At 46.3% G+C, this 72,089-nt stretch overlaps 3 protein-coding genes across 4 annotated transcripts; 1 reads left to right on the top strand and 2 right to left on the bottom strand.

The window, feature by feature from the left end:
- Positions 1-29,779: 29,779 nt before the first annotated feature.
- LOC109754379 (uncharacterized) lies at positions 29,780-33,584 on the bottom strand. The gene is made up of 4 exons (XM_020313288.4): positions 33,369-33,584; positions 32,845-32,939; positions 31,651-31,916; positions 29,780-30,977 (listed from the first exon to the last, which is right to left on the bottom strand). Exons 1-4 carry the CDS (start codon positions 33,396-33,398, stop codon positions 30,163-30,165), a joined length of 1,206 nt encoding a protein of 401 aa, XP_020168877.1. The 5' UTR covers positions 33,399-33,584; the 3' UTR covers positions 29,780-30,162.
- Positions 33,585-37,595: 4,011 nt separating this feature from the next.
- On the top strand, positions 37,596-40,686 carry LOC109754370 (ACT domain-containing protein ACR3). 2 transcript variants are annotated; one of them, XM_020313278.4, is made up of 8 exons: positions 37,596-38,124; positions 38,223-38,323; positions 38,474-38,568; positions 38,698-38,743; positions 38,868-38,982; positions 39,100-39,167; positions 39,327-40,067; positions 40,157-40,686. In XM_020313278.4, exons 3-8 carry the CDS (start codon positions 38,510-38,512, stop codon positions 40,481-40,483), a joined length of 1,356 nt encoding a protein of 451 aa, XP_020168867.1. In that variant the 5' UTR covers positions 37,596-38,124; positions 38,223-38,323; positions 38,474-38,509; the 3' UTR covers positions 40,484-40,686. The 2 variants fall into 2 exon arrangements, with proteins under 2 accessions (XP_020168867.1, XP_020168868.1); XM_020313279.4 differs by having other exon boundaries at positions 37,699-38,124; positions 38,474-38,581.
- Positions 40,687-46,167: 5,481 nt separating this feature from the next.
- LOC109754380 (uncharacterized) lies at positions 46,168-47,684 on the bottom strand. The gene has a single exon (XM_020313289.4). It carries the CDS (start codon positions 47,263-47,265, stop codon positions 46,363-46,365), a length of 903 nt encoding a protein of 300 aa, XP_020168878.1. The 5' UTR covers positions 47,266-47,684; the 3' UTR covers positions 46,168-46,362.
- Between the last annotated feature and the right edge of the window lie 24,405 nt (positions 47,685-72,089).

Raw genomic sequence — 72,089 nt, 5'->3', positions numbered from 1 at the left:
TTGTGAAGATATCGGCTAGCTTTTCTTCAGTCTTCACATGCTCAATAGAAATGTCGCCCTTCAACACATGATCACGAAGAAAATGATGACGAATCTGAATGTGCTTTGTCTTCGAGTGCTGAACTGGGTTGTGAGCAATCTTGATTGCACTCTCATTGTCATAGTAGAGAGGCACATTCTTCACGTTGATGTCGTAGTCCTTGAGAGTTCGCTTCATCCACAGCAATTGAGCACAGCAAGAACCAGCAGCAATGTACTCAGCTTCAGCAATAGACAGTAATACGCAGTTCTGTTTCTTCGAGGACCAACAGACCAAAGATCGTCCAAGGAAATGGCATGTCCCAGATGTTGACTTGCGGTCCACACGATTACCAGCATAGTCAGAGTCTGAATATCCAATGGATCAAAAGCCGAGCCCTTGGGATACCATAATCCAAGTGTTGGTGTGTGAGCTAGATATCAAAGAATATGCTTCACAGCCTTATGGTGTGATTCCTTCGGTATAGCTTGAAATCGGGCACACATGCAAACACTAAGCATAATGTCTGGCCTAGATGCACATAAATACAATAAAGAGCCAATCATGGAGCGGTATACCTTTTGATCAAAGTCAATACCATTTTCATTAGTGCATAGATGGCCATTTGTGGGCATTGGAATTTTGACCCCTTTGCAATCTTGCATGCCGAATTTCCTCAGTACATCCTGGAGGTATTTCTCCTGAGATATGAATATGCCATTGCGTTGTTGACGAATTTGAAGACCTAAGAAGAATTTCAATTCTCCCATCATAGACATTTGATATTCTTCACTCATCATATAGGCAAATTCATCACTGTAACGTTGGTCAGTACAGCCAAAGATAATATCATCAGCATAAATTTGGCACACAAACAATTCACCATCATAAGATTTAGTGAAAAGAGTAGGGTCAAGTGAACCGGGCTTGAAGCCTTTCTTCATGAGGAATTTCTTCAAAGTATCATACCACGCCCGAGGGGCCTGCTTGAGGCCATAGAGGGCCTTATTGAGTCTGAAGACTTTGTCGGGATGCTTTGGATCTTCAAAACCTGGGGGTTGAGCAACATATACTTCTTCCTCAAGCTTACCATTGAGGAATGCACTTTTCACATCCATTTGATATAAAGTGATATCATGATGGTTAGCATAAGCAAGTAATATGCGAATAGCCTCAAGTCTAGCAACAGGTGCAAAAGTTTCATCGAAATCAATTCCTTCAACCTATGTGTAGCCTTGAGCTACAAGCCGTGCCTTATTCCTCACCACAAGGCCATTTTCATCTTGCTTGTTGCGGTAGATCCACTTTGTGCCAATGATATTGTGCTTGCAAGGATCTGGACGTTTAACCAGTTCCCAAACATTGTTGAGCCCGAACTGATGTAATTCTTATTGCATGGCTTGAATCCACTCAGGCTCCAGAAATGCTTCATCTACCTTAGTGGGCTATGTGATAGAGACAAACGCAAAGTGCCCACAAAAGTTAGACAAATGTGAAGCTTTTGAGCATGTGAGAGGACCAGGTGCTTCAATGTCATCGATGATTTTCTCAATCTGCACTCCGTTTGCAATGCGAGGATGAGCTGTTTGTCGTCGAGGAATTTGATCAGCATTTTCTTCAGCACCATTTTCTTCAGGTGCATTAGCTCGACGTTCTTCACGTTCTGGAATGAATTCTTCAGCAGATTCTTCGGTCGGAATGACATCCTCAGTAGCCTTGAACTTGACAGTTTCCTCAGGTGTTGGTTCATCTATCACAGAAGGTAGGTGCTCTCTTTGCGAGCCATTAGTTTCATCGAACCGCACATCTATAGTTTCAACAACTTTGTGGTGAACGTTGTTGAAGACTCTGTAGGTGTCCGAGTCCTTTCCGTAACCAAGCATAAAACCTTCATGTGCTTTCGGTGCAAATTTAGAGTTGTGATGAGGATCTCTAATCCAACATTTAGCACCGAAGACTTTGAAATAACTCACATTGGGTTTCTTGTCAGTGAGGAGTTCATAAGCGGTCTTCTTGAAGAATTTGTGAAGATATACCCTGTTGATGATGTGGCAAGCAGTATCAATTGCCTCAATCCAGAAACGACAAGGCGTCTTGTATTCATCGAGCATAGTGCGAGCCATCTCAACAAGAGTCCTGTTCTTGCGCTCCACGACGCCATTCTGCCGAGGAGTATAAGGAGTAGATAACTCATGAGTAATACCAAGTTCAACAAGATAGTCATCAAGACCAGAATTCTTGAACTCAGTTCCATTATCACTTCTGATGTGCTTGATCTTCACACCAAAGTTGGTTGAAGCCCTCGAGGAAAATCGTTTGAAGACTTCCTGCACCTCATGTTTGTAAGTGACAATATGTACCCATGTGTAACGAGAGTAATCATCAACAATAACAAAGCCATATTGAGATGCATCATTTGTAACTGCAGAATAATGGTTAGGACCAAAGAGATCCATATGAAGCAATTCAAATGGTCGAGTGGTAGTCATGATTGTCTTCGCTGGATGTTTGGCCTTGGTCATCTTTCCAGCTTCACAGGCTCAACATAAGTGATCCTTGAGGAATTTGACATTCTCAATGCCAATGACATGCTTCTTCTTCGCTAGCATGTGCAGATTCCTCATGCCTGCATGACCAAGTCGTCGATGCCATAGCCAGCCTTCTGAAGCTTTTGCAAGTAAGCATACGGCTGGTTCTGGTCCTGTAGAGAAATCAACAATATACAAGTCTCCTCTCCTAAAGCCTTCGAAGACTTTGGAATGGTCAGCTTCCATGGTCACAACACAACGATACTTGCCAAAGACAACAACCATATCAAGATCACAAAGCATTGAGACAGACATGAGGTTGTATCCTAAGGACTTGACAAGCATGACTTTGTCCATGTGTCGATCCTTTGAGATCGCAACCTTACCTAGACCCAATATCTGACTTTTGCCTTTGTCAGCGAAGATGATATGCTTCAGATGCGATGGAGATAAGGGAGCATCCATCAATAGATTCTTGTCACCAGTCATGTGATTTGTACATCCACTATCGAGGACCCACTCATTGGCTTTGGGTTGATCATCCTGCTGATGAATTAGTGCAACTTACGAACTCATATACATCATCAGTGAAGAATATGACATCAATTCATCAGATCAATTTCATCAACCAATAGAACAGATAAAACAGAATGAGGACGTGAGAAATGAGGGTTCATTTCTTCATGATTAGCCTGCGTCCTTTCAGGCAATTTCAGGCCTCCAACAAATTCTTCAGACGTTTAAGCACGTCTGGAGACCTGACCCTGCAGAAGAAATTAGTTCTTTTTCTTCGCCACCCACATCTGAAGGGGTGGCAAAGAGACTCTGCGAGCTCCATATGAGAAAGGTGGCATAGAAGCCAGTCCATTTCATTTCACATAAGAGGAGTTAGGGTAAGCATATGAATAAGCAGAGAAATTCTTCGAGGACTTATGAACATAATGGTTAGAAGAATAATGCTCATATTCATAGCCCTTAGCCCTTTGCTACCTCTTGAGCACTGCGTTGGTTTTCCCTTGAAGAGGAAAGGGTGATGCAGCAAAGTAGCGTAAGTATTTCCCTCAGTTTTTGAGAACCAAGGTATCAATCCAGTAGGAGGCCACGCGCGAGTCCCTCGCACCTACACAAACAAATAAATCCTCGCAACCAACGCAATAAAGGGGTTGTCAATCCCTTCACGGTCACTTACGAGAGTGAGATCTGATAGATATGATAAGATAATATTTTTGGTATTTTTATGATAAAGATGCAAAGTAAAGAAAGCAAAATAAAGACGACGCTAGAAATAATTAAAGGCAAACAACAAAAGTTTTCAATCATTAAAACTAAAATGTTCGAGTTGTGCCTAATAATGCAAAGATAATTGTGGTGAAGAAACCCCACTTTTATAAAATATTCAAAGGCTCTAAAATAATTAAACAGTAGTTAAAACAGTTATAAAAATGCCTTTTGAATTTTATAAAATATTAAACTATTTTATTTTGGGATAAGAATTAATGTGGCAGCAGTATATTTATAAATACTAATTTAGATGCTAGTGATGATTTTTATAAAACTAAAATAAAAGGGATCTAGAAATAAAACAGAAAAGAGATAAATAAAAAAAGAAAAATAAAAACTTGCACTGTGCACTTGGGCCCAAGTGCACAGTACAACCGGCCCAGTCCATCCCAACCCACCAGGAGGTCTCCTCCTACCTCCTGTTCATCAGGAGCATGGTGGACGCCCGTGGTTCGTCCGTGGCCGCAGATGGCCATGGGGCGGCCATCCGTCGCACCCCAACGTCCTATAGAGCGCCCTCATCGACCACCCTGCTAACCCTAGCCGCCTTTCACCCCTCCCCTCGTTCCCCGTCGTCCCGATCTGGACACGCCCGACGCAGTCGTCGCCATGGCCGAGCTCTTTGTCGTGGCCATCGTCGTCCCCGCCGGGTGATACCTTGCGAGAAGACGCTCTGGCCTCCCTTCCTTCGACTACAACCACGGGATCGAGCTGGAGTGTTCCTCCCCGTCGCCAACGACCCGCCTTCCACCGCCATGGCCACACCATCGTCGTCGATCCGCCGCTTCTAGGGCTCCCCCGAGCTCTCTGACCTCCCTTACCGATCCACTGTGAGCTCCTCTTTTCCCCACGCTTATTCTCGAGCTCGGATTCGAGCTCAAGCACGCTCACTGCCACGCCCGTAGCTTCGCCGTAGCCGAACGCCCGCATCTCACTGCCCGTGGCCGCGCTCCCTCACCCCTGCTAACCAGTCCGCGTCCGTCCGGGCGTGGCTCACCCCCGCAGCCGCCCCGCGCGCCCTGCCTGTTGCTGACTGCCGCCACTACCATTGATGCCCGCCGCTGTCGCTGTCCTTGCTCGCGCTCGTCACACCCCTCCTCTGTCGCTCACCGCTGCTTTCCCTGGCCCGCCTGCCTACAGCGCCGCCGCTGCCGCCAGCCTTCCCCCGCTGCTCGCCTCGGGCCTCTGCCAGGGCGCGTCCCCTGGTCGCCCGCTCGGCTCCCCTCCGCCTCGCCGCACCTGCTCCGGCCGGCCATGCCTGCCGGGCCGCGCCGGCTCCACCCACCGTTGTCGCGGCTCGCCCCCACCGCGCCTCGCCGACACCCTCTACCGCCCGCGCTGGGCTGCTGCTCTGCCTCGCGCGAGGCCATGGCCGAGCACAGTCGTGCCGGTTGTGCGTGGTAATGGGGCCAAACCCCCTGTTTTGTTTGGGTGCTAACCCCCCTACTAACAACTACCCCTAACACCCACTGACGCATGGGCCCCCACCACTAATTTAGATTACTTTAAAACAATTCTGTTAGCTAAATGTCTCGTTGAAAGTTGGGTCCCACCACCAATTAAACTAAATAGTCAAAATCAATTGAACTATTGTCTATGACAACTGGACCCCACTGGTCCACTTTGACCAGTCAACTGGGACTGTTGACTGCTGACTCAACAGTCAACAGGTCCCACCTGTCATACACTTGCACATATTACTGGGTACGCTTTTGTGTACCCGTAGCAGTTTAGGTATTTTAATTTTCAAATTAATTTAAATTAGGAAATTTCAGAATATTGTTAAAACTTTATAAAATCATATTAAATAATCCGTAACTCAGATGAAAATACTTTGTACATGAAAGTTGCTCAGAACGACGAGACGAATCCGGATACATAACCCGTTCGTCCGCCACACATCACTAGCATAGCAAACTCGCAACTTTTCCCCTCCGATTCATCTGTCCAAAAACGCGAAACACCGGGGATATTTTCCCGGATGTTTCCCCCCTTCACCGGTATCACCTCCTATTGCGTTAGGGCACACCTAGCACCGTTACTTGTCATGTCATGCATTGATATGCATTTGTTTGCATTGTATTCATTGTTTCTTTCCCCTCTTCTCTCCGGTAGACTACGAGACTGACGCCGCTGCTGGTGCCCCGATCGACTACGCTGTTGACGACCCCTCCTTGCCTGAGGAACCAGGCAAGCCCCCCCCCTTGATCACCAGATATCGCCTATTCTTTCTCTCTACAGCTTGCATTAGAGTAGTGTAGCATGTTACTGCTTTCGGTTAATCCTATTCTGATGCATAGCCTGTCATTGTTGCTACAGTTGTTACCCTTACCTGCAATCCTAAATGCTTAGTATAGGATGCTAGTATTCCATTAGTGGCCCTACACTCTTGTCCGTCTGCCATGCTATACTACTGGGCCGTGATCACTTTGGGAGGTGATCACGGGCATATGCTATATACTTTATACTGTTACATTACTTATAATACTGTTCGGAGATGGGGGCTGAAGGGGCAGGTGGCTCCATCCCGGTAGAGGTGGGCCTGGGTTCCCGACGGCCCCCGACTGTTACTTTGTGGTGGAGCGACAGGGCAGGTTGAGACCACCTAGGAGAGAGGTGGGCCTGGCCCTGGTCGGCGTCCGCGGTTACTTCAAAATAACACGCTTAACGAGTTCTTGGTATTTGATCTGAGTCTGGCCATTTGGTCTATACGCACTAACCAACTACGTGGGAAAGATATGGGCACTCGGCGTCGTGGTATCAGCCGAAGCCTTCGTGACGTCAGCGACTGAGCGGCGCGCGCCGAATTGGAACGTAAGCCTGCTCTTGTATTAAGGGGGCTAGTTCTGCTTCCGGCCACCCTCGCAATGTGCAGGTGTGCAATGGGCGATGGGCCCAAACCCCTACGCCATAGGATTTAGACCGGCGTGCTGACCTCGCTGTTGTGCCTAGGTCGGGCTGCGACGTGTTGATCTTTCGAGGCCGGGCATGACCCAGGAAAGTGTGTCCGGCCAAATGGGATCGAGCGTGTTGGGTTATGTGGTGCACCCCTGCAGGGAAGTTTATCTATTCGAATAGCCGTGATCCTCGGTAACAGGACGACCCGGAGTTGTACCTTGACCTTATGACAACTAGAACCGGATACTTAATAAAACACATCATTCCAAGTGCCAGATATAACCCGGTGATCGCTCTCACACAGGGCGACGAGGGGAGGATCGCCGGGTAGGATTTATGCTATGCGATGATACTTGGCGAACTTACCTTCTACTCTCTTCTACATGCTGCAAGACGGAGGTTGCCAGAAGCGTAGTCTACGACAGGACTAGCTATCCCCCTCTTATTCTGGCATTCTGCAGTTCAGTCCACTGATATTGCCCTTTACACAGATACCCATGCATATGTAGTGTAGCTCCTTGCTTGCGAGTACTTTGGATGAGTACTCACGGTTGCTTTTCTCCCTCTTTTCCCCTTTCCATTCTACCTGGTTATCGCAACCAGATGTTGGAGCCCAGGAGCCAGACGCCACCGTCGACGGTGACCCCTACTACACCGAGAGTGCCTACTACTACGTGCAGGCCGCTGACGACTACCAGGAGTAGTTTAGGAGGATCCCGGGCAGGAGGCATGCGCCTCTTTCGATCTGTATCCCAGTTTGTGCTAGCCTTCTCAAGGCAAACTTGTTTAACTTATGTCTGCACTCAGATATTGTTGCTTCTGCTGACTCGTGTATGATCGAGCACTTGTATTCGAGCCCTCGAGGCCCCTGGCTTGTATTATGATGCTTGTATGACTTATTTATGTATTTAGAGTTGTGTCGTGATATCTTCCCGTGAGTCCCTGATCTTGATCGTACACGTTTAAGTGCATGATTAGTGTACGATTAAATTGGGGGCGTCACAAGTTGGTATCAGGGCCGACTGCCTGTAGGAATCCCCCTTTCCAACTCCTTGGCCGAAGTCGAGTCTAGTCATGTTGGGGATCGTAGCAGAAATTTAAAATTTTCTACACATCACCAAGATCAATCTATGGAGTTTACTAGCATCTACATACCCTTGTAGATCGCGAGTGGAAGCGTTCAAGAGAATGGGGTTGATGGAGTCGTACTCGTCGTGATCCAAATCACCGATGACCGAGCGCTGAACGGACGGCACCTCCGTGTTCAACACACGTACGGTTCGGGAAGACGTCTCCTCCTTCTTGATCCAGCAAGGGGGAAGGAGAGGTTGATTGAGATCCAGCAGCACGACAGCGTGGTGATGGAAGCAGCGGGGATCTCGGCAGGGCTTTGCCAAGCTCAGCGAGAGGGAGAGGTGTCACGGGAGGCGCCAGGGGCTTGGGTGCGGCTGCCCTCCCTCCCCCCTCTTTATATAGGGGTCCAGGGGGGCTCCGGCCCCCTGAGATCCCATCTCAAGGGGGGGCGGCGGCCAAGGGGGGGGGCACTTGCCCCCCAAGTCAAGTGGGGCGCCCCCCACCCCTAGGGTTTCCAACCCTAGGCGCAGGGGAGGCCCAAGGGGGGAGCACCAGCCCACCATGGGCTGGTTCCCTTCCCCACTTCAGCCCATGGGGCCCTCCGGGATAGGTGGCCCCACCCGGTGGACCCCCGGGACCCTTCCGGTGGTCCCGGTACAATACCGGTGACCCCCGAAACTTTCCCGGTGGCCGAAACTGGACTTCCTATATATAATTCTTCACCTCCGGACCATTCCGGAACTCCTCGTGATGTCCGGGATCTCATCCGGGAATCCGAACAACTTTCGGGTTACCGCATACTAGTATCTCTACAACCCTAGCATCACCGAACCTTAAGTGTGTAGACCCTACGGGTTCGGGAGACATGCAGACATGACCGAGACGACTCTCCGGTCAATAACCAACAGCGGGATCTGGATACCCATGTTGGCTCCCACATGTTCCACGATGATCTCATCGGATGAACCACGATGTCGAGGATTCAATCAATCCCGTATACAATTCCCTTTGTCAATCGGTACGTTACTTGCCCGAGATTCGATCGTCGGTATCCCAATACCTTGTTCAATCTCGTTACCGGCAAGTCACTTTACTCGTACCGTAATGCATGATCCCGTGACCAAACACTTGGTCACATTGAGCTCATTATGATGATGCATTACCGAGTGGGCCCAGAGATACCTCTCCGTCATACGGAGTGACAAATCCCAGTCTCGATTCGTGCCAACCCAACAGACACTTTCGGAGATACCCGTAGTGCACCTTTATAGCCATCCAGTTACGTTGTGACGTTTGGCACACCCAAAGCACTCCTATGGTATCCGGGAGTTGCACAATGTCATGGTCTAAGGAAATGATACTTGACATTTGGAAAAGCTTTAGCAAACGAACTACACGATCTTGTGCTATGCTTAGGATTGGGTCTTGTCCATCACATCATTCTCCTAATGATGTGATCCCGTTATCAATGACATCCAATGTCCATAGTCAGGAAACCATGACTATCTGTTGATCAACGAGCTAGTCAACTAGAGGCTCACTAGGGACATGTTGTGGTCTATGTATTCACACATGTATTACGATTTCCGGATAACACAATTATAGCATGAACAATAGACAATTATCATGAACAAGGAAATATAATAATAACCATTTTATTATTGCCTCTAGGGCATATTTCCAACAGTCTCCCACTTGCACTAGAGTCAATAATCTAGTTACATTGTGATGAATCGAACACCCATAGAGTTCTGGTGTTGATCATGTTTTGCTCTAGGGAGAGGTTTAGTCAACGGATCTGCTACATTCAGGTCCGTATGTACTTTACAAATATCTATGTCTCCATTTTGAACACTTTCACGAATGGAGTTGAAGCGACGCTTGATATGCCTGGTCTTCCTGTGAAACCTGGGCTCCTTGGCAAGGGCAATAGCTCCAGTGTTGTCACAGAAGAGAGTCATCGGGCCCGACGCATTGGGAATCACCCCTAGGTCGGTAATGAACTCCTTTATCCAGACTGCTTCCTGTGCTGCCTCTGAGGCCGCCATGTACTCCGCTTCACATGTAGATCCCGCCACGACGCTTTGCTTGCAACTGCACCAGCTTACTGCCCCTCCATTCAAAATATACACGTATCCGGTTTGTGACTTAGAGTCATCCAGATCTATGTCGAAGCTAGCGTCGACGTAACCCTTTACGACGAGCTCTTCGTCACCTCCATAAACGAGAAACACATCCTTAGTCCTTTTTAGGTACTTCAGGATATTCTTGACCGCTGTCCAGTGTTCCATGCCGGGATTACTTTGGTACCTTCCTACCAAACTTACGGCAAGGTTTACATCAGGTCTGGTACACAGCATGGCATACATAATAGACCCTATGGCCGAGGCATAGGGGATGACACTCATCTTTTCTCTATCTTCTACCGTGGTCGGGCATTGAGCCGTGCTCGATTGCACACCTTGCAATACAGGCAAGAACCCCTTCTTGGACTGATCCATATTGAACTTCTTCAATATCTTGTCAAGGTACGTACTTTGTGAAAGACCAATGAGGCGTCTTGATCTATCTCTATAGATCTTGATGCCTAATATATAAGCAGCTTATCCAAGGTCCTTCATTGAAAAACACTTATTCAAGTAGGCCTTTATGCTTCCCAAGAATTCTATATCATTTCCCATCAACAATATGTCATCCACATATAATATGAGAAATGCTACAGAGCTCCCACTCACTTTCTTGTAAACACAGGCTTCTCCATAAGTCTGTGTAAACCCAAACGCTTTGATCATCTCATCAAATCGAATGTTCCAACTCCGAGATGCTTGCACCAGCCCATAGATGGAGCGCTGGAGCTTGCATACCTTGTTAGCATTCTTAGGATCGACAAAACCTTCCGGCTGCATCATATACAATTCTTCCTTAAGAAAGCCGTTAAGGAATGCCGTTTTGACGTCCATCTGCCATATCTCATAATCATAGTATGCGGCAATTGCTAACATGATTCGGACGGACTTCAGCTTCGCTACGAGTGAGAAAGTCTCATCGTAGTCAACCCCTTGAACTTGTCGATAACCCTTAGCGACAAGTCGAGCTTTATAGATGGTAACATTACCATCCGCGTCCGTCTTCTTCTTAAAGATCCATTTGTTTTCTATCGCTCGCCGATCATCGGGCAAGTCTGTCAAAGTCCACACATTGTTTTCATGCATGGATCCTATCTCGGATTGCATGGCTTCAAGCCATTTGTTGGAATCTGGGCCCGCCATTGCTTCTTCATAGTTCGAAGGTTCACCGTTGTCTAACAACATGATTTCCAAGACAGGGTTGCCGTACCACTCTGGCACGGAACGTGTCCTTGTGGACCTACGAAGTTCAGGAGGAGCTTGATCCGAAGTACCTTGATCATCATCATCATTAACTTCCTCTCTAGTCGGTGCAGGCACCACAGGAACATCTTCCTGAGCTGCGCTACTTTCCGGTTCAAGAGGTAGTACTTCATCAAGTTCCACTTTCCTCCCACTTACTTCTTTCGAGAGAAACTCTTTCTCCAGAAAGGACCCGTTCTTGGAAACAAAGATCTTGCCTTCGGATCTGAGGTAGAAGATATACCCAATGGTTTCCTTAGGGTATCCTATGAAGACGCATTTTTCCGACTTGGGTTCGAGCTTTTCAGGTTGAAGTTTCTTGACATAAACATCGCATCCCCAAACTTTTAGAAACGACAGCTTAGGTTTCTTCCCAAACCATAATTCATACGGTGTCGTCTCAACGGATTTCGAAGGAGCCCTATTTAAAGTGAATGCGGCAGTCTCTAAAGCATAGCCCCAAAATGAGAGCGGTAGATCGGTAAGAGACATCATAGATCTCACCATATCCAATAGAGTGCGATTACGACGTTTGGACACACCATTTCGCTGAGGTGTTCCAGGCGGCGTGAGTTGTGAAACTATTCCACATTTCCTTAAGTGTGTGCCAAATTCGTGACTCAAATATTCCCCCCACGATCTGATCGTAAGAATTTTATTTTCCTGTCACGTTGATTCTCAACCTCACTCTGAAATTCCTTGAACTTTTCAAAGGTCTTAGACTTGTGTTTCATTAGGTAGACATACCCATATCTACTCAAGTCATCAGTGAGAGTGAGAACATAACGATAGCCTCCGCGAGCCTCAACACTCATTGGACCGCACACATCAGTATGTATGATTTCTAATAAGTTGGTTGCTCGCTCCATTGTTCTGGAGAACGGAGTCTTGGTCATTTTTCCCATGTGGCATGGTTCGCATGTGTCAAATGATTCATAATCGAGAGACTCTAAAAGTCCATCAGCATGGAGCTTCTTCATGCGCTTGACACCAATGTGACCAAGGCGGCAGTGCCACAAGTATGTGGGACTATCGTCATAAACTTTACATCTTTTGGTATTCACACTATGAATATGTGTAACATCACGTTCGAGATTCATTAAGAATAAACCATTGACCAGCGGGGCATGACCATAAAATATATCTCTCATATAAATAGAACAACCATTATTCTCGGATTTAAATGAGTAGCCATCTCGCATTAAACGAGATCCAGATACAATGTTCATGCTCAAAGCTAGCACTAAATAACAATTATTGAGGTTTAAAACTAATCCCGTAGGTAAATGTAGAGGTAGCGTGCCGACGGCGATCACATCGACCTTGGAACCATTCCCGACGCGCATTGTCACCTCGTCCTTTGCCAGTCTCCGTTTATTCCGCAGCTCCTGCTTTGAGTTACAAATATGAGCAACCGCACCGGTATCAAATACCCAGGAGCTACTACGAGTGCTGGTAAGGTACACATCAATAACATGTATATCACATATACCTTTGGTGTTGCCAGCCTTCTTGTCCGCCAAGTACTTGGGGCAGTTCCGCTTCCAGTGACCACTTCCCTTGCAATAAAAGCACTCAGTCTCAGGCTTGGGTCTATTCTTTGGCTTCTTCCCGGCAACTGGCTTACCGGGCGCGGCAACTCCCTTGCCGTCCTTCTTGAAGTTCTTCTTACCCTTGCCTTTCTTGAACTTAGTGGTTTTATTCACTATCAACACTTGATGTTCCTTTTTGATCTCCACCTCCGCTGATTTCAGCATTGAATATACCTCAGGAATGGTCTTTTCCATCCCCTGCATATTGAAGTTCATCACAAAGCTCTTGTAGCTCGGTGGAAGCGACTGAAGGATTCTATCAATGACCGCGTCATCCGGGAGATTAACTCCTAGCTGAGTCAAGCGGTTGTGTAACCCAGACATTTTGAGTATGTGCTCACTGACAGAACTATTTTCCTCCATCTTACAACTGAAGAACTTGTCGGAGACTTCATATCTCTCGACCCGGGCATGAGCTTGGAAAACCATTTTCAGCTCTTCGAACATCTCACATGCTCCGTGTTGCTCAAAACGCTTTTGGAGCCCCGGTTCTAAGCTGTAAAGCATGCCGCACTGAACGAGGGAGTAATGATCAGCACGCTGCTGCCAAGCGTTCATAACGTCTTGGTTCTCTGGGATGGGTGCATCACCTAGCGGTGCTTCTAGGACATAATCTTTCTTGGCAGCTATGAGGATGATCCTCAGGTTCCGGACCCAGTCCGTATAGTTGCTGCCATCATCTTTCAGCTTGGTTTTCTCTAGGAACGCGTTGAAGTTGAGGGCAACATTAGCGTGGGCCATTTGATCTACAAGACATATTGTAAAGATTTTAGACTAAGTTCATGATAATTAAGTTCATCTAATCAAATTATTCAATGAACTCCCACTCAGATAGACATCCCTCTAGTCATCTAAGTGAAACATGATCCGAGTCAACTAGGCCGTGTCCGATCATCACGTGAGACGGACTAGTCAACATCGGTGAACATCTTCATGTTGATCGTATCTTCTATACGACTCATGCTCGACCTTTCGGTCTTGCGTGTTCTGAGGCCATGTCTGTACATGCTAGGCTCGTCAAGTCAACCTAAGTGTATTGCGTGTGTAAATCTGGCTTACACCCGTTGTATTCGAACGTTAGAATCTATCACACCCGATCATCACGTGGTGCTTCGAAACAACGAACCTTCGCAACGGTGAACAGTTAGGGGGAACACTTTCTTGAAATTATTGCGAGGGATCATCTTATTTAAGCTACCGTCGTTCTAAGCAAATAAGATGTAAAACATGATAAACATCACATGCAATCAAATAGTGACATGATATGGCCAATATCATTTTGCTCCTTTTGATCTCCATCTTCGGGGCGCCATGATCATCTTCGTCACCGGCATGACACCATGATCTCCATCATTGTGTCTTCATGAAGTTGTCACGCCAACGATTACTTCTACTTCTATGGGTAACGTGTTTAGCAATAAAGTAAAGTAATTTACATGGCGTTATTCAATGACACGCAGGTCATACAAAAAATAAAGACAACTCCTATGGCTCCTGCCGGCTGTCATACTCATCGACATGCAAGTCGTGATTCCTATTACAAGAACATGATCAATCTCATACATCACATATATTTCATTCATCACATCCTTTTGGCCATATCACATCACAAGGCATATGCTGCAAAAACAAGTTAGACGTCCTCTAATTGTTGTTGCATGTTTTTACGTGGCTTCTATAGGTTTCTAGCAAGAACGTTTCTTACCTACGTAAAACCACAACGTGATATGCCAACTTCTATTTACCCTTCATAAGGACCCTTTTCATCGAATCCGATTCGACTAAAGTGGGAGAGACAGACACCCGCTAGCCACCTTATGCAACTAGTGCATGTCAGTCGGTGGAACCTGTCTCACGTAAGCGTACGTGTAAGGTCGGTCCGGGCCGCTTCATCCCACGATGCCGCCGAAACAAGATAAGACTAGTAGTGGCAAGAAAGTTGACAACATCTACGCCCACAACAAGTTTGTGTTCTACTCGTGCATAGAAACTACGCATAGACCTAGCTCATGATGCCACTGTTGGGGATCGTAGCAGAAATTTAAAATTTTCTACGCATAACCAAGATCAATCTATGGAGTTTACTAGCAACGAGAGGGAAGGAGTGCATCTACATACCCTTGTAGATCGCGAGCGGAAGCGTTCAAGAGAACGGGGTTGATGGAGTCGTACTCGTTGTGATCCAAATCACCGATGACCGAGCGCCGAACGGACGGCACCTCCGCGTTCAACACACGTACGGTTGGGGAAGACGTCTCCTCCTTCTTGATCCAGCAAGGGGGAAGGAGAGGTTGATGGAGATCCAGCAGCACGACGGCGTGGTGGTGGAAGCAGCGGGGATCTCGGCAGGGCTTCGCCAAGCTCAGCGAGAGGGAGAGGTATCACGGGAGGCGCCAGGGGCTTGGGTGCGGCTGCCCTCCCTCCCCCCTCTTTATATAGGGGTCCAGGGGGGCGCCGGTCCCCTGAGATCCCATCTCAAGGGGGGGCGGCGGCCAAGGGGGGGGGGACTTGCCCCCCAAGTCAAGTGGGGCGCCCCCCCACCCCTAGGGTTTCCAACCCTAGGCGCAGGGGAGGCCCAAGGGGGGCGCACCAGCCCACCAGGGGCTGGTTCCCTTCCCCACTTCAGACCATGGGGCCCTCCGGGATAGGTGGCCCCACCTGGTGGACCCCCGGGACCCTTCCGGTGGTCCCGGTACAATACCGGTGACCCCCGAAACTTTCCCGGTGGCCGAAACTGGACTTCCTATATATAATTCTTCACCTCCGGACCATTCCAGAACTCCTCGTGATGTCCGGGATCTCATCCGGGACTCCGAACAACTTTCGGGTTACCGCATACTAGTATCTCTACAAACCTAACGTCACCGAACCTTAAGTGTGTAGACCCTACGGGTTCGGGAGACATGCAGACATGACCGAGACGACTCTCCGGTCAATAACCAACAGCGGGATCTGGATACCCATGTTGGCTCCCACATGTTCCACGATGATCTCATCGGATGAACCACGATGTCGAGGATTCAATCAATCCCGTATACAATTCCCTTTGTCAATCGGTACGTTACTTGCCCGAGATTCGATCGTCGGTATCCCAATACCTTGTTCAATCTCATTACCGGCAAGTCACTTTACTCGTACCGTAATGCATGATCCCGTGACCAAACACTTGGTCACATTGAGCTCATTATGATGATGCATTACCGAGTGGGCCCAGAGATACCTCTCCGTCATACGGAGTGACAAATCCCAGTCTCGATTCGTGCCAACCCAACAGACACTTTCGGAGATACCCGTAGTGCACCTTTATAGCCATCCAGTTACGTTGTGACGTTTGGCACACCCAAAGCACTCCTATGGTATCCGGGAGTTGCACAATGTCATGGTCTAAGGAAATGATACTTGACATTTGGAAAAGCTTTAGCAAACGAACTACACGATCTTGTGCTATGCTTAGGATTGGGTCTTGTCCATCACATCATTCTCCTAATGATGTGATCCCGTTATCAATGACATCCAATGTCCATAGTCAGGAAACCATGACTATCTGTTGATCAACGAGCTAGTCAACTAGAGGCTCACTAGGGACATGTTGTGGTCTATGTATTCACACATGTATTACGATTTCCGGATAACACAATTATAGCATGAACAATAGACAATTATCATGAACAAGGAAATATAATAATAACCATTTTATTATTGCCTCTAGGGCATATTTCCAACAAGTCATTGCTAAACTTTTACTAACTTGGCTGTGTGGCTTACGGGCTCACGTCGCCATTGGGTGGTATTAGGATCTTTTATTCCTCGTCTATACTCTGGGACTCTTATCTCTCTTCTACTCGGGTTAAATGATTTTGCTAACTCTAACTCTAGGTTCTCGTAAATACTTTCTGCCGAAGAGCCCCCTTATTACAGATGATCGCCTGCTGCGCCAGAAGATTCCGAAGATACTCTCCGATGTTTTCCCGAGACCCTTGTGCCCTTCGCCCTTGCAATCCCTTCCATCGATAAATCCTTATGGATAAATACTTACACCTGTCCTTCTTACTTTGATTCCCAGCTGCTCTTGTTATTACAAGATGCATCGGATTATTCTTCGACTTTTAATAATCTCTTCAGCCACCGCCTTACAGATCTTGCCACATGAATACCCCTACGGATAAATTCCTCACATTTATCGAGTATTCGCTCATTCCCAGTTGTTCAGGTGTTTCACAAAAGTCTTCGAAATACTACCCGATCTTCCGGTAGTCCTTCTGCAAATACTTGTCTGCTTGCAGTCTGGACAATTCCATTTGACTAACAATAACCATTATAATCCTTGTGATTGACATTCTGATCGTGTTGATTCAACATGTGTGTAAATGCACACAATCATCAATTATTCCCTGGAAATTTCCTTCCGGCTCAGACATCATTTTAAACGTGAGCTGGTTCTCAAGCAATCCAATTGCCGTCGATTGTACCCTAAGCCTACTCAACTTATCCATCCTTAATCAGAGTTTTTGCCTCTGAGCCCTTGATTTGGAAATTATGATTCTTTGCCTTTGAGCTTTGAGTTAGTCAGTTGTTTCTATAATCTAAGGCCCTTGCCTTGATTCTTCCTCTAGTTGTGTGCCGATGCTCACATCAGCTCCGTTATGAACCATCAAGTCCTTTGTTGAAGTATCATCTGACAGTGTCCTTCGTATACAAAAACCTTGAGAAGTTCTTTTCGGGATACATAATACCATTGGTAAATCCCGTTCTCTGATTTGGCCAACCATGCTCTACTTTCGAGCTGGTGATATTTACTATTGAAGCTTGCGGTATATGTTTCCACGATACCCTGACGGGTTGAACCTATGCCTTCCTTAATATGTGTGAACCCGAAAGTTTTCACGGGTCATACTCCTCTGGTAATTCACCAGGTAGGTTTTGACACTGAAATCATCTTTATCTAGAGCAGTGAATGAAAGGTTATGCATTGAAGAAGTGGGAGTCGACCTTGAACTTTGTGTTCATGCCCATGGACACGATGTAGATCTTATCATTAAAGCTTCTCTTAAATTAATTATTCCCTTGGTATAAGTTCATCTTATATCTGGGATCTGGCCTTTTGCAATAGTGGTTCCGACCATGTTCTCCTTTAAATACCATTTCTCGTGCAAGTGTAAGCACTTGTCTTCTATAGAGCAATACCCCAGTCCAACCTCTACTTTGATCTATCGTCGAGTATTACCCCCTGGTATCTCGAGATTATCACGGAACTGCATAACTTCTTATGAGTTCTTCATCAAGTACTACATTCTCACTGATTCCATTTTTTTCACAGGCTCTGAGTTATTAGACACTCAAAGACACCGATAACTGAATCGAGATCGCACCGCGGTTAAACAACTCTTGGTAACCTTCATTACTTACGAATTTGAACTCGATCACGTAAGTCCTAGCCTGCTCGGCTATATCATTATCATGCTAAACTTTAACTGTGCTACCTGGTCCTTAATCCCGGAGCACAACTTTCGATGATGAGCTAAGCTTACGTCGATCTTCCTCGTCATATCAGTTCGCCTTGAACAACAAGCTTGATTTCAAGTTTGTGTCCTACCCATGGTTCCAATAACCTTCCGTTTCATCATTCCTTTGCCTTGATGTCGTCGCTGATTGATTACATCTTCATGAAATCTCTCAACAAATGTGTCGTGATCATCATCAACCTTATGAGCTCTTCCAGGATATCAATTGAGTTCATGATGAGAAATACCATCCTTGCCCCCGATGATTTGTGTTATCTTTGACCACTTTATTGCCTTTCGTTCAACACAAACTTGTTCGTGTTTTGTGTTATACCTTGAGGTCCCTGCTATCCAGCATTTGTTCTTCTTTACCTTGGAGTATTACCATCTTTTAATATCAAGGATGTTGTGAGGACTGCTCCACCTCTTAAGGAATTCTTGGTATTGTGATGCTTCTCACCATCACCATTATTTCTTGGTCCTCGTGTTGATTCCAACCGGTGTACCAACAAGTGAACGGTGTTGTTTGAATTCTGCCCTTCTAGCAACCCTATTGCTTTGAAGTTAATGGTCAGCCGTTCATTCTTAGACTATTGATTATTGAATCACCATTCTAACATTGGTCGTGCAACCCAGCCCATATTTCGAGTGCACCTTTCCACCAATGATTAATTGTGTATGTTTTCCTCGAGCATACGTCATTATATCATTTGATCTGACAAATGTTATCTCCTTGTTCACCTACTTGTGGAAATCCATTTTTATGGAAATCTCGATGAATTATCACCGAGTCCATCAGCACCTCCTCATCCTCTCTTTGGCATGATGAACTCTTGTTTCGAAATTCGCTTCCATAGTTCATTTCCCGAGAATCTTACAATGTCTTCTCGTCAATTTGTGTTGCACCTTTTCTTCTCAGGCATCCTGAGTCAGAGGTATCCTGACCCCAATCAGATTTGAAACTCGGTCAGATATGATGGTTAGAACATTTTTCCAAGAGTCATAACATTGGTCCTTACATGGCCCGGTAAGGTGATGTCATCCTAGTACACTTGGTCGGAGGACCTATTGTTATAGTTTCCTTTTTAGCAATGTTATCCATTCTTCCACGGGGAAACTGTAAGACTTATTCTACAAGTTGTTCCTGATGAATCCTTCATGTATCCAAAGTACGACCTTTGCTTGAAGACCATGTCAATGCTATCTCGAAGCATGTCTATGGTACTCCGTTTTTCAACAAGAACATTTGAAGCCCAATGCTAAATGTTTCTTGCTCAATTATCCAAACACCGTTGTATGGTTAATGTCATGAAAATTTCTCTCCGCCTACCTAGAGGGTTTTCTACATTATATCCTGTCACGATATCATACTCTGTTTGTCCTTGGGAAGGAAATACCCCTGAAATATGTGTTTTAACACATTTTCCTTTCCATTGTTCTGTTTAATCCGATGATCATATTTTCCTTTCCATTGTTTGGTTTAACCTTTCTTGTGATCTATATGATCTAAGCAGTAATATTCTCCTGCTTATGTAAACACCTTGTTGTACAATTCTGTCAGCAAGACCCTATTACTATTGTTGATGGCATTCCGGTAACCACCGATGGATGAGAACTTTGCCTATTGGTCCGCCTCGTTTCAACGAGCAGGAAAATGGTTCTCTTTGTCCCTCGCCCTTGGTACCAACTTTGTTGCCGACATAACTGACAGGCCACCCTCTGACATGCCTTGCTATCAAAACCATGCAAGATTTCACCACTCCTACTTTTTAACCCACATGGTGGGCCCATAACCCACAGTTCCACAGGATCAAAACCTGACTCTTCTGTATATCCCTGTCTCCAAAGTTATTTCTCGAGCCTGGCTACGTATGTACTTGACGGGTCACCTTCCTAGTAATCTATTCTGGTATCAGACGCAATACTTATTCTCGTTGCCCTGAAAGCCTTTCACCTTCTGATTAGGCATCGAACGATTGCCTATCCGTTTGAAACTTCTCATGGTACCTTCCTACTTTGCTCTCGATATCTTCTTAAGTTTCAATTCGAGAGATACTTATGCTTCTTCCCTTGAGTTAACCGTCTGATGCTCGATCTTGTTAGAATCTGCCTTATAGAGTTTTCCCTTCTTACCCTTTCGTAAGTACGGTGAAGATCCTGAAGGAAGGACGACAACTTCATCATGATGACCTGAAGCAGAGAAATGAAGACATCAATGTAATGGATCGACCTCTTCGAGAAGAGCAACTATGACCGAGAAGAATCGTTAGAATTACGTAACCAGATCCCTCCCCCCTTACTTCCCCTCTTAAATCTCGGGACGAGATTTCTTGTAGTGGAGGAGAATTGTGACGCCCGGATAATTAAGCTACAGTAGTTCCCTACTAATGATGCCACGTCACCTCTGTCACTAGAGTTAATCTCGGGTTAGTTCAAAACCGATTCAAATTCAAAATTTAATTAAAGGCAAACAACAAAAGTTTTCAATCATTAAAACTAAAATGTTCGAGTTGTGCCTAATAATGCAAAGGTAATTGTGGTGAAGAAACCCCACTTTTATAAAATGTTCAAAGGCTCTAAAATAATTAAACAGTAGTTAAAACAGTTATAAAAATGCCTTTTGAATTTTATAAAATATTAAACTATTTTATTTTGGGATAAGAATTAATGTGGCAGCAGTATATTTATAAATACTAATTTAGATGCTAGTGATGACTTTTATAAAACTAAAATAAAAGGGATCTAGAAATAAAACAGAAAAGAGATAAATAAAAAAGAAAAAGAAAAACTTGCACTGTGCACTTGGGCCCAAGTGCACAATACAACCGGCCCAGTCCATCCCAGCCCACCAGGAGGTCTCCTCCTACCTCCTGTTCATCAGGAGCACGGTGGACGCCCGTGGTTCGTCCGTGGACGCACATGGCCACGGGGCGGCCATCCGTCGCACCCCAACGCCCTATAGAGCGCCCCCGTCGACCACCCTGCTAACCCTAGCCGCCTTTCACCCCTCCCCTCGTTCCCCCTCGTCCCGATCTAGACACGCCCGACGCAGTCGTCGCCATGGCCGAGCTCTTTGCCTTGGCCATCGTCGTCCCCTGCCGGGTGATACCTTGCGAGAAGACGCTCTGGCCTCCCTTCCTTCGACTACAACCACGGGATCGAGCTGGAGTGTTCCTCCCCGTCGCCAACGACCCGCCTTCCTCCGCCATGGCCACACCATCGTCGTCGATCCGCCGCTTCTAGGGCTCCCCCGAGCTCTCTGACCTCCCTTACCGATCCACTGTGAGCTCCTCTTTTCCCCGCGCTTATTCTCGAGCTCGGATTCGAGCTCGAGCACGCTCACTGCCACGCCCGTAGCTCCGCCGTAGCCGAACGCCCGCATCTCACTGCCCGTGGCCGCGCTCCCTCACCCCTGCTAACCAGTCCGCGTCCGGCCGGGCGTGGCTCACCCCCGCAGCCGCCCGCGCGCCCTGCCCGTTGCTGACTGCCGCCGCTGCCACTCATGCCCGCCGTTGTCGCTGTCCTTGCTCGCGCTCGTCACATCCCTCCTCTGTCGCTCACCGCTGCTTTCCCTGGCCCGCCTGCCTACAGCACCGCCGCTGCCGCCAGCCTTCCCCCGCTGCTCGCCTGGGGCCTCTGCCAGGGCGCCTCCCCTGGTCGCCCGCCCGGCTCCCCTCCGCCTCGCCGCACCTGCTCCGGCCGGCCATGCCCGCCGGGCCGCGCCGGCTCCGCCCACCGTTGTCGCGGCTCGCCCCCACCGCGCCTCGCCGACGCCCTCTACCGCCCGCGCTTGGCCGCTGACGCGCTGGGCTGCTGCTCTGCCTCGCGCGAGGCCATGGCCGAGCACAGTCGTGCCGGCTGTGCGTGGTAATGGGGCCAAATTCCCTGTTTAGTTTGGGTGCTAACCCCCCTACTAACAACTACCCCTAACACCCACTCACGCGCGGGCCCCCCACCACAAATTTAGATTATTTTAAAATAGTTCTGTTAGCTAAATGCCTCGCTCAAAGTTGGGTCCCATCACCAATTAAACTAAATAGTCAAAATCAATTGAACTACTGTCTATGACAACTGGACCCCACTGGTCCACTTTGACGAGTCAACTGGGACTGTTGACTGCTGACTCAACAGTCAACAGGTCCCACCTGTCATACACTTGCACATACTACTGGGTACGCTTCTGTGTACCCGTAGCAGTTTAGGTATTTTAATTTTCGAATTAACTTAAATTAGGAAATTTCAGAATATTGTTAAAACTTAAAAAAGTCATATTAAATAATCCGTAACTCGGATGAAAATACTTTGTACATGAAAGTTGCTCAGAACGACGAGACGAATCCGGATACATAGCCCGTTCGTCCGCCACACATCCCTAGCATAGCAAACTCGCAACTTTTCCCCTCCGATTCATCTGTCCGAAAACGCGAAACACCGGGGATATTTTCCCGGATGTTTCCCCCCCTTCACCGGTATCACCTCCTACTGCGTTAGGGCACACCTAGCACCGTTACTTGTCATGTCATGCATTGATATGCATTTGTTTGCATTGTATTTATTGTTTCTTCCCCCTCTTCTCTCCGGTAGACTACGAGACTGACGCCGCTGCTGGTGCCCCGATCGACTACGCTGTTGACGACCCCTCCTTGCCTGAGCAACCAGGCAAGCCCCCCCTTGATCACCAGATATCGCGTATTCCTTCTCTCTACTGCTTGCATTAGAGTAGTGTAGCATGTTACTGCTTTCGGTTAATCCTATTCTGGTGCATAGCCTGTCATTGTTGCTACAGTTGTTACCCTTACCTGCAATCATAAATGCTTAGTATAGGATGCTAGTATTCCATCAGTGGCCCTACACTCTTGTCCGTCTGCCATGCTATACTACTGGGCCGTGATCACTTCGGGAGGTGATCACGGGCATATGCTATATACTTTATACTGTTACATTACTTATAATACTGTTCGGAGATGGGGGCTGAAGGGGCAGGTGGCTCCATCCCGGTAGAGGTGGGCCTGGGTTCCCGACGGCCCCCGACTGTTACTTTGTGGTGGAGCGACAGGGCAGGTTGAGACCACCTAGGAGAGAGGTGGGCCTGGCCCTGGTCGGCGTCCGCGGTTACTTCAAAATAACACGCTTAACGAGTTCTTGGTATTTGATCTGAGTCTGGCCATTTGGTCTATACGCACTAACCAACTACGTGGGAAAGATATGGGCACTCGGCGTCGTGGTATCAGCCGAAGCCTTCGTGACGTCAGCGACTGAGCGGCGCGCGCCGAATTGGAACGTAAGCCTGCTCTTGTATTAAGGGGGCTAGTTCTGCTTCCGGCCGCCCTCGCAACATGCAGGTGTGCAATGGGCGATGGGCCCAGACCCCTGCGCCATAGGATTTAGACCGGCGTGCTGACCTCTCTGTTGTGCCTAGGTCGGGCTACGACGTGTTGATCTTTCGAGGCCGGGCATGACCCAGGAAAGTGTGTCCGGCCAAATGGGATCGAGCGTGTTGGGTTATGTGGTGCACCCCTGCAGGGAAGTTTATCTATTCGAATAGCCGTGATCCTCGGCAACAGGACGACCCGGAGTTGTACCTTGACCTTATGACAACTAGAACCGGATACTTAATAAAACACATCATTCCAAGTGCCAGATATAACCCAGTGATCGCTCTCACACAGGGCGACGAGGGGAGGATCGCCGGGTAGGATTTATGCTATGCGATGATACTTGGCGAACTTACCTTCTACTCTCTTCTACATGCTGCAAGACGGAGGCTGCCAGAAGCGTAGTCTACGACAGGACTAGCTATCCCCCTCTTATTCTGGCATTCTGCAGTTCAGTCCACTGATATTTCCCTTTACACAGATACCCATGCATATGTAGTGTAGATCCTTGCTTGCGAGTACTTTGGATGAGTACTCACGGTTGCTTTTCTCCCTCTTTTCCCCCTTTCCATTCTACCTGGTTATCGCAACCAGATGCTGGAGCCCAGGAGCCAGATGCCACCGTCGACGGCGACCCCTACTACACGGAGAGTGCCTACTACTACGTGCAGGCCGCTGACGACGACTAGGAGTAGTTTAGGAGGATCCCAGGCAGGAGGCCTGCGCCTCTTTCGATCTGTATCCCAGTTTGTGCTAGCCTTCTTAATGCAAACTTGTTTAACTTATGTCTGCACTCAGATATTGTTGCTTCCGCTGACTCGTCTATGATCGAGCACTTGTATTCGAGCCCTCGAGGCCCCTGGCTTGTATTATGATGCTTGTATGACTTATTTATGTTTTTAGAGTTGTGTTGTGATATCTTCCCGTGAGTCCCTGATCTTGATCGTACACGTTTGCGTGCATGATTAGTGTATGATTAAATCGGGGGCGTCACAGCATCTCCTAGGTAGATCTTGCGTGAGCGTAGGAATTTTTTTTAAATTGCATGCTACGTTCCCTAACAAAACCCCCTTCTAACCTTCTTGGGCGGCTCTTTTGTTGGATCAATTTGATCACCCACTTCTTCTTTATTGCCGATGTCAGAGGTCTTGATAGAATTGGCAATGGATAGTTGCCAATTGTGCATTCAACTTCAACCAATAATGCATGAGGATGAAGCTCTTCTTATCCACCTTCAAAAACAAGTTGCACGCATGAGAGGGCTAGCAAAAAAAAGGATATTGTCAACAAGGTTCATATTCGACCAAATGACCAACACATAGAGCATAGCGAGCCAACAAGTTGCATATCCGACCAAACGTCCAAGATCATATCTGACCAACAAGTTGCATACTTGGCCAAATGGCTAACACGTAGAAGAACTTACTCGGGGATTTGCACACCACTTGGCCATTGATCGACCAGTTGTTTTAAATGGCCGCAGTACTTGCTCACGGACTCTTGGATGGTTTACCATCGATGGTTTAGCAACTTTCTCCCATGACCGCAGATGACTTCATTGCGGTAGGGAACAAAATTCATGTGCTCATGAAACCAAGAATGAATATTGGACCAAAATGTTGCGCCCTTTTGCTCTGTGCCATGAATCTGATCTATGCTACTGGTCAACCATGCATCACAACAATTCGTTCTCCCGCATGTTGAAACTCCTCTACCCCTTTTCTTTGGATCGGCCGACCAATCCTCCGGACCAAGGCCCTTGTCGTCTTACGTGTCCTACTCCGGCTCCTGGGTATACGTGCCCGGTTGCTCGGTGTACGTGCTTGGCTACTGGGCGTACACCGCCGGCTGCGAGTCATCCACTTGTCCATCCTCGAAGTTGCCTCCACCTCTATCTTTGTTGTGAATCATCTCCATCAACTCCATCTCTGTATCGTCATATGACGGCTCGCCTGATTGAGATATACCCGCAAACATAAAGCGGACACCAAGTTGATCCACGCCCGGCGTCCGTGACCGAACGAGTTGCGGCGATGCCGAGTCAGCGAAATGGAGCAGCGCTGCATTGACGCTGACGCAATACGACACGTACATGGCGGCGGAACCAGGGACTGCTGTTGCCGGCTGAGTTGCTCAGCGACGTAGAAGTAGGGTGGCTAAAATTGCTCCGGTCAAGGCGGCGTGTACACGGGAAAGATCTTTGCATGATGATGCAAATATGCAATATAAGGGAATCTCCAACACGGACCCTCAGAATGCCCACAAATGTCCGGACAACTTTGCATCATGACTCAAATATCTTCCCCATGTATCACAGGCTCATAGCTCACAAGAGGTAGGCCGCATAGCTTCAAGTGGCATGATGAACTTCTTTAATATTAGATGAAACCCCGCACGTTGTTGCAGAAATATTTTGCAATATTTGGTTGTATGAAAATGGGTATTTGAAATAATATGAAAAATAAAATTGAAAACACAAATGATTTATTGTGTGAAATCACTTTATAATTACAAATATTTATTAAATATGAATAAAATAAAAATTATCATGCATGTTTGCATGTTCATGTAGCTTTTACTTATGCATGAGTGCATGTTAAGGTGGGTCTTTTTTCATTCATGTTGAATGATGGCATACTTGCATGTTGAGAGAAATAGGTTATAAGACCGTTTTTAACACTATTGTGGTATAAAAAACGCTTTTATATTATGGGACAGACGTGAGTAGCTAGGCCGTCTCGACTATGGATTTATCATGCGCACTATATCGCTGAACAGCAGCACAAAGGAGCATAGTTAATTTGTGGACCCTTTCCGCATCAGGATGACGCTTCCGCCGGCCGGGGCGGGCACTGCCGTCTGCCGGCCGGAGAACTTGTCCGGCCTTTGGCCCGTTACCAGCCATTACATTACAGCAACCCATCGTTTTGTCTGCACCGGAAGCACGAACACAAATAACTAATCCCCTAGGCCAGGGTCACCATCGATCCAATGATGGAGTACCTGTTTGACCACCGCCACCGAAACATACATATTTTTTCTGAAACGGAGAAACATACATTGGGAATACAGCAGTGTACTGGTAATAGTATTTCTCTTTGCGCACAAGTACACAAAGACAAAGGTGATGGATACATAGCACCCGTTGAAGAAGGTGCCGTCTTTAGAGCATCTCTAGTGGATGGTGTAAATTTGGACGTGTATATCTTCATATGCATGTCCATATACACCTTGCTAAAATATACACCTCTCAGTTTTTTAGTGGAACGTGTAAATTTGGACGTGTATATTCCAACGGCTATATTTTCAAACGGCTATATTTTCAACGGTTATATTTTCAAACGGCTATATTTCAACAGTGGTATTTCTAGTCTATATAAACCACCCCTACCATCTCTCTTCTAGCACTTCTATCTGTGACTTCTCTTCTCACCTAGATTTCTCTATCGTCTCTCACGCAACACAATGAACACATCCATTTTGGACATGAGTTCTTCGTCATCTTCATCTGGCGAAGATGAACTCATACTTGCAGCATTCGCCGAGCGCGAGGAGGAAGAGAGGATGAACGCTCGACGCCATGGCGGTTCCAAGCATGGACGTCAAACAATCAATCGAGGAAGAGATGCCGGTTTTGTTCTTCTGTGGGACGACTACTTCAAAGAAGTTCCTCGCTATCCCGAACATTTGTTTCGACGAAGGTTCGTAATTACTACACTTCTCTGCTTTAGCCCTTTTTTCATTTCCCTGTCTCATTTACTTTTTATGCACAGATTTAGGATGTCCCGTAATTTGTTCAAACGCATAGCCGATGGTATACTTGAGCATGATTATGATGGTTATTTTACTCAAAAAAAAGTGCTTCTGGAGCTCTTGGGTTACATCCTCTGCAAAAGATGACCGCGGCAATGTGGATGCTAACATATGAAATAGCAGTTGATGGTGCTGATGAGTACATCCGGTCCGCTGAGGCTACTAATTTAGTCTTGCAAGAAATTTATGATCAAAGTTTGTGAAGTTTTTGGGGAAAGGTACCAGGTATGCTCGTGGGAGCGACGTGTATAGATACACAACCTGATACACGATTCACTGGGAAACATTTTTTGTTTTTGATCGTGTATATTTAACATCCACCTCTATATACACCATCCACTAGAGATGCTCTTACAAGGGCTACATAACAAACCTGTGGAGAAGAAAAGCGGTACGGTACCATCGCCGGATATGGACGGGCGTCGAAGCAAATTCCGGTTTGGTCATCGCTGTGGGTTTTAATCTCCGCGACTGATTGGACTGGCCAGATGTTTCAGGCACTAGAAACACTCTTCCATTCAAAAGGATCGGGATTGCAGAATTCCATGTTCCTGCTGGATCATTCTCGATTCCTCGATGATGTAATCGCTTGGAATTGCAACGATACGGACATCAGTAAATCTGTCACAAGATACAGTAGTACCATTCTTCAGTTTTCAAGCGTGAACAAACACACACATGCGATGGGGTGATGTCAAATACACCACTCATTTTATTTTCTTTTATATAAGGATAGGGAAGAAAAGAATGAAGAGAGACAATAATGCATATTAGATAACTCGTGACTTCGCTTTCATTGTGGGGGATGAGAAGTTGAGAAGACAGAAGACCAAAAAAAAAAAAAAGACAGAAGACCATCTCTGGCATCATACATGCCTTCACAAATCAACAACTCGTCCTACTTGCATAGACCAGCGTGTGAGTTGTGATTCTGTAATCAGGTGGGTTGGGCCCGCCGTGCTTATACAGATTTGTGTAATCGTTTCGTTCTCAGTACAATGACGTGCAAGCTCCCTTTTTTTCCCGAATAAAACTTATCATGTTAGTACTAGTAATTATTCGTCGATCTTGTTTCTAAACTGTTGATCAACAGAAAGAGGAGCTTTCTCCCAAGAAGGAAACACCGTCCGTCCACTCCATCCACCGTATAACGTGTCTCATTATCCGCTCACAAATTTCCATGATACGAACACATGCACGTAGTGACAAGCTGACAGCAAAGCTTGCTTGTTCCCGCAATAATACCGTGATCCGTTCCATTCCCAAATGAGTTGGCATCTCGACTGACAAGATAGCTACTCTCCCTGTTATGATATGCTAGGCCTGCCTTGTTGGATGCTTCGTCGGCATCAAATATCAGTTGAGTATTCAGCAGGTTTCTACCAGCTCTGAGCAAGAAGAGCACATGGAGAGAGATCTTAGAATACAGCATTCAGCGAGTGCGACGGCGATCTGACCGGGCATAGCATGGGTTTCTCAGGCTGGTCACAATGGGAAGGAACTTAGAAGTAACATCGCACACTCCAATACAACTTTGCTTATGTGGCACATATTTAATGAAGAGAGAGGTGCTTGTGGTAACTAGCTAAGTTACCGGAACATCACACACTTCAAGAAACAATGAGTCTATAACCTAATAAATACATCGTTGCATGACACTATATAGATGTTCCTACCCACTATGGAAGTAGTAACATAGTCTAGGAAAGTGTGTAAGTTACTAGCTTATGTTCTTGCCCATATGATCTTACCGAAGAACGTGGGTGCTCTTTCGGTGCGGCTAGCTAACCAGGTCGGCAAGACAACTTACCCGGGCATGCGTGCTCCAACTTCCAAGGACGACAACACATGCTACCCATACGGCGCAGCACGTACAGCAGTGTCTTCTAGGGATGAGATGAGGAAGAGAAGAGGCGGCCTTTGGTCAGCAGTCAGCAGTCAGCTCGCGTGATCTTCAGTGAAGCCAACTGCACGGAAGAAATCGCCATCCAGTACGATACAGTCTGTCGACACACTGCTATAGATACTGCTACTGTCAGCTTGGGCGTAGGCTGTTTGTTAGTCGCCCATCTCCAATGCTTCAGATGTATGTATGGCCACGACACCAGCCACCTCAGTTTCAGACAAACGTGAAACATGGAGCACTCAACATATTGGACCTACTCCACGGCAGGAAATCGCAAGATTACTCGACCAATTGGAACTCCCAAGTCTGTACATACTCCCTATGTATCAAAATGTAAGACGTTTTGGACACTGTCATAGTGTCAAAAACGTCTTATATTAAGTTACAGAGGTAGTAGTATTTATTTAGATGAGAAGCAGTTCGCTAGCAATATGGCATAGCTTGTTACTATTCCGAAAGCAAATAAGTATGGCACTGCTGACACAGATTGAGTGATAAGCTCATAAATAAATATCCCCTTACAACAACGGGATGGATAATGCAGATACTACCTCAAATAACATGAGACGTAACTGGTGTTCTTTTTATTGCCACAAAAAGACCTGCAAGAAGAGTTCAGCAGAGACAATACCTATGCGGTTGACTGAAACATAGAAAGAATGGCCAAATCGGCTTCTGGAGTTCACCAGTGCCCTGTTTAAATCCGGTTACTGGAGTTCACCAGCGCCCTGTTTAAATCCGGTTACTGACGAAAGAAAGAGCCACAGAAACATTGGAACAAAACATTACAGGCGGGTCGGTTCAGACCTAGCTCCATCTCCTCTTATCCTCTTCTTCATCCACTGGGGTATACCACTCTGGCCGCCCCTTTGAGCTGCTGTACCGGTAGTTCAGGAAGAGCTCTTCGTCACATACGGACCTCGTACTCACTAGCACAAGCGTCCTCAGAACCGGTGACTCCCCAGTCTGTTTACCAGGGGCTCTGGACTTGAACCAGAAGGAGCCAAACCTCTTCATTGTAACGGGCTCTTCACCACCAAACGCAATGTTCGGGATGTATGCTCTCATGTCCTTCTCTGTCAGTGGAAAATCATATGGGCAGATCATGACATTAGGAGCCGACCCTCCCGGTGGATGGTTCACGAAATGACCAAAGGCTAGTGGATTTCGCCGTTCGAGCACATCCCCAAAGTTTTCACAGCCACTCTTCTGCAGGGGCTTGTTAAGCATCCTCCACGCCCGGTCAGAGTTGCTCTCTGGGCTTTTGGGTGGCGTTGTATTGTAATCCACTGGATCTGAACCATCCCATACCTCTCTTGTTTCACCACCTAAATGCCATGGTTTCGCGTTGATTATTGTTCCGTCATATCTTGTGATAAGATAGCTGTTGCACGCATCAATTCTTGGGTATCCAGGGATATATCGATAATACGCAGGTGAGTATATAACTCCAGGGTAGATGGCTAGGACAGCACCAACATTAGCTTCTCCAGATAAGAACAGACCTTGCCCTGCATCTTTGTGAGGTATTAGTGACGGCTTGATGTCAAGGGTGTAGCCAAACTGATCCCTGAATTTGTTTGACAATTCAGTTCGAGTTAAAGGTCGAGTAGCAGGAACAGCTGCACTGCAGAGCAAATGCATCAGATGATAGCTTCATATGATTCATCGAATAAAACAACTACTAAGAACTTGATGTATGTAACTATATCTCTATGAACACAGTAGCAGCATAATTCCTGTATGTGAATGTAAGAAAGAGCTTGCAGTAACCAGTACAAAAAGAAGCATTTCAGGATATGGAGTTAGCTTGCCATCTATAGTTGAACAGTTCATAGGTCATGATGCATATGAAGCAACCGGCAAAAGATCAGTGCATATAGTTATGTGTGCTTAACCCAGAAATTCAAAGAAACCGTGAAAGTATGATGCTGGCTAAGCATGTTAAATTATGGTAAACAAAATTGAGGCATAAGTTAAGTGCACAGAAAATTGCAAATAACAAAGGGAATGTTATTCCTATCACATAAGTAAGGGCCCACGAATGTCTTTGGAACTATAACACCCTTAGCCATAATTGTAGATATTTGGGATGGAAACACGTGTATATGTTTGCTGATCATCATATTTAGGCTCTAAAGTATCTTTGGTCGCTGAAGTTAAAATAACTTATTAGGTAGTATGCATTGTGCAGCAAGACATGCTACTCAAGATATGCTTACGAGCCTAATTTGGATGATACAGGTACAAAACTGTGAATGTGTCAATGCAATGCACTTAGCTGAAACATATTACCTGGCTTGTTTGCAGCTGCAACTCCTGTGCCAACGGCCAAACTCAAGCCACTTCGTCGAGAATTATTATAAGCATCAGAAGGAGATTGTGATGGATCTTTTGTATCAGGACGAAGAATGCTATCCATTGATTTGCATATATGCTTAAGTTGATAATGAACATTTTGCTGCACTTGTTTCTGCTGGTCAGTAACAGATGCTTTGCTAGCCAATTCAATAATCTCCTCAGCGTCCTTTTCTTCAGAATGCTTTCCCAAACGATTATAGCTAAGTTGCACATGGAAAAGAATCAAGAATTTAGGAATCTAATCATATTCATACCGAGTGTTGCAAGAAAACTTGGTAATGCATTTCCAAAGAAACTAGAAATAACTAAACACATGGTTTCGAGGCTTGATCCTTCAGTTGGCGGTAAAATATGCAAAATATCTAATCACAGGGATAATAATAATATCAATACCTTGTAACATCTAAACTGTGATAATCCAATAACGACCTTAATAGACCTGTAGAGTAAACTAAGTTCCAAATGTTGATCTCAATTCTCTATTGCATATAAAGACAAAAAATGCTACAAGATATTTGCAATTTTAATGGACCTTGTAGCAATCTAATCATATTCATAGTTTCATACCGAGTGTTGCAAGCAAATTTGGTATGCATTTCCAAAGAAACTAGAAATAACCAAACACATTGTTTAGAAGCTTGATCCTCCAATCGGCGGTAACAGAATATTTTAAAACTAAAATATGCAAAATATATAATCAAAGGGATAATATCATAATAATATGGTCAATCCCTTGTAGCATCTAAACTATGAGAATCCAATAACAACCATAATAGACTTGTAGAGTAAACTAAGTCCTAAATTTTTGCATGTAGCAGAACTACCATGTTAACACATGGTTTAGAGGCTTGATCCTTCAGTCGATGGTAAAATATGCAAAATATCTAATCACAGGGATAATAATAAGATCAATATCTTGTAGCATCTAAACTATGAGAATCCAATAACAACCTTAATAGACCTGTAGAGTAAACTAAATTCCAAATGTTGATCTCACTTCTCTATTGTCTATGAAGACAAAAAAAAATGCTAGATATTTGCAATTTTGCATATAGCAGAACTACTGTGTTATCATCTGCGAAAAACAAATGAACAGGAACATGGCGATTTCTTCAGATATCCATATACCTGGTATAGAGAAATAAACGATTCACGTCAGCGTCAAACTGAAGATGCCGTGGGTCTCGAGCAAAGCTTGGACTCTTAGCAAGTGTTTTGATTGCCTGAAATGAACCAGTAAATTGATTACAGGAACAGCTGACAAAGCCATAATGCTGCCCAGAGTACTAATTGTCTGCTCATCTGAATTGGCAATACATAAGATTAGACACAGAGAAGTCATATAGAAAATGGAACACTCTAACCTAGGACTAACAAAATAAAAGACTTCTAACCTGGACAGAAAATCAACCACGATTTAGAGCATTGAGGATGCCATAAACACATTTATACAGCTATACTTCCAGATGTTTCAACACACATCATCATCTCCCTCCCACATACATTTGACTTCACTCAAATCCGCGTAGAATAAATTTAGAATCATTTCCTGTGTTCGAGGCTAATCGATGTTGGTTCTCTCGCGCACAACGGGGGCCAAGCAGATCGAGATCCGGAGATGGTTGCGAGATGCGTAGGGAAGGGGAGCGTACCTCCTGGAATTTATTGAAGAGAAACGCCATGCTGGCCCTGCGGGCGGTAGCCGCCGCCGCCGCGCCCGGTACTCCTTGGTTCGGCGGGAGGGGCAAGGCCGAACGACGGCTGCCGGAGCAGTGGTGAAGGGGAGTGAGGGTTTAGACTTCAGGAGGAGGCGATCAGTCTAGTCCTAGTAGAAAGGGTTGGGCCGAAAGCCCGTACCACATTCTCATGGGGCACCTTCGTTCTCCTTACATTTGGGCCTGATATACATCAGCATTTTTTGTGCAAAATCACTAATTAAGAAGTACTCCTTTTAAAGATCACTCTCAACTGCTCAGGTTGTGACAAGTGGTGCACTACATGTGCATCACTTGTCGCAACCTGTGACTTTCCCTTTTTTCGTACATTCATTTATTCAAAACATTTTATCTCTTAAACCGTGCGTCCAAATCTCGAAACTTTTTCACCATTGGAGTCTTCGCGTCCAGATCTTTAAAACTAGATCCGATGTTGATAAGTTTTGACGAATTTTTTCACGAAAAAACCAAACCGGAAGCACATTTTTTTCCTTTCCGAAAGTGGCACGGACGTGCCATTTTTTTCGTCTCCGAGAGGCACGGCCATGCCTCTCACGAAAACACGACCGTGGCTCTCACGGAAGCAAACCGTGCCTCGCGCGAAAGGAGAAAAATAACAAAAAACACATTTTTTTTCGTTTCCGAGAGGCGCGGTCATGCCTCTCGTAAAAGCATAACTATGCCTCTCGGGGAAGCAAAATCGTGCCTCCAGCGGAAGAAAAAAACACAAAAAAGGCATTTTTTCGTAACCGTGCCTCTCGCGGAAGAAAAAACATGCTTTTTCGTGCAAAAAAAATTGGTCCAAAAGCTAGGGAAGGCCAGTGGAAAAAAATTAAAAAAGGGAAAACCCCGTTTTAACAGCTGAAAACGCATGCCAAAAAGTAAAAAATAAAATCCAAAGGTAGCATCCAGAGCGTGACATGTGGCAGCGGCTGTGCGCTCTTAGCCCACCCCCAAGTGATCCTTGGAAGGCTTCCGAAGAAACGCTTGCCAACTACTCCCTCCGTTCCAAATTACTTTAAACTAAAACCACGACAAGTAATTTGGAACGGAGGGAGTAGTTGGTCCCTTCTTTATGTGTTTTCCACTCCCATGGCATAATTGGTGTCGCTACATTTTGGGCTTGATGTACATCAGCATTCTTTGTGTGTTTTCCACTCCCGCGACATAATTGGTGTCGTGACGGCTAATCCTATTTCACGCCCGCGGGTGTTAAGAGCAACTAATTAAGAACTACTTCTCGCAGAGTCCCCACAAGGGTCATTTTTTATGGATTGGGGGTGCGTCACTTGGCGCTCTCAGCCACAGCCACGTGTCGTGCTGGGCACTCCCTTCGGATTTTATTATTTTTATTTTTCTTACATGTTTTTGGCTTTTTATATTTTTTTCTCGGTTTTACTTAGGTTTCGAAAAAAAAAACAAATTGCATGAAAAAAACATTTTTTTCCTGTGGCTCTCGCACAAGCAAATCTGTGCCACTCAAAAAAGAAAAAAAAATCTTTTTTCCCTTCCACGGGAGGCACAGATTTTCGAAAAAGGAAAAAATGGATTATTTTTTTTACTTCTGCGAGAGGCACATATTTATTTCTCATGCAGGCATGGATTTGCTTACGTGAGAGACGCTGTTGTGCCTCTCGAAAAAGAAAAAAATAAGTTTTTTCTTCCATGAGAGACACACATTTGCTTCTCGTGAAGGCACAAATTTGCTTCTGAGAGAGGCACGGTTCTACCTTTTCGAAAAGGAAAAAAAGTGTTTCCGGTACGGTTTTTTTGTTTGATTTTTTCGTGTAAAAAAAGTTTTTCGAAACCTATCAACATGGGATCTAGTTTCGAAGATTTCGACGCGAGGGATCTAGTTTCGAGGATCTAGTTTCAAAGATTTCGAAACCTATCAACATGGGATCTAGTTTCGAAACCATTTATGTAGTACTGCAGGCAACACTATGCTCTGTATCGGAACAAACGATAGATAGTCGCGCCCTAAGGCCCTGGTTGGATTGTCGCAGAGCTATAATAATGGGGTTTGGTTTTGGGAACCTTCCATTCGATTTTGTGAAGATTTTGCGTTTTTACTATAAAATTGTATTTTTCTACTACTTTATCAGTTTTCCTTCTCAGTTTTTGTATGTTTCCTTTTCCCCTTTTATTTTTTTTCTTCTTCTTTTTCATTTTGTAAATACTCGCTGATATGTTTTAAAGATAGGTTGAACATTTCTTTAATATAATGCTCTAGAAGTCTAGATACAAGTTGAACATTTTCTAAATACTGTTGAGCATTTAGTAAATGCGCATTGAATATTTCTAAATACAGGTCAAATATTTTCTTAAACACATGGTAAATATATTTTAAATATGAGATGAAACAAAAAAATTAAAGTGTGAACATTTTTTAAATACCATGAACATTTTTAGTAATATGCAAACAAATTTTGAACATATAATGGTTTTTTAAATGCCATATACAAATACCATGAGCATTTTTAGTAATATGCAAACAAATTTTGAACATATGATGATTTTTTAAATGCCATATACAAATACCATGAACATTTTTAGTAATATGCAAACAAATTTGAGCATATAATGATTTCTTAAATGTCATATACATGTTTTAAACGTGTGGAAAAAAATTCAATGTTATGAACATTTTTAAAATTATGTTAACCTATTTTAAAATGTGATGAACATTTTTAATGCACGGTTTGAAATTTGAGGAAGTAACTTTTTCAAATATATAGATACATAGGATTTCTTAGGATATAAATAAAAGTAGGGGGGAGAGCGAAACACACCAACACAACAAACCAATGTGATCCTATTGTGTCAGCCAACTAGAGTCTGTCTTGAGATACTGACATGTCCATCGTCGATCAATGCAAAAGCTATATCTTATTATAAAGAATAGCTTGTGCTTGCCCACAATGAGATGAAAGTTGGGCTCAGGCAGGAGCGCAGCTGGAGGTGGCGCAAGGGCGCGATTGGAGGTCGTCCGATCTTGATCTGATGATCCAGATCGTGGCGGCTGTTGGTGGCGACGGGTTGGGTGGCGGAGTCGAAGGAAGGCGGAAACTAGGTGGCTGACACTGAAATCTAAGGTGGGTGGGTGGGGGGGGGGGGAGGGGGCGTTATTGTCTCCTGCAATTAAGGTTTTGGGGATGACGTGCCTTATATGGGAAATGTCCTTTTGGGTTAGGTTTAGGGAGATTTAGGTGGTTTGTGAGGATGAGTGATGGAAGTGCGGGGACCATTTAACAAGTTTTATTTGTGAAATTTTATTCAATTGATCATCCGCCTATAGAGTCTCCATATTCAATCGCTGGGCACAGCATTCTGAATAGAATGGAATTTTAAGTGTAGCCTTTCTATAATATTACAAGGCCATATGAATTATTTCAACTCATTCGGAGGTCGTTTGACATTTATTTAGAAAATATTTGCATTTATCGGATAAATGGTGGTTGGATTGGGGACGGTAGCTAGGGTTGTGCTAAAATTGGACAACAATTTGGATAGCTCTCAAATGTCACAAAAATAGTGTGTCCAAAATTTGGGGGTGAGTCTCTCACAAGAACATCGAAAGAAGTTATTCACCATTTGACAATATGACGAAATGAAACTTTCAAATTAATTATTTGATTAATGCAATACGACTTATGAGATACACACGGTCAGAAACAATATAATAGGCAAATAATAGCTAGGGTATTATTCCTGCGGTGGTACACACACATTCTCTCCCTATTGGCCTTAATTTGTTTTTCCTATTGAGTCAACCCTTCTTTTTATAAAGGACTAAGATATACCATAATAGTTTAACAGAAGTACAAAGCGCCTCAAAACGTAATAAAAATTTACATCAAGGTCTCTAGACCACGGAACAACCAGTGTCGCCATCAGAACGAGCCGCCAACGCCCCTCTGTCGTTGCTCCCATATGAGAGCCGCCCAACCTTGTCGATGACAGTCGGGAAGTTTTCATGCACATGCCCTTGAGAAGTAACACCCCGCAGCCACGGTCTTCGTTGCTGAATCCTTAAATCGATCTCAAGAATCTTACATCAAAGTTCGTCATTGTGTACGACGAGAAACCCTAACATTGCCACCCCGAGGAAGGCAAGAACTTGCGCAGTAGCGCATTTTAATCCGTCCCGAAGAACAAATGATCGAAGCCCAAAAGACCGACTCGAAAAAAAAGCAGAGCACCACCCGCGGGCTAAAACCGTAACATAGTATCTACTAGCTGAAGTGGAGGCACCAAGATTCCCTCCGCCAGTGGCCACCACAGCAGCAGCAGACAGAGGAAGGCTTTGTCCAATTGCCTGGCGAGTGGGGAAAGAAAGGCGTGGTCCCTATCCCGTCAACCTGACGTGTTCTTGATTCCTCACAGCTTATTCTAATGCGAGCAGCGGTGTAGCTTTAGCTAGTCAGATTCCAGCAATAATTTGGCTATGGCTCTCTTGTGGTTGCTGATTCTGCACCAAGCTATCAGGAGCACATAAAGTATCCATTTTCCACAGCCACTCGCCGTTCTGCTGAATTGTTCAGGCCACCATGAGGCGAAATAGTATCTTGCTTGTGTGCTTTAGTCTACGCCCCTACGATGGTCTCAAGGAAATATTGCCCGTCCATGGTTGTTGATTTCATACACCATTGTTCCCTCGAAAAGGAAAGAACCAGCCCTACGAGGATTCCAGGTATTTCTTTATCCTGGCCTCGGTCTCTGAATTCATGAGATTTCTAAGCAAGTATCCTTGTTTCTGAGATTGATTCGAAATGTCCGACGACTTTTCAGGATACCGCAGGTACCAGCTCCGCTTCCGATCCAAGATATAAAAGAAAATTCAGCGAAAGCAGGAGCTGTGAAGCTACCCTGGCGGAAGAATCGACTGAAAGGTTGGTCTATTCCATTTCCCCAAAGTGATTACGTCTGCTTTATGCTCTTCTCCTTTGTTAATTTGGATCCAAGTCCTGCTCCCATGATTGGAGATCGCCATACATACATGGATCACACTGATAACGTTTGCTCGCAATTGATTCTTTCAGCGGCAGGGTGAAGGAAGGATCCACTGCCGGGGAAAGATGCGGCCTTACTTTGATCCCGAGTATGAGAACTTCAATCAGCGCATCAACCCTCCTCGGTCGGTCTCTAATGTATTCTCTAATTAAGCTGCAGAACTTGGTCGATTTTGCTCATCATCCGGTTTATGTGTCATCACTCGCTGGAAATCCTACTAATTTCTGCTCTTGACACGGTGAACACCTTGCAGGGTCTGCATCGACAACAACACATGCCGCGACTGCACCCTAGTGAAGGTAAGGATCATCTGAATTCATCCTGTACAGAGACAAGAGACAGGGAGAGAACATTTCACTCGCTGGGATCATTTCAAAATCCAAATTTGTGCACGCAACTTTATCTGCCTTGTGATGGTTTTAGGTGGACAGTATGAACAAGAATGGCATTCTGCTGGAGGTGGTGCAGGTCCTGAGCGATCTTGACCTCACCATCTTGAAAGCTTACATCACCTCGGATGGCGGATGGTTCATGGACGGTAAGACGCCCTGTGCTATGCAATAGTAGTATTCATTTCCACAGAGCATCATTACTCCAACTTAAACTGTTACACGGCCTTGCCATTTGAGCTGTATATTGCGACTAAACGATGCAGTGTTCCATGTGCTGGATAAGCAAGGGCAGAAGGTGACCGATGAGAAGACCATTCAGCACATCGAGAAGGTTTGCAAATTCCAGTCACCATCCGTTTTAACTCTTAATAATTTGAGACATTCGATTGATTTGGGATCTCTGTTAATTAGTTTTCCATGAAGAAGCTGAGATTATTACTCTGAAACTGAGTGGGAGCTGAATAGCTGAATTATTGTTGTTTGTGGACAGGCCTTAGGTCCGGGCAGCAACATACCGGGCGCGACGAAGGGCAGCAATTCGCCTGGGAGATCAGTCGGGATGCACTCGATCGGCGACCACACCGCCATCGAGCTCAAGGGGCCCGACAGAACCGGCCTTCTCTCCGAGATCTTTGCCGTCCTGGCGGAGCTCCAGTGCAACGTCATGGCGGCCGAGGTGTGGACGCACAGGACGAGGGTGGCCTGCGTGGTGTACGTCAACGACGTGTCCTCGGGGCAGGCCATCGAGGACGCGTGCCGCCTGGCCGGGATCGAGGAGCGGCTGCGGCACGTGCTCCGCGGGCACGGCGGCGGAGACGACGACGACGGCGACGGCCGGGGAGCGCACACCAACTTCTCCGCCGGCTCCACCCACGTGGACCGCCGGCTGCACCAGCTGATGCACGCCGACATGGACCTGGGCGGCGACGGTGCGCCGCAGGGCCGTCCCGCCGCCGACGACGGCACGGCGGTGACCGTGGAGCACTGCGAGGAGAAGGACTACTCGGTGGTGAACGTGAGGTGCCGGGACCGGCCCAAGCTGCTGTTCGACATCGTCTGCACGCTGACGGACATGCAGTACGTCGTCTTCCACGCCGCCGTCACCTCCGAAGGCATCTACGGCATCCAGGAGCTGTACATTCGTCGCAAGGACGGCCGCACGCTGCTGAAGGACGAGGCAGAGAAGGTGACCAAGTGCCTCGAAGCGGCGATCTCCAGAAGAGTGTCCGAGGTGGGTGGTACAAGCAACAGAACTCGGTTCAGTTCTCTGGTCGACGGTGCGCTGCTTCTGACTGACATCGGCACGGGTTTACAATGCAGGGATTCACGCTTGAGCTCTGCGGCAGGGACAGGGTGGGGCTGCTGTCGGACGTGACGAGGGTGCTCCGGGAGCACGGCCTGACGGTGACGAGGGCCGACGTGACGACGGTGGGGGAGCAGGCCGTGAACGTCTTCTACGTGCGCGACGCGTCGGGGCAGCCGGTGGACATGAAGACCATCGAGGGCCTCCGGGGACAGGTCGGCCAGACCGTCATGCTCAACGTCAAGAAGGTGCCCGCTGACAAGGCGCCGGAGCGGACTGCTGGCAGCATGGCCAAGACCAGCTTCTTCTCCTTCGGCGGCCTCTTCGCCAAACTCGGAGCATAATCTCCGTTGTGCAAATTGTTGTAAAATGGCCCCAACTAGAGTAGTCAGTATGGCAGCTCTTGGTGGAGTACCTTTTTCCAACAAGTTTCCCCATTTTCCTCGATTTTTTCGAGCACCCGATGATCTTTCGAAGAGAGAGATAAAGGAATCTTTGCCCAAGAGGGAGAAAAGAGGTGCGATGATGATGCCTATATTTTTCTCAACCTCGCGTATTTTTGTTCTAAATTTTTTTTGCGTATTTTTCTTCTATTTTTGGTACTTTCTACTTTTTCTTTATTTCCTCGTCATTTTTTGTGGAACATAAGGGCATCTGAGCAATTTTAACATTTAGGGGTCATTTGGTAAGTTTTCATAGTCTCTGTGGACCTCCTCATGGCCTGCCACTTTTTCGGCAAGTATTATCGCTCAAATGTATTGTGTTATGTCAGCCATATTAGAAGACCTTGACAATTTGATGGGGATACCACACAAGACCAAGAAAAATATCTACTCTTCCATTTGGAAGAAGAGAAGTACAAGAGCAAAATCATTATTCAACCAAACAAAACTGATGGTACCTCTAAGGAGGAAGGGGAAAGTATGCTAACTATCTCCCACATCTCTTTGGAGTTTATGGAAGACTTGAGGAGGTAAATTTGTGTATTGAGCTTATTGTAAAAGGCAGAGCACACCGAAATGTCAAAATTCCAGCAAATGCATGTGTCTTATTAGTAGAATTTCAGAACATACTTCGAAAGCCACAAGGCATGCCATCGATGAAAGAAATTCAACATAGAATTGACTTAACTTCATGAGCAAGTGTTTTCTAATCTTCCTCACTACCGAATGAGTACAAAAGATCATTTGAGAAACTAAAGGATTTTTGTTGTTGTAAAAAGGCACATTTGAGAAAATATTAGCCCATATGTTGTACCACCCCTGCTCACGCCAAAGAAAGATGGATTTTGTTGCTTATGTGTGCATAGTAGAGCCATCAACAAGATCACCATAAGGTACAGATTTCCTATTCCCCGCCTGGAGATATGTTGAATCAGCTTAGTGGGGCAAGAGCGTTCACCAAGCTAGAGTTAAGAAGCAAATATCACCAAATTTGCATCAAACCAGGAGATGAACGAAAAACCACCGTCAAGACAAAGGAAGGGTTGTTTGAATAGATGATCAAGCCATTTGGACTCTTGAACACATTTATGCACTTGATGAATCAAGTTCTTCGGCCCTTCTTAGCCACTTTATTGTGGTTTATTTTGATGACATCTTGATCTGTAGCAAAGATGAGGGCGGACCCTTTGATCATATTTGAGGGTGCTAGGAGTTCTACAGAAAATGAGCTCTACATCAACTCGAAGAAATGAGTTTTCATGCAAAGGCAACTTCTTTTTCTAGGACTTTCCATAACACATGAGGGCGTTCATGTTGGTGATCCTAAGGTTGAAGCAACCAGAGAATGGCCAACTCCAAAGACCATTTCTGAGGTAAGAAGTTCCCATGGTCTTGCAACTTTCTGCATGAGATTTGTGAAGAATTTCAGTGCTGCCATGACACCAATTCCCAAGTGTTTGAAGAAAGAAAGGTCCCAATGGACAGAAGCGGTTGAAACTTGTTTCAATGAGATCAAGAAAAATTATCACAAGCACGTGTCTTGGTGCTACCCGATTTCAAAAAAGACTACTGAGTCGGAGTCTGATCCAAGTGGAGTAGGCATTGAAGCTATTCTATATATAAAAAAGGAAGCCCATTATTTTCCTGAATGAGAAGTTAAGTGAAGCTAGGCAGAAGTAGAGTACCTACCCGCATGTATACCGTTTTTCGGGCTTTCAAAACTTTGGAATTATATTTGCCACCTAAAGAGTTCAATGTTAGTGACCATCAATCCTTGAAGCATTTTAGAAAGCATATTGATCGCATGCTAGCAGGATGGGCAACATATCTAAACAGGTTTAACTATCTCATTGTGAATAAATCTGGAGCAACCAATCGAGTAGCCGATGCTTTTAATCGTCATGCATTTCTCTTGGCTTCTATAAAAGTGATCATTTGTGCACCCCAAGAAGTTACCTACGTGACAAACTGATTAGTTAGCTCCATTCAAGTGATCTTAGTGGTCATGTTGGACGTAAAAAGACTATCGCTACTTGGAGGAGCATTATTATTGACGACAACTAAATAGAAATGATGGAATATTTGTTCAACGATATGTCAAATTGCAAAGGGCGGGTCTATAACGCAGGGTTATACACACCTTTGCTTGTTCCTGTTGCCCAGTGGAGGGATGTCTCTATGAACTTTGCCTTGGATTTGCAAAGAACACGACAAGGGAGTGATGTTGTGTTTGTTGTCGTGGACAAATTTTCTAATGCCTCATTTCATTCCATTCCGCAAAACAACGAATGCTCATCATTTGGCAAAAGGTGACTAGACTCAATGAAATTAAACATACTTCCACTCTAGTTAGTATTTGTTTGTCTTCTTAGTTTTAGCTAATGTTTTCTGGGGTGGTCTAGCTATAAGTAGAAGTTAAGATGTAAAGGCATAACCAAAGCCTACAAATAAAGGTCCACACAACATCTACAACCGGACCCTCATACATGCCCCAAACATTCGGGTGGGCTGCCCGGTCACCGTTCGGATGAAAAAACGCCACCCAAACGGGCTCCATATCCAGCCCAAACGATCAGACTGATCGACACTCCCCATACCCGACCCATATCCGGGGCGATATAGGGATGCCCGGACGCGGGCGCCACATCGGGTCGGCCCACTAGGGCCCGCACTACCCCCATCGATGCCCCCACAAATACCCCACCACATTGGACAAACCCTAGTCAAACCCTCACTTTCTTAGTCTGCACTTGTCTTCTCCGCTTCCTCCCAAATCCTTCGCTTCCTCTCCGGCATGGCCAACTCCGGTCAGGACTCCGACAACGAGCCGATCCCATGGACTAGGACGGTCTTGTGAAGGAGGAGGACGATAGATCTAGCAGTGCGCCGGACAAGGAGGAGCTCACGCTTCGCATAGCCATCTAACGTTCGCGTGTGGACACCGGTGAGAGCTCGAGCTCCGTCGCGAGCTCCTCTACCTCCCGTCGACGGAATGCAGGTCACGGTTGACCATCCCCTCCGCGCCACTCCAGATCTAAACCGCGGGCGTATCCCCATCCCCTCCGACGCCATCACCGCCCGGGCAGCTGTGGATGCTCGTGCCCGTGACTCCCGTGCGGATGCGCATGCCGGATTCGAAGGCGACCGACGCGAGTGGCAGTGGGCAATGGTCACGGCGGAGCCCGGTTCTTCACGCCGGCGGGCGCGCTCCGTCCCCGTCGACCCGGATGAGGCGCTCCTCTGTGAGGTCATACAGACATCGCATACCACGACGAGTCCGACGCGCGGTGCCTCTGTCGCAAGAACGCGAAGGCGCTCCTCCTCGGGCTCGAGGCGTCGAGCGCCTCGCACGGGAGAAGGGGACCCCGCCGCCAAGGCCATCTGCCACGCGAAGGAGCAGTAGTGCCTCCTCCGCCACCTCTCCGGCTATATTTTGCTTGCATCGAAGAGTGGCACCACCACGGATGATGATGACGACTCCTTACCCACCCACCACCGACGCGTAAACGGAGGAGATGGGCCGCCGCGCACCGACCGCAATGGCAAAGGCCCAGCCAAATGGTGAACTCCAGCCGCTCGCCTATCCATGTTTTATTTTTCTTTTAGGTTGAATCTGAACTATCTCGACCCTTTAGGATGAACTAATTGCATGTCGATGTCCGAATTGCTTAAGTTTTTATGCTATCTCTATGATCTTCGTAGACTGCATGGCTTTATATGAAATGAAATAGGGTATCCGAATTGGGGGTTTATGATTGTGAATAGGGCAAATTGGCTACTGCCTGAGCACTGCCAACAGACACGTCCGCGGACGTATAGGTGATCGTGGTTCTAGATGCTCTCTAAGCCCTATAAATAAAGGTCCTTGCCTAGTTTAAAAACCACACCATGTACCCCATTGCCTATAATATAATAAAACTTTTATTTCTTATCTAAAATCTTGAACTAGACCTTGTGCTTTGAGAGTTTTGGATTGAACTTACATATCAGTCTATATTCGCTTATAGAGCGATATCTAGCGCATCGCGTTGAATTAGTTAACCTCCAAAAATTAAAAAAAAAAGGCTCAAGGTGTAGTGCCGACCAAAATCCGTCTGTTTCCCTGACATTCCTCTGCTTCGTGTGTTTCAGTTGCTGTGTGTTTCTGTTAACATGTTCGTTTTTTTTACGGTATTAACCTGTTCTTTGATTTGCTTGCAGAAGCTTGTGTGAGAATATGAGTTCCCAGCCATGCCCACCATGAAATGAGAGCGGCAACAACCATCATCAATGAAGATATACTGCCAACTGCCTATTTTGAATAAGAAAAATATAATAGAATAGCATGGTTCAACAAACAGCGCTGAGAAATACTACCTCCGTCTCAAAATGTCTGGCCTACAAAAACGTCTTACATTTTGAGACGGAAGTAGCACCTCACTTCCCAAGAGAGCAAACGTCCAGAATGCATATTCTACCATATCCAAATTCATCAAAAAGAGCAATTCAAATAACGGAAGCTGCACTTTGCAAGTATATCACTACCAACAGGCAAAATCACAACGTGACATGGTGCCTAACAGTTGAGTGGCTGCACAGGCGTTACTCTTCAGAACGCTGTTCTAGGTAGTATAATGTTATCGACAACACATTCCAGTAGACAGTTAATATACTGCAAACTGCCTGTGTTGAACAATAAAAATAAATAATAGAATACCATGGTTTGACAAACAGAGCTGAGATATATCTCACTTTCCAAGCGAGCAAACATCCAGAATGCATATTCCACTATATCCAATTCAGCAAAAAGAGCAACTCAAATTACGAAAGCTGTACTTTGCAAGAACACATCACTCTGCCTACAGGCAAAATCACAACATAACAGGGTGCCTAACAGTTGGGTGGCTGCACAGGCATCACTCTTTAGAACGCTGTTTCTAGGTATGGAACTTGGTCTGGTTCATAGGTATATACTGCAAGTCTACAACACATTCTGGATGTTTGCTACGGCTGAAGCGCCGGATGAATCACATAGCTTGTATCTGAACCAACTCAACACCACAAGCTTGTCTCTAAAACGTCTTATATTTGTTTACAGAGGGAGAAGAATTCTACCTCCAAATTGTATAGCTTAATGCTTGACCAAATATTGACACTTCCAAGACATGCTAAACCATCCAGTCATCTCTAAACACTAAGCTCCTAATAACAGTGCAAGTAAGTAACTCTACATAAACTACACTTCTGCTAATGCCTCTTGGCTTGAGTGTCTGGAAATTAACCTTATACTCCCTCCGTCCCACAATATAAGATCGTTTTTCAAGCTCGAAAAACGATCTTATATTGTGGGACGGAGGGAGTAGTGAGTAAGAACATTGGACAACGCCATAGTGATGGTGTATGCTGGTTAGCCTAAAAGGACAGGAAAAGAATGACAACTGAAGCATCTCTAAGTACATCATATACTGCATATAAAGAAAACATCGTCATAAAACTATTGGCTGTTGACACAAAGCAAAGAAAATCCTATGCATAAAAAAGAACAACATGTTTTTGATGCTGTAACCTGAAATTGATCGTATAACGGACATTCAACACACTATCAATTTATCAGTACCAAAGGAATGAAATCCCTTTTACGAGTTGCAATAATATCAGCAATAGCTCAGTTCAGGCAATTGAAACAACAGGGAGAAGATACCAAGTTGACCTGTTGTATTAGGAATCATCAAAACTTAGATCTAACAACAAACAACATAGCCACCGGACTCAGGAAAAGGTTTCACCTTCGTGGCCACCCCTCATACAGCGGAGGGCTCCTCCATATCCCTGTCCCTGCCACGGCCGTTGGCGCCGGCGCCCCCACCGTGGTGAGGCGGGTCAACGGCACTGAGGCCCTCAGGCATGAGGGAGGCCGGGCGGTTCTCGATGACCTCGTCTATAAGCCCCCATTCGCGCGCCTCCTCGGGGTCCATGAAAAGGTCACGCTCCATGCACTGCTCGATCTTGTCGATGTTCTGGCCCGTGTGCTTGGCGTAGATCTTGTTGAGGCGGTCGCGCAGCTTGAGGATCTCCTTGGCCTGGATGGCGATGTCGGTGGCCTGGCCCTGGGCCCCGCCGGAGGGCTGGTGGATCATGACCCTGGCGTTGGGCAGCGCCCGCCTCTCCCCGCGCGCGCCGGCGGCGAGGAGGAGGGAGCCCATGGAGGCGGCCTGGCCGATGCAGATGGTGTTGACGGGGCAGCGGATGTACTGCATGGTGTCGTAGATGGCGAGCCCGGCGGTGACGACGCCCCCGGGGGAGTTGATGTAGAGGCTGATGGGCTTGAGCGGGTTCTCGGACTCGAGGAAGAGCAGCTGCGCGACGACGAGCGAGGCCGTCTCGTCGGCGATGGGCCCGTGGATGCAGACGATCCGCTCCTTGAGCAGGCGGGAGAAGATGTCGTAGGCGCGCTCCCCGCGGGAGGTGGTCTCGACGACCATGGGCACGAGGCCGTACTCGCGGACGGAGGAGTAGCCCTCCGGCTCCGGCGGCTGGTAGGGCGCGGAGGAGAAGAAGGCCCGCGGCGGGGCGGCGACGGCGAGCCGGCGCGGCGCGGGCCCGAACGGGCCCGGGCTGGCCGAGTTGGGCCTGGACCTGGGCCTCGGCGCGAAGGCGGGCAGCGGGGAGGCGCCGGCTAGGTTGGCGACGGCGGAGGGCGTCATGGCTGCTGCTGCTGGTCCTGGGGGTGCGGATTTGTGGTCGGATGTGAGGCGGAAATAGCAAGGGAGGACTTATACCAAGGAAGGGGAACGGGGGAAGGGGTGAGGGAGGAGAGTGTGAAACGGAGGAAACGGATAGGGCGAGACGAGACGTCGAGACGGTGGTTGCGCTTCGATCCGCCGGATCGGATCTTTTCTTTTCTCCTCTTCTCTTCTCTTCTCTCCTCTCCTCTCCGGGGTGAGGTGGAGTGGGGGATCGGTGTTCCTCTCCCTGCCTTTGCCTTGTTGCTTCTCCGTCTGAGCTTTCGCTTCTTTTCCAAGAAAGAATTTATTTTTTTCTGAGACAAAGAACGTCTGGGCTTTCGCTTGTTTTCCAGGAAATAAGTTGATATTTTTTCGAGACAAAGAAGAATTCAATTTAGCCCACAGTAGTGGGAGAGTTCTAGCTGGGTTCTCTACCATGCTAGTGATTTCGTTTTTGTTTTGTTGCTGTGTGCGCACTGCTTCCTCGGTAATGAGATGGGCTTCGCCGTTTTTCTGCACAGGTAGACGAGCACACGCCAAGGGCGTAACGAGTGGCGAAGCAACCATTCTAGTCCGTTCAAACTGCATCCCGATACGTGTCTCGATCTCTCACGCCACGACCATTACCTCGACGACCGCATCGTCCAGCGGCTGCGGCAGGGCCAGGTCGGCCGAGGGAAGCAGCGCCTCGCGCCGTGGAAGCCGCGGTGGCGGCTGTGCGGCGTGCACGTAGTCAGGTACGCGTGAGTGGCTCATGTGCGGAGGAACGCTCCATTGGCAGTTGTCTAGGAGTACGTTTTTTTAACAGTACAAACGCAAGCGCACATACAGACGTGCATATACTCACCCCTATGAACACGCACACACATATCCTACCCTCATGAGCACCTCCGAGAAAGTGAACCATCATATCATCTTGAGATTTACGAAGTCGCTATAGGCGTCTCGTCGTCGAAGGGAACGTCTCCTCCCACTAAAAGCGCATCGCCGAAATCCTGAAATAAATCCATGAATAATGCGAGCACCAGGACTTGAACCCTGATAAACTGGGGATATCACTGTCCCTCTAGCCACGCAACCACATGAGTACGTTTTTCTGCGATCGTTTATATGCATGATTGTTATGGTAGAAAGAAAGAAAGAAGCACAAACATTTGTGCTTCTTTCTTTCTACTACAGGCCTCCTTTGTTTATAGAAACTAGCACATATGCCCGTGTGTTGCAACGGGAGTGAAAATTAGCATGTTCACCAGTGTGGCATGATAGCATCCAGAAGGTATCACACGTCAGGGAGATGCACATCAAGCTCTAAAAGAAATGCATATCAGTCAGGCATTAATCATGCAACAACCCTTAACACGGGTACCAAGGATCAATTAATTCTCCTTATAATCCTACCATCTACACTTAGTTAGCTTTACACCTCCACACATCCAACTTGTAGCACACTGATTGACCTCGCTACGACACGTGTCTGACTTGTAGCAGTGGCAGTCATCTTTGTTGTGTCCATGTGGTCAGCTTTGCAACGTTGTCCGTATGACTTGTTGTCTTGGCATCATTTATGTAACTGGTTTTGCAGCACAATGGTCCAACTTCTCAATAGAAAAATAATAGCGACGATTGGTGTTACATTGGTGTGCTTTCGGATGTAGCAAGCAATAGGCCTTCCAACATTGTGTTCAGCTTTGATGAGCAACATCAGTGGGCCTAAAACCGTTGTGTGCGCCATTCGCAGCAACAATGCTCGATCAAAAGTTGCATGTAGATTAACCATGTATTTTTATTCAAAAAAGTAAAATTTAATAGCGGCAAAAACACCGAGAAATAGAAACATTCCCTTGCACATTGAAAAGGTTAACATGCCGCCCAAAAATCAAAGCTGACGGCAGGTCGTTTGCTTCCTTTTACGTTTTTGAGTAGTTCACGAGCGAGAGCCGATTGATCCCATGGAAAGAAGGCAACATCATCTCTCGTGTTTCACACATCTCGGGGGTTGTTTTGTTAGTGCGCATTAGGATTCAGCCATCACTCACCAGCTATATATACCGCTCCAACCAGGTATCTTATATCTTTTGTTAGTTAGATTCAGCCATATACACTCCATGGGACATGCAAGCACATCCCGAGCCTGCAAATCCAGCCATACTTCCCACATTTCCGTTTAGAGCCAACATTTAATTCTTTCGTCAGGCTCTATTCCAACAATTTCATTTAATTAGAGCCAACCTTAATTCCTTCACTCCGGCATCATACCCTTCCTTGCGCTTGATGATTACTCGACAACTATCCAGCGTATATAAACTGGTGGCTTTTTGAGGATCAAAGCGACGTGGGATAAATATTCAAGCGAACCCTCTCTATCTAAAAAAATGTTCGCGCTTTTTAAATAAAAAATGGTTGTGTTTTCGTATTTGTACATAAATTAAAAAATATTCTGGATTTTCAAAAAATGTTCGTGTTTTTCAAAGTTGTTCGGAATGGTTTTGTTCTATTTTTTCACAACTTTTAAAAAATGTTCAGAATTTCAGAAAATGTTTCCGTTTTCAGAGATTGTTCACAAATCTTAAAAATGTTCATGTTTTCATTTTCAGGAGTTTCAAATAATGTTACCGTTTCCAAAATTGTTTAAAAACGTGTTTTCAAATTTTGTTTGGGTTTTTCGTTTGGAATATTTTTGTTCTAAATTTTCACAACTTTTCAGAATTATTATTGGAATTTTAAAAAAAATGTTCCCCTATCCACAAATTGGTCAATTTTTTTTAAAATGTTCATGTTTCAATTTCCTTTTCGGAGTTTCAATTTTTTTTGTTTTACCAATTTTGGTCGCAAGTTTCAAAAAATGTTTGTGTTTCCACATTTTGTTTTGGAATTAAAAAATGTTTTTGTTTGAAAAAAGTGTTCGAGATTTTAAGAAAATGTTCATGTTTAAAAAATGTTTCATTTTTAAAAAATATGTTTACAAATTTGTAAAGTGTTTGCGCTTCGCAAAAAAATCTGGTATTGTTTTTCAAAAATAGTTGATATCGTACTTTAAAAAATATTCGTATCTGCGCTGGTGATTGGTTCTTAGTATTTTTCACTGCTTTATAACCAGTAAAGCTCGGTAGGTCAACTGGTTGGAGTGTTAGGTAGGTCCCACCGTAAAAGAAAAAAATACCACGGGACAAGCAATATTATGACCAAACCAAGAATACCTATTCCCTTTAATAGTAGGTATAGATTTTGTAGTCTTCTTGTCCATATTAGTTGTCGCTCAAACGGATGTTCAGTTATATTTCAATGCTAGATACACTATTCGAACGACAAGTAATATGGATAGGAGGAAGTAGATTTTTTTTTTCTCATGAAGCCTTTGGTTGGTGGGTTGAATTGCTAATCCTATATAGGATAGGAGTCCATGTTTCACATTTTAGAGAAAAAAACATTAGCCTACATTTAATAAAAATTGTATCTTATATATCAAATGGCATCTTTTTTCCCATAGGAATTAAAGTGTGTGTCATCTCACTTTCTATGATCTCTATGTTTTTTCTATTCCTGTGATATTTGTATCCTACGAATCAAATGAGCTCCTAGTGTTTATAGTTGTGCTCAGTTATTTGCAACGTTTTTCCCCTTGCATCAGTGGCCCAGTTCAATCTGTATACGGGCTTAGGGACATGTTGCCCATGTTGTTTAATATTGTTCACAAAACACATGCTACACTAGAGCAACAACTAACCTAGGAGCGACTAGTTAGAGCTTCTACAGTCCTACCTAGCTAATCCGGCTCCTCAAACATCCATGGACTGTGACCGGTCACCCCTCATTTTGCTGCATCTACAGTCGTCTTCCTCAGACCTGAACCCCCAATTTCATGCAACCCATGCAACATAAAACTAGCAACTACATATATCGACACAACTAGCAATAAACAAACATAATTCACATACCAGCGAATGGACAGAGTCATCGGACAACCAAAAGATCATAATTCATCACCCGGCCACACACTAGCAAACTAAAAAAGTAGTTAAACAAAGACAGAGAAGGGGGAGGAAATCACCATTTCCTCGCCGCCCCTTCCCCTTGTGGTTGCTGGTGCGGCAGTAACCCTCTATGTAGGCGGCGACGACCGAAGGGGCTTCGTCATCAGAGTTGGAGCCATGGGTGTCGGAGTTAATGTTGGAAATATGCCCTAGAGGCAATAATAAATGGTTATTATTATATTTCTTTGTTCATGATAATTGTCTATTGTTCATGCTATAATTGTGTCATCCGGAAATCGTAATACATGTGTAAATACATAGACCACAACGTGTCCCTAGTAAGCCTCTAGTTGACTAGCTCGTTGATCAACCGATAGTCATGGTTTCCTGACTATGGACATTGGATGTCGTTGATAACGGGATCACATCATTAGGAGAATGATGTGGTGGACAAGACCCAATCCTAAGCATAGCTCAAAGATCGTGTAGTTCGTTTGCTAGAGCTTTTCCAATGTCAAGTATCTTTTCCTTGGACCATGAGATCGTGCAACTCCCGGACACCGTAGGAGTGCTTTGGGTGTGCCAAACGTCACAACGTAACTGGGTGACTATAAAGGTACACTACGGATATCTCTGAAAGTGTTTGTTGGGTTGGCACGGATCGAGACTGGGATTTGTCACTCCGTATGACGGAGAGGTATCTCTGGGCCCACTCGGTAATGCATCATCATAATGAGCTCAATGTGACTAAGGCGTTAGTCACGGGATCATGCATTACGGTACGAGTAAAGAGACTTGCCGGTAACGAGATTGAACAAGGTATTGGGATACCGACGATCGAATCTCGGGCAAGTAACATACCGATTGACAAAGGGAATTGTATACGGGATTGATTGAATCCTCGACATCGTGGTTCATCCGATGAGATCATCGTGGAACATGTGGGAGCCAACATGGGTATCCAGATCCCGCTATTGGTTATTGACCGGAGAGGCGTCTCGGTCATGTCTGCATGTCTCCCGAACCCGTAGGGTCTACACACTTAAGGTTCGGTGACGCTAGGGTTGTAGAGATATGAGTATGCGGAAACCCAAAAGTTGTTCGGAGTCCCGGATGAGATCCCGGACGTCACGAGGAGTTCCGGAATGGATCGGAGGTGAAGAATTCTATATAGGAAGTCAAGTTTCGGCCACCGGGAAAGTTTCGGGGGTCACCGGTATTGTACCGGGACCACCGGAAGGGTCCCGGGGGTCCACCGGGTGGGGCCACCTATCCCGGAGGGCCCCATGGGCTGAAGTGGGAAGGGAACCAGCCCTTAGTGGGCTGGGGCGCCCCCCATGGGCCTCCCCCTGCGCCTAGGGTTGGAAACCCTAGGGTGGGGGGGCGCCCCACTTGCCTTGGGGGGCAAGTCTCCCCCTGGCCGCTGCCCCCCATGCAGATGGGTTCCTGGCCGGCGCCCCCCCTCCCAGGGGGTCTATATAAAGGGGGGGAGGGAGGGCAGCAATACAACAGCCTTGGGCGCCTCCCTCCTCCCCTGCTACACCTCTCCCTCTCGCAGAAGCTCGGCGAAGCCCTGCCGAGATCCCGCTACATCCACCACCACGCCGTCGTGCTGCTGGATCTCCATCAACCTCTCCTTCCCCCTTGCTGGATCAAGAAGGAGGAGACGTCGCTGCACCGTACGTGTGTTGAACGCGGAGGTGCCATCCGTTTGGCACTCGGTCATCGGTGATTTGGATCACGGCGAGTACGACTCCATCAACCACGTTCATTGGAACGCTTCCGCTCGCGATCTACAAGGGTATGTAGATGCACTCCTTTCCCCTCGTTGCTAGTATACTCCATAGATGGATCTTGGTGAGCGTAGGAAAATTTGAAAATTCTGCTACGATTTCCAACAGTTAAATCTGGCAGATCTCGGGTAGGGGTCCCGAACAGGTATCCTTGGCACGATGGTGACATGAGACATAGTGTTTTGGGCTCTCTCGAAGAGATATATGTTGGAAAACGTAGTAGAAACAAAAAAATCGCCCTATGATCAAACCAGAAACGCTATGAAGATCCATTAGCGATTAAGAGCGGATCGTTACCAACTTCGAGTTGCAGCGGAAGAAGAGTTGGTGTAGATCATCGATGAAGTCCCTCGAACCGTTCACAAACGATCCCTCGAATCGAAGACCGAAAGCACGACCTCTCTACAGATTGCAAGCATTCGGGCTTCACAATTTGACAGCGCTTCGTCGTCCAGAGCTAATCATCGCTGGAGAATTCGAGGGGGGGAGAAGAGAACCATAAAGGGCTTCTCTACTACGAGGATTAGAGAGATCTATGTCTAGCTCTAATTAGATCAACTCCAAATTAGAATTAGAACTGGAGAACTAGAGGAGGCTCCAAAACTTGTGTGTCTCCGGAGGTGGTGGAGGAGGAGGAGGGGCGCCACAAGGGGAGGAGGGACTCCCCCCTTGCGCCGGCCCTAGGGGTGGAGGAGTCCCCCTCCACCTCCAATTCGGCCACCCTAGCTTTTTTTTGAGGGGTATTCGACCATCCCTAGCTTGTCATACAAGCTAGGGGCGCCATATATTGTTATTGGGCCCTAGGGCCCATAACTCCCCACCACCTGGCCATTTTAGTATTTTCCTTGGCCTGTTGATATTTAATTAAATATAAAAGCCTCCTAATCTATATTAGAGCATTTTATTATTAATTTAACATATCCGGAAACATTTTCCACCTATATATTAATTCCCGGTATTACTGGGTAAACCAGTAACTCTTCCGGTAACTCCGAAATGCTCCCGGTTTCTCTCGAAACTATTTCTAATATTAATAAAACTATTTCATAAATATTTTCTCATAACTCTTACACCAATAACACTCAACAGATGGTGATTCCCTTAAGCTTGTGACCCTTTAGGTTTGGTAAAACATAAACATGAACAAACCCCTTTTCGTTCAATGATCAATAGCAGAACCGTGGACATCCATATTGATCCCTATGAATACACGAATGACATTCGAGTGAACCTTTTGATTATCATGTGCTATTCCCTTCACTTCGTGATACTTTACAAAACCCAAAGTGAGATATATCGGTATCCACTTGAGTCATTCTCATGCTCACTATATCGGTCTCCTTGTTACCAGTTTTGTTCTTATTTCTCGTTGACATGTTCTGGCATCCTTGTGACCTAGTCACCTGTGTCTGGCTAGCCGATGATGGTGCCGTCACACCGACAGGGCCCTAAGAATATCTCTCCACCATCGACGGAGCAAATCTCAATCCTGAGCTATCTAGCCCTTGTCAAACTTTCTGATGAACCCGTAAGTTGTCGTTATGATCACCGTGTTACAAATGACGTTTGAGCAGCCCCAAAGTCCATCATGCGGTAAGAAGTGACTATGATACTCTCATGGTCTAAGGAACTAAAGCATATGCTAACTCTTTGCCTTATAACGATTGACTTGTGACGATAGTATCTCAAAGTATAACAAACAAGTTGGGTCAATTCAATATGACCGCTCTTCCAACGTCATATTCTCATAGTTGTTTTGGGACTATCATTACACTTAACGATATCCCAAGATCTGGAAAACATGATCACTTACAACACTTGAGCTAGTTCTAGAGGCAAGACTAGGAATCAGGTTTTACTGTTTATCATTCCACACATGCAAATGAGTTTTCCACTGAATCACATATTCCAGGATCATAGCAGTTATAGAATAGAATATAAACTCTTAATTATAAACATGTAAATAAATAATACAATATTATTGCTTCCAGGGCATATTTCCAACAATATACTCTACTCCTGTGTTGATTGTATTGTTGTCGATGGGGTACAAAGTACAAGTGATCTACCGCGAGATAGTATTTGAATGAGTTCGGGCGTCTACGGTCCGTGCACCTCGGTTTATATAGATATCGGGGGTGCCTAGGGTTACACATTGGTCGGCTGCATCTAGTGGAGAATGTGTCAAAGACAACCTCTAAATCTTGGAGTATGTGCCAAGTCTCGGGGGCATTCCTTCTTGGCGCTCTTCGGCTAGACGGACGAGGCCTACCAATTGATAATCTTAGGGGTCCTTGGCCCAATCAAAATTAAAGGACTAGTAGTCGACATGTTGGGTATCCCCTAATCCAGGACTCCATCACTGGGAGCCATTGGAGACGTCAAAGTCATCGTCGGAGGAGATGACTGATGACCCACAAGTATAGGGGACCAATTGTAGCTCTTTTCGATAAGTAAGAGTGTCGAACCCAACGAGGAGCAGAAGGAAATGACAAGTGGTTTTTAGCAATGTAATGTCTGCAAGTGCTGAAATTGTAAGTAGCAGAGTAGTTTGATAGCAAGATAATTTGTAATGAGCAAGTAATGATAGTAGTAACAAAAGTGCAGCAAGGTAGCCCAATCCTTTTGAGGCAAAGGACAAGCGAAAACAGTCTCTTATGATAAGCAAAGCGTTCTTGAGAGTACACGGGAATTTCATCTAGTCACTTTCACTATGTTGGTTCGATTTGTGTTCGCTACTTTGATAATTTGATATGTGGGTGGACCGGTGCTTAGGTGCTGTTCTTACTTGAACAAACCTCGTACTTATGATTAACCCTCCCGCAAGCATCCGCAACTACGAGAAAAGTATTAAGAATAAATTCTAACCATAGCATTAAACTTTTGGATCCAATCGGTCCCTTACGGAATAGCGCATAAATTGGGCTTTAAGCTTCTGTCACTCTCGCAACCCATCATCTAATTGCTACTCCACAATGCATTCCCTTAGGCCCAAATATGGTGAAGTGTCATGTAGTCGGCGTTCACATGACACCACTAAGGGAATCACAACATACATACTATCAAAATATCGAACACATATCAAGTTCACATGATTACTTGCAACATGATTTCTCCCGTGACCTGAAGAACAAAAGTAACTACTCACAAATGATGATCATGCTCAATATCAGAGGGGTATTAAATAGCATATTGGATCTGAACATATAATCTTCCACCAAATAAACCATATAGTAATCAACTACAAGATGTAGCACCAATCTATAGTTCCGGTAACAAGATTGAACAGAAGAGATGAACTAGGGTTTGAGATGAGATGGTGCTGTTGAAGATGTTGATGGAGATAGCCCTCCCCAGGATGGGAGAGTTGTTGGTGATGAGGATGACGATGATTTCCCCCTCCGGGAGGGAAGTTCCCCCGGCGGAATCGTTCCACCGGAGGGCAAAAGTGCTCCTGCCCAAGTTCCTCCTCGAGATGGCGGCGCTCCATCTCGAAAGTCTTCTCCTTATTTTTTCTAGGTCAAAATGACTTATATACCAGAAGATGGGCACCGGAGGTGGGCCTGGGTGAGCACAACCCACCAGGGCGCGCTTGGGCTCCCTAGCGCGCCCAGATGGGTTGTGCCCACTTGGTGGGGCCCCTCTGGTAGTTATTTGCTCCAATATTCATTATATATTTGATAAAAAATCTCCGTGAAGATTCAGCTTGTTTGGAGTTGTGCAGAATAGGTGGCCTGATGTAGCTTTTCCAGGTCCAGATTTCTAGCTGCCGAAATTCTCCCTCTTTGTGTATACCTTGCATATTATGAGAGAAAAGGCATTAGAATTACTCCAAAAAGCATTATTATGAATAAAAACATCATAAATAACAGTAGGAAAACGTGATGCAAAATGGACGTATCAACTCCCCCAAGCTTAGACCTCGCTTGTCCTCAAGCGAAAACCAAAATCGAAAAACATGTCCACATGCTTAGAGAGAGAGAGGTGTCGATAAAAACAAAATACGGACATAGAAGCATCATGTTCATTATTATAGCAGCAACAAATTTAAACATAAGGCTCTTGTCATAGAACTTTTATCATATACTTCTCATGAATAAGTAACCGTTCATCACACAATCGAAGTATAAAGCAAAAAATCTATTAAAAACCAACAAACTATGTTCTCAGTCAACTTTGCAACTACAATTCATCATCTTTTCAGGAAGAGTCACGTATCGGAGCCTTCAGGCAAGTCCACATACTCAACCATCATATAGTCTTCTATGATTGCTAACACTCACCGCATACACATGAGCAAAACGTTTCAACATGACACATAGAAATATAGGGGCTTATAGTTTCGCCTCCCAACATATTCACCTCAAGGGTGATGTCAACAATAATAACTCATGCTACCCATATTCAACTGGACATATATGCCTAGATCTTTCCTCACCACATGATCACTACTACAGGATGCTGCTAACGCGACACTACGATCAGAGACCCTTCGACGAAACTGTGTGCGATGCCATAATCGCAAACGGTGGTGTAAAAAACCCGTCAAAAAAGGTGCAAAACGTTTGCGATGGAGGATGCATCAAACATGGTTCAGATTTTAGTTGCGTGTGCGATGCAGGGCATATGGTTCAGCTCAATTAACTGTTTGCGATGAGGAGGAACAAAATAAACGGGCAGCCAGATGAAGGTGTGTGCGATGTACAGCATACGGTTCACTCGGATGAACTGTTTATGATTAGGCAACACAAAAGAAACGGTCAGCCAGATCAAAGGTGTGTGCGATATACGGCATGCGGTTCACTCGGATGAACTGTTTGCGTTGAGACATGAGAACAGAAACGGTTCAAATGAACAAGATGTGTGTGATACAAGGCAAACAGGTCCGTAATCGGAAACGTGTGCGAAGATCGATAACAACACAGACGATTACTGCTAACAAGCCGTGTGTGTTGTGAGCAAACGATTGCTGGTATACAATTGTGAGTGATTGATGAAAACATCACCGACGGGTTCCATTGTTTAGTCCGTGTGCGATGTGATTTTCTTTGTCCGCACAACATCTACACTCTGTCTACAGAGCATCAACATATATACTTAAAAAGACAGCATTGCATAACCAAAATAAGCATAGAATTACACAAGTGACTACACACATAACGTTTCCACACACCAAAGTAAGCAATTACATGCATACTAAAGTAGGAGAAACGAGGATCTAATCATCTACTTATTGTTGCGACGAAGCTTGCCATTGCTCTGCTTCCGGCTGGATCCCTGGCCGTTTTGGGGAAGGAGGCACTTCCTCATGTCAACGATCCGCCTGTACATGTCGTAGCTCGTGTACGCCTCCTTGGCCGCGTACATGATGTGAGCTTTGTCGAGTTTCTCCATCCAGGCCGAGTGCCAGGCACACTTGTCCTTGTTGCACGAATCCTTCATGTCTCTATAGTAGGGGCCGATGATGGCCTCGGCGAGGTGAACCAGTGAGTCCTTCTCATGCTCCTTGCTTCCCCAGATCTTGTATTGGCCCTGGATGTCGGCAAGATTCTGGCAGGCGATGCCCGAATTCTCAAGCGCCTTTACATCGTTGGTGATGTCCACCGTAGCGAACATGTAGTGGTTGACAAACCTGGCGAAACGCTCGCAAGGCCTTGTGGCCAGGCAGTAGTGGTAGACGAGGACGTGGTGGCGCACGCACATCTGGGCGACGACGACCTTGGGACGAGACTCGGCACGAGCGCAGGTGTACTCGAGGTCGAACCCGACCACCTTGTACTTCTCCTCGGCAAGCAACGGCTCCATGATGTGGATGGAGTGCTCCACCCAGACCGAGTCGTTGGTGTACACCACCGAGAGGTCCATGAACCTTCTGTGGGTGTCCACCACGGCACGCATGGTGAACTGCTGCTTGTCGTCGGCAGCCGCTCGGAGCGCCATTGGAGTCGCGCAGGATACCCTCTAAGAATTTCTCGTGGTGGGTGTGCTTCTTGCAATGGTGGGATGCGATCGAAAGGTTGAAGAGACACAAGGGTTAAATGGCTGCTGTAATAAATGGGGGCCGGCCGGCCTGTAATCGTCACGTCTTGTCACGGCATTCATAGCGGAGGATTCCAGAATCCAGTGCATGCTTGACAACACCGCACCGCACGCGTGGGCTCAAAGAGGCGCCAAATGTATTGTCGGTGAGCCTGTTCCCGTGCTACCGCGATGTTTACCGCGCAAACTTCCCGCCCGGCTAGTTTGGCCACGCGTTGGCTAGAAGAGGGACAAATCATGGGCGTTTATTAGCAAAAAGCTTTGTAAAAACGAAGTGTGTGGAATGACTTCGGTCATAAGTTTACCCTTGGGCGATGAGGTCAAAGTTACACAGAAGGGTGATGATGGACACTCGAGTGTGATAACTAATTCTATGCTCTACAGTGCACACGGTTGAAGAAGCCAACTGTGTGCAATAATGTCGAAGATCGCAGTCGAGTTAGCTATACAGATCGTGTGCTGTGAGATCGACAAGGCAAACAGATTCGAGAATGGTTAATAAAATCTAAGACCATTGCATATTAAGGTGAAAATAGTGCTAGCAATATACGAGTCTCATACGATGCCATTTCAACGATTTTACCACAAAATCTCGAAATATTACAAGGTTCAAATTCCAGAGTTATATGGCTCAAATTCGAAGATTACAAGGTTCAAACGCTCGCGCTGATTCGCTGAACATGGATATCAGAGAGGTTCAAACTAATATCACCGCTTCTAAGTCTGGTTTCGAAACCTCACAATTTTTGCAAAGGGGCCAGCCACTGAGAAGTCATGTATGGGGTTGACACGATGACTTCCGATTACTCTGTCATCTGAAGTTCCAAAATGAAATTCAGCATTTTTGGAGCCTACTCCATTCTGCCGCAGGCGCCTGCGCTGATCAACAAACCATTCATTTTTGCGAAATAAATGTAGGGCAAACCTCATTTCCTTCAGTACCCTTGCTCTGAGAACAAAGAACCTAGCGAATATAATCTCCGGTAAGGTCCCTCGGTAGGAGTTCAAAGTAATTTTTGAGAGATGCAGATCTAGGCATTCGACGTGATTGTTATATTATATCACATTATCCACCACTGGGCCTAATCTTATCTGCAAAAGAAGAAATCGTGTTAGTGCCTACATGCAGTTTTGAACATTACTACAGGCCTATTTCATTTGCAGGATTTGTAAAATGCACTAACATGCCATCTTCGATCTGACATGATTAACATGAGCATTTGATTACATTCTAGAAAAATGTAGCCTTCTTCACAAGAGGTTGGAGTGGATGAAAATTTCCCTAAGAAAACTAGTACAGATGAATCCAAAGGAGAAATGCTTATTGATTGTAACCATATGGATCAAGCAACCAATATGGGGGGGGACATGTATGTAGTGAAATCCTACAAAAGAACCTTCAGAAATCGTAGTACATTGTCATTGTAAACTTGGAAAAAGGTGTCACAAATTGAACTCCCTTATGGTTAACATTTAATAGGAAAGGAACATCACCTCGATATATAGCTTCTCCAGGCACGGAAAGCATATCAGGAAACTGACAACTTGCTCCAGGTTGGGGCCGATGGATTCTAGTGCCAAGACCTTCACTGTGCACAGTTTCGGGGTCAAGCTTGTCGGAATCATTTTCTGAATGACAGACGAACAAACATCTTCAAAATTAGAAATAATGTTAATTTGTAGAAGGAGAGGCAGAAGGCAGTTGTTGTACCTGAACGGGTGTGGATCCAGTAACAAGTTCGGAGTATTTGTCAGACGAGTAGCCCACCACTGTCAATTTCGGCACAGAAATGACATTGATTCTTGTTGGACCTTGTTGATCAACTACAAATAATCTCTCAACTGCAGGTGTGTCCTCAATGACCATACCGTGGTACACATCTTGTGATGTCTTCCTGCCGCACCAGCAACACACATAAATAGTCCGGAGAGTCATGGAGGTGATGTGGAAGGTACTCAACCCATTGATCGCCTGAAGACGAAGGTACTCGAGTGCAGTACAGCCACGGAGCAGGCGCTCCATGTCACCGTTTGAGAGGCAGACGACGATGAGCTCGAGGTGCTTCAATCGTGGTAGAATAAGAGCGGGCGCATCATTAAGGGGCGGGAAATGGTAGTCCTGAACTTCGCGACGTGCAACGTGGGCGCGAGGCGGAGTGCGGGCGTTGGCAGTGACCGCATATTCCCATCATCAAAAGTGAGCTCCTCGAGCTGATCTAGGGCGGGGGATCGGAACCAGTCATCAAGCTTGGCTCGGTCCTTGCCGTTGCAACGGAACTTGCCCATTCTAAGGCCTTTGGTTGGGCCAAGGTGACTGCCGAGGATCTTGGAGAATGCATCCAAGCTTTTGCGATAGCCATGGCAGAGCTCGTGGGTGTCGATGAGGTCGAGAGGGCTGGAGTTCCATAGGGGGCGCCACCGCCGGGAAATGACGGTTGTCCGCGCCCCATATTTGATTGGGAGGAGGGAGATGATGACTCTCAACATATCATCGGGGAGGCTGCTGATGAAGTCTAGGCCTGCTGGAGTCGCTTGCGGTTCTAGCTCGCCCCGCCTCTGCTTGTTGGCAGCCCCATTCTCCACCTCCGGAGTCTCCTTGTCAGCGGCGCTTTCTGATAGAAATGGGAGTACATGAAATATTTAGTTAAAATAGGGCAATAGAAAAGCTATTGGTAACTACTCCCTCCGTCCCATAATATAAGAACGTTTTTGACACTAGTGTAGTGTTAAAAACGTTCTTATATTTTGGAACAGAGGGAGTAGAAGTTATTAGGTAGGAATATAGTAAGAAAAGGGAATAACAATTGGTTGCTTAAATACTACACAATTCATTTGATATTGCAGGGTAAGTCAACATGCAGATATTTGAAAAGAAAACTTACTTCGAACAAAGTCTGGACGGATGATTTTGTCGGGGAAGTTAGCATATATCTCATGACCAGGCCCTTTTATGTGCAGTGCAATTTTAGTGCCAGCTTTCAGTACATAAAACTTAGCAATTTCTTTCCAAAAGCCAGTGCCAAAATAGGAGTCACCACGTTCATCAAGTCTTACAGTAGCAGCGATTGTAAATCCATGGTTTTTGTGCAGTATGACATCCGTGGAGCCTTGATCTATGTAAAGGGAAAAATTGTGCACTACATAATCTGTTGCATAGCAAGGGATGTGCTGCAAAAAATGGTAGGATTGTTAAAGAAAATATGGTAACATGCAAATATGGGCCCAAATTGAAAGAACTATACAACAGTTGAAATCGAAGGACAAAAATCTATAGTTAAACAAATAGGGTAAACATGATGTCATGGAAATATGAGAGTAACCGGTAGAACAATACATCATTAATTTGCCTAGTATAGAATGAAAAGGGGAAATCCCCTTTGACGTATATGGTGCATGTGGCACCTTTTATCCAAATGTAGCAATATTTAGAATATGTTCAGGAAAGTAGGCCATGCCAACCGATTTAGGGTGAGATTGAACATACCGTGCATGTCCTCAAGTTATCTGGTACGGTGAGATGGAATCTCTGGTGGAGGTCGCAAAGTCCTGAAGTGTCGGCGCACTGTACATTCTATGAATGAAAGAAAACCCTCAAATTATCTTGAATAAAAATGAATTCATGGCGATTTCCGCCAGGTGATTAAAGGAGGCAGATGAACTGGGATAGGAGATGAGATAATATCTCATTAAATTAGTTACCTTGTCGTTCATGAGAAAGAACCCTCAGTACGGCAGATTCCCCAACCGAGCAAGCTGGGTCGACCGCGAGCAGTGTCGAGAAAGTCGATGGCGATAGGCGGCGGCAAGCGGAAGTGGCGAAATGCGGTGGGCTTTGTCGACAGCCTGGCGGCGGCGGGCGTCGAGCTAAGTGTCAGGACCCCGATTCCAAGTCACACCGATCTAGCCTGTAACACCTCATATCACATTGCGGCCTCACGCACGGTACTCCCACGGGTGTCGCCTTACCATGGCCCGGGACCGTTTGCGCCTTTTGGCTCACGTATATGACGATGTCGCTAGCATCCATATGACAGAGAACCCGGGCCGACATGGCTAGTCGTGAACCCAAAGCGGCACTAACGTATGGGGACAGGCATACATGAATCAACATCGCACGTGTCGGCCAGCAGCGTGTGAATCCGGGCTGTAGCACTGGGCTAACAGGACTCCGGGAACCCGGGCTGTAGCAGGCTAGGCAGGACTCCGGATGTCACCGCGTGACATTTCCCCGAAGGGACAGACACAAGAACGATATGAATCACATGCCGGCCAGTCGAGTGTCCAGAGCAGTAGTGCTGGGCTAGCAGGACTCCGGTGAACCGGGCTGTAGCGGACTACTATGGCTCAAGGAGGCACTAGACTACATTTCCCCATAAGAGAGGCTGCCAAGGATAAACAACTAGATTGTCGGATCCCACACATACCAAGCATTTCAATCATACACGCAATATGCTCGATATGTGCAAATACAACATGGCATCACAACAAAACTCTACAACTCAAGTACTTTATTTAAAGGGCTCCGGAGAGCCTTACATAACTTGTTCATACAGATAGGGGTCACATGACTCGACACTCAAGTCATACAATCATACAAGCACATGCAGAAGCAAACTGTCTGGGTACAGACGCTAGAAAGAAAGAAGGCTTGACGAAGCCTGTCTATCTACGTAGGCCCTTCACAAGCCTAGATCACCACCTGGGTGGCAAGTCACTCGTCGTCGTCGAGTTCTACATAGAACCCATCGGAAGGGGCGGTGTTGTCGTCTGAAAACAGTAATTGAAGCAACATGAGTACAAAGGTACTCAGCAAGTCTTACAACAGATCCTACTATACATGTTCATTCTCAAGAAGGTAGTGGAGTTATTGCAGCAAGCCAGCTTTGACTCTTGGCTAAGCTATCCTACGAGACACCACTTGTGAAATAGTTTTCGCACACGAGTCCACTAATCACCATCTCAATACTCCACCGTGGATCCTCCCTCGTCATCCCACGAGAGGGCCATCCGCGGTACTCACACTTATCTTGAGGCTTTTAATAGTATCCATTTACTTGTCTATGAACTGCATAAGTGACCAAGTAGTCCTTTACCGCGGACGCGGCTATTCGAATAGTTTTATACCCTGCAGGGGTGTACTTCGTCACACACGCTCTCACCACTTACCGTTGCTACACGACGTGTACTCGGCAACCTTCAAGCGGAAGCCCAACGTGGGTGTCGGTCACAGCCTACCTAAACACTCGAGTCTCTAGTCCAGGTTTATCGCCTATTTAGGTTCCATCCGCAGGGAGTCCGGCCGAGGTTTCCACATACGGCCCCAAACGATGTGTGCAGGGTTCCTGGACACCAAACGGGCGACTCGGTACACCGTGCCACGAGCCTACCGCATCACAGCCCACCCCTTGGTCAGCGCTGTCCACGGCCTCCAGCTTACTACAAACACCAGAAACTACGTGCAACTCCTGGACAGAGGACAAGGGTGATTAAGAAGCCGAGGGGGTCCATTGGTTTCGGGCCCAATGCGTGGTAGTAGCTGAATCTTAAATCACGCATACAGATCTCAGTTCTTAGGGACGGTCTCAATGAAACAACCCACCATGTACTCCTACATGGCCTCCCATCGATACCTTTACCAAATCATATTCAACACCTCACTCTCATTACCGACACACACTTTCACTCTAGTTCATCACCCTGATGAGCAAGACCTGACACGACTCTAAGCGTAGCAAGCATAGCATTGTAGGAACACAACATGGCTCAATCAACTCCTACACATGCTAGTGGGTTTCATCTAGTTACTGTGGCAATGACAGGTCATGCAAAGGAAAGTGGGTTCAACTACCGCAACACACAGCAGTTTGAATCGCGTTGTCTTAATGCAGTAAATGAGAGCAGAAGCAAGAAGATGGGTTTGTATCGAAATGATCAATGGGTTGCTTGCCTGACGGAGTGGTGGTGGGATACTGCCCTTCAGTTGGATACTCGTGAATATCCTCGGAGGCAGAACCTACCACAACGAACATACCGAAGCACAATCAACACCAAGCAACTGCAACAATATGATGCATGCATGAGACATGGCAAAATGGATGTATTGGGTTAATGCAACTAAGACCAGATGGGTTTGGACTATTTTGAATCAGAGATTCAAATTCCAAGTTCATATGTGGCCTCTTTTAGTGCTTTATCTTGTTCTACATTAAACAGTAGGTTAGCTTGCTTAAACATGCATGAAACCAGTACAGATGGATAGAATGGATTTTTCTGATCATTTTTCATATATAAATCTTTTCATTCTGAGCTATAGATTATTTTCTATGATTTTTTGAAGTTTGTGATAATTTCTGGAATTTCCAATATAAGAATAATTCCAGTAATTAAATTGCTTAATGCGTCAGCAGTGTGTCATGATGACGTCAGTGGTCAACGGGGTCGTCCGGGTCAAACCTGACGTGTGGGTCCCCTGTGTCAGTGTCACTGTTAGGTAATTATCTAATTAGGATTAATTTTAAACTCTAACTCAGATTATTTAGCAGGCGGGCCCCACTTGTCAGTGGCTCTGGGAGGTCAACCCTTGGTCAAACCACGCTGACTCGCCGGCGTTTAGCCGCCGACGACGTCCAGACGCGGCGGTGGAGTGCGGGATTCGTGCTCCGGCGACCAAATGGACGGCGGAGAGCACCTACGTGTAGCTGGGAGCAAACCACATCGACTGGTGGTGGTGGTGGAGCTCGGGGTCGCCGGAATCGATGCCGGCGACGAGCCGTGCGGCTGCCGGAGTACGGGTGTAGTCGAATCCGTTGCTAGAGAGCACGGCGGGGGACGTGCGATGGTGCTACGGGCTCCTGGCGATGCAGTGGAGCTAACGGACACGGTGGTGCGACCGTTGGATGGCCGGAGCCTCGTCGGCGACGAGCTCGTGCGGCGGCGCGTGCGGGTGAGCTACGTGCAGTGGCTACGGAGCTCGAGAGGGAGAAAGGAGAGGATGGGAAGGTGTCCAGGCTCACGGTGGTTGCGACAGAGCGGACGGCGAGGTCGGAGGCGAGCTATTGCGGTGGTGACGGCGGAGGGGATCTCCGACAGTGAGCGGCGAAGACGAGGTCGGAGCAGAGGCTTCGGGGCAAGCGAGCGCTCGGGGCTCGACCTGCTCGAAGGAGTAGGCGACGGCGGAGCTGTTGGACACGGTGGGATGCGCGAGGTCGACGGTGGGCGCGGCTACTCCGGCGAGGTGGCAGCGGCTGCGTCGGCCATGGTGGAGGAAGGCGAGGGAGAGGCGATGGGGGAGAAAGGGGGTGTCCAGAGGCTCGGGGCGCGTCGTGGGGGTCGTCCAGCGCATCCACGGGCGAGGCGACAAGCAGGTGGCGCCGTGGCGAGCTCGCGCTCGCCGGCGTCACCTCTCTGCCTGCTCTGGCGAGAGTAGGCAGCTGACTGGCGCGGGCCAGCACAGTGCTGGGCCGCCAGGTGGGCTGCCAGGTAAGTCCTCTCTGCTTTCTGTTTTCTCTCTTTTTATTTATTTCTGTTCTGTGTTTTGAAATAGTAAAAATACTATTTCATTTGGGAAAATCCTGAAAATATTCTGAGGCACCTTTGAAATTATTCTCAACAGCCTAAAAAATACCTTCAAGATTATTTGGGCATTTGAAAATATTTATAGGATTTAAATTGCCCAAATGCAAATACTTATGGCTTGTGCAAAAATCCAAAATGGCCTCCAAAAATATGTAACCATTTTTGGCAGGGGTTTTAGCCAGGACCAAAGATGGTGAACTTTTATGGAGGGCATTTCAGGTTCATTGAAAAGGATTTTAGTAAACCCTAGTTGTTTCAGGGGGGGTGCTGGGGGTTTCTGGCATCCCCATTTCAAGTTTCTGTGAAAAAATAGACATGATGCAACACTCTAATGCATGAACTAGCTAGGATGTGACAACTCACCCCCACTCAAAAGAATCTCGTCCCGAGATTTAGGATCCGTTGGGAAGAAGGTGGGGTACTCAAGTCGAAGACGATCCTCCCTTTCCCAAGTAGCTTCTTTCTCGGAATGGTGTGACCATCGAACCTTTAGAAACTTGATGTTTTGGTGTCGAGTGGTACACTCGGCTTGATCAAGGATTCGAACGGGATATTCCCGATATGTGAGATTATCTTGGAGATCAAGCGTTTCGTGGTCCACTCCACGGATAGGATCCGAGAAGCAACGCCTGAGTTGAGAAACGTGGAAGACGTCATGAACCTTGGAAAGATGCGGAGGTAGTTCCAATTGGTAGGCAACTTCTCCTCGCTTGGCAAGAATGCGAAAGGGTCCAATGTAACGAGGAGGCAATTTGCCTTTGATACAGAATCGATGGGTTCCCTTTAAAGGGGTCACCCGAAGGTAAGCCTTCTCGTCAACCTCAAAAGTCATAGCCTTATGTTTGCGGTCATAATGGCTCTTTTGGCGAGATTGGGCTGTTTTCAATTTCTCACGAATAATGCGAACCTGCTCTTCTGCTTCCTGAATCATATCCGGGCCAAAGAGTTGTCTTTCCCCGGTTTCTGACCAATTAAGAGGCGTTCGACATTTTCGTCCATAGAGAACCTCGAAAGGGGCTTTGCCCAAGCTAGCTTGGTAACTATTGTTATAAGCGAACTCAGCGAATGGAAGGCATTTCTCCCAATCCATGCCGAAAGAGATGACAGAAGCTCGGAGCATATCCTCCAGAATTTGATTAACTCGTTCTACCTGACCACTTGATTGAGGGTGAAAGGCGGTGCTAAAAGAGAGACGAGTTCCCATAGCATTTTGGAAACTTTCCCAAAATCGAGAGGTGAAGAGACTTCCACGGTCTGAGTTAATTTCCAATGGAACACCATGAAGAGACACTATTCGGGAGATGTACAAGTCTGCTAGCTGGCTAGCGGTTATACTCTCACGAACAGGTAGGAAGTGGGCTACTTTGGAAAGACGATCGACAACAACGAAGATAGCATTATTCCCTCTCTTGGTCCTGGGAAACCCGGTAATGAAATCCATACCGATTTTATCCCATTTCCATTCAGGAATAGCCAGAGGCTGAAGGGTGCCAGCAGGCCGTTGATGCTCTGCTTTAACACGACGGCAGACGTCGCAATTAGCAATGTATTGAGCAATTTCTCTCTTCATCCTAGTCCACCAAAACCTCTGGCGTAGGTCTTGATACATTTTAGTACTACTGGGATGAATGGTGAGAGGAGATTCATGAGCTTCCTTAAGGATCAATCGCCTCAGGTTGCGTACCTTGGGAACCACTAGGCGGTCTCCAAAGAACACAACACCTTGGTCATCAACGGAGAAACAATCCGCAACTCCTTTCTTGATGTTTCTCTTAATACGGGAGATTCCCGGATCTACCTTCTGAGCTTTGATGATCTGGTCCATAAGGGTAGGTTTCGCCACCAGGGTGGATAGAAATCCTTGAGGAACAATGTGAAGGTTAAGCTTGCAGAATTCCTCGTGGAGAAGTGGTTGACTTTGTTGTAACATCAAGTTGTTACAGTAGGATTTACGGCTTAGCGCATCAGCCATGACGTTGGCTTTGCCCGGGGTGTAAGTTATTCCTAAGTCGTAATCTGTGATCAACTCGACCCAACGTCTTTGCCTGAGATTCAAATCCGGTTGGGTGAAAATGTATTTCAGACTTTGGTGATCGGTGAAAACCTCGCAACGATTACCGAGAAGGTAATGTCGCCATGTTTTGAGTGCATGGACTACGGCTGCAAGCTCTAGATCATGGGTGGGATAATTATCCTCATGTGGACGCAACTGACGGGAAGCGGAGGCAATCACGTGACGATCTTGCATGAGTATGCAACCTAGTCCTTGTCGCGAGGCGTCGCAATAGATAACAAAGTCCTTAGAAAAATCTGGTGGTACGAGTACGGGGGCAGATGTCAGGCGTCTTTTCAGTTCCTGAAAGCTGAACTCGCACTGTGGGGTCCACTCGAACTTTATATCTTTCTTGAGGAGTTCGGTTAGAGGTTCAGCAACCTTGGAGAAATTCTCGACGAAGCGGCGACAGTAGCTCGCTAAACCAAGGAAACTCCGAACTTGCTTGACCAATTCAGGTGGAGTCCAGTCAAGGATGGCTTGAACTCGCTCGGGATTGACAGCAATACCCTTACCAGAGATTACATGGCCTAGGTAGGTCACTTCTGGCAACCAAAATTCACACTTAGAGAATTTAGCATAAAGGCGATGCTCTCGAAGTTTCGTCAGTACTAGCCTTAGATGCTCGGCATGTTCTTCCTCATTCTTGGAGTAGATGAGTATATCATCGAGGTATACCACGACGAATTTATCCAAATACTCCATGAAGATTGAGTTCATTAACCGAGAAAAGGTGGCTGGAGCATTGGTTAAACCGAAAGACATGACGGTATACTCGTATTGGCCATAACGAGTAACAAAGGCCGTTTTAGGAATGTCCCCGTTCTTGATTTTGATTTGATGGTAGCCCAACCTCAAATCCATTTTAGAGAAGACTGAGGATCCAGCGAGCTGATCATACAGGTCGTTGATCCTGGGAAGCGGATACTTGTTCTTGATAGTGACTAGGTTGACAGGTCGGTAATCTACAACCATCCGATCCGTACCATCCTTCTTCTTGATGAAGAGGATGGGGCAAGCCCACGGAGAAGAATTAGGTCGGATGAAACCCTTTTTCAAGGACTCATCGAGTTGTTTCTTAAGCTCGGCTAGCTCTAGGGGTGCCATCTTATAAGGTCTTCTAGAGATTGGGACGGTTCCTGGAACAAGGTGTATCACGAACTCGACATCCCTGTCAGGTGGAATACCTGGCAGTTCTTCAGGGAAAACATCCGGGAAGTCACGGACTACCGGCACATCTTCGAGGTCTGGAAGAGTGTTGGCATTTAATGAGTAAAGCTGACGCTTAGACACTCGGGTCAAAACATTGACTGTCTTGCCCAACGGATGGGTGAGTTGAACAGTTCTAGTAGAGCAATCAATCTTAGCATAATGAGCTGACATCCAGTCCATACCCAAGATGATATTTATGTCCGAGGACTTGAGAGCTATTAGTGATGCAAGGAAGACTAATCTGTCGACAAGAATTTCATTTCCATGGCTTATCCTAGAGGTTTGCCACTTAGAACTAGGGGTTTGAATTACCATGGAGGTGGGCATGTCACAAAATGTGGTGTTGTGTAATCGAGCATAGCTCTCAGAGATAAATGAATGGGATGCTCCAGTATCGAAAAGAACTGTTGCCGGATGGCAATTAACAAGGAGCGTACCAAGGACGACGTTGGGATCCTCATGAGTTTCTTCAGCTGAAACATAGTTGACATGGCCACGTGCAGTGGTGGCTAGCTTGGCGTAGTAAGTCTTTCCTGCTGGCTTACCACGGCCAACGGACTGTCCAGGTTGATTGAGGTTGTTTCGGGGGCACTCGCACAAATAGTGACCCGTTTCTCCACACTTGAAGCATGTCACAACATTGGGGCGTGGAGCAGCATTAGCAGTGGGGCCACCATAGACCTTGGGCGGTGCATGCTGCTGGTTGGGGCGAGGCGCCTCGAAGGATGGCCTCGGAGTGAACCTAGGTGGCAGAGCAGTGTTTGGAATCCAGACCCGGCGCTTCTGGATCCGGAGCCGGATGAGGAACCAAAATCGCGAGAGTGCTTGCATGTAGCGTCATAGTCAGTCTGTCCTGTCTCGGCGCTGATGGCCTTATTGACCAACTTCTGGAAGGAGGTGCACTCGTGCAGACGAAGATCACGGCGAAGCTCGGGGCTAAGTCCCTTGCAGAACCTTGCCTGCTTCTTGGCGTCGGTGGATACCTCTTCAGGAGCATAGCGTGCTAGATTTCCAAACTCACGGCTGTATGCATCCACGGTCAGTCTGCCTTGGGTGAAGTTGCAGAATTCTTCCCGCTTACGATCTATGAGACCCTCCGGAATGTGATGCTCACGGAAAGCCTCACTGAATTCAGCCCAAGTAGTGATTTGAGCAGCTGGGCGCATAGCCTCAAAGTTTTCCCACCAAAGGCTAGCAGGGCCTTCGAGGTGATAGGCAGTGTAGGTAACCTTATCAGCTTCGGCTACGTTGGCAGAACGTAGCTTATGGGTGATGCTGCGAAGCCAATCATCCGCATCAAGGGGCTCGACGGAATGGTTAAACTTCGGTGGGTACAGCTTGATAAAGTCATTGATGGACACCAGGTCGTTCCTCTGGTGACGTGCAGTATTCTGCTCAATTCGCTCTAGCAAGCGGTTAGTCTCACGCTTGTTTCTTTCTGCCTCCAGCATAACTTCGGCCAGTGAAGGCGGTTGGGGCAGATTCTCCCCCCTAGCTGCATTGGCTTCACCCTGCGCCTGGACAGCAGGGTTGTTGCGGGTGTTAACCATCCTAGGAGAAACAAAGCAACGGTTTAGACGAGGATGGCTAAATCTTGGTAGGGAAATGCGGAATGTAATGGATAGCACGGAATGCAGAGATGATCATCAGTATGACATGGTAACATAGCAACATACATATACCAACGGTCATACACACCATACATAGTTTAGTACAAGCCCAGGCTAGGGTACAACTACGATGAAAGACGATACATCTCATCAGAGGCATTCCAAGCTCCTATACATTATTTTTCTACACCTCCGGAACATGATACACACCAAGTCGTATCCCACAAGACACGCAGGACTGTGGAGATTACAACTGTTACAATACTAGTGGAACTACTACCAACTCAGACGTCTCCGTAGTAATCTTCATAGAAGTCACCACCATGTCCTGGGAGCTGAACATGATCGTCTGGAAACAGTCGGTCCTGTGGAGCTTGCGGTCCATAAGGACTCGGGTGTGGCCTTGGTCCAACAAACGGTGGCAGACGGGGTCCACGAGGAGGGGTGATGCCCCCTACATCACGCCATTCCATACATTCTGGCAGACCAGATCGCACGGGGTACAAATCCCTCATGTCCATAAACCCAGCCTGCACGGCAGGTGCAAACC

This window comes from Aegilops tauschii, chromosome 6 (genome assembly GCF_002575655.3).
Source record: "Aegilops tauschii subsp. strangulata cultivar AL8/78 chromosome 6, Aet v6.0, whole genome shotgun sequence".
Lineage (NCBI taxonomy): Eukaryota > Viridiplantae > Streptophyta > Magnoliopsida > Poales > Poaceae > Aegilops > Aegilops tauschii.
Note: the sequence above shows the minus strand (reverse complement) of the source record. Positions and strands in the feature narration are given on the sequence as shown.

What these genes read in the sequence shown, in the direction of transcription:
- LOC109754370 (XM_020313278.4), top strand. Translation starts at nt 38,510, where the DNA reads ATGCGGCCTTACTTTGATCCCGAGTATGAGAACTTCAATCAGCGCATC. An exon ending in GCGACTGCACCCTAGTGAAG is followed by an intron (nt 38,744 to 38,867) that starts GTAAGGATCATC and finishes TGATGGTTTTAG; the next exon opens with GTGGACAGTATGAACAAGAA. An exon ending in TGGCGGATGGTTCATGGACG is followed by an intron (nt 38,983 to 39,099) that starts GTAAGACGCCCT and finishes TAAACGATGCAG; the next exon opens with TGTTCCATGTGCTGGATAAG.
- LOC109754379 (XM_020313288.4), bottom strand. Translation starts at nt 33,398, where the DNA reads ATGGCGTTTCTCTTCAATAAATTCCAGGAG. An exon ending in CGTTTATTTCTCTATACCAG is followed by an intron (nt 31,917 to 32,844) that starts GTATATGGATAT and finishes TGTGCAACTTAG; the next exon opens with CTATAATCGTTTGGGAAAGC. An exon ending in TGCAGCTGCAAACAAGCCAG is followed by an intron (nt 30,978 to 31,650) that starts GTAATATGTTTC and finishes TCTGCAGTGCAG; the next exon opens with CTGTTCCTGCTACTCGACCT.
- LOC109754380 (XM_020313289.4), bottom strand. Translation starts at nt 47,265, where the DNA reads ATGACGCCCTCCGCCGTCGCCAACCTAGCCGGCGCCTCCCCGCTGCCC.